This window comes from Myxocyprinus asiaticus, chromosome 2 (genome assembly GCF_019703515.2).
Source record: "Myxocyprinus asiaticus isolate MX2 ecotype Aquarium Trade chromosome 2, UBuf_Myxa_2, whole genome shotgun sequence".
Taxonomy (NCBI): Eukaryota; Metazoa; Chordata; class Actinopteri; order Cypriniformes; family Catostomidae; genus Myxocyprinus; species Myxocyprinus asiaticus.
This window is the reverse complement of record NC_059345.1, coordinates 26429635-26501723: the sequence shown is the minus strand read 5'-3', so window position 1 is coordinate 26501723 and position 72089 is coordinate 26429635. Positions and strand designations below refer to the sequence as shown.

Sequence of the window (72089 nt, the reverse complement as noted above, 5' to 3'; positions counted from 1 at the left end):
GCAATGCCCTGGTTCCTAGTGGAAAATAAAAAAAATTTTTGAAGGGACTTGGGAAATAATGGTGTGAGACATCCAGCCAGGGCAAGGTGGAGCAGATCAGTGGTGAAGTCGGGGCCATACGCACGTATACGCTGTATGCTTACTTTTTTCCCAGGGCTGTTTGCGTATAACGACTTCTAAGGATCAATATTTGCTTATACCCTTGGTATACACATTTGTTTTGCTGCTTCAGAACTCCATAATCTGCTGTCATTAGTTTCCCTTTACCTGTACTGGATGCTGTTTTGTGAAACTTGAGATTCTTTGTTGTAATTGGTGCATTATCACTTGAATTCTGCCATTCCCCACCCCGACAACCATTGTCGCCGCCATCATCGACTGAGGGAATTTATGACAGTGAGTGGAGAGAGTCACCCTCATGCTGAAGCAGTATCAGGTAAAATTAATTAACAAAATATGCCAAACGTCCTGTAAAATAAGGAAATGTCCTGCATTAAAGGAAAAAATTGCATTCCATATGAAATCCATACGCAATGCCGTTTGTCTCGTATTTTAGTGTCACACACCCAAACTGTTGAGAATGTTTCATAAATCGAGAGAAACTGACCTGAAACACACACACCTTTCGTGTGAGTTGTGTGAGATATCGGCTGTTGCTTTACACCAGTGGTTCTCAATTTTTTTGGGACACGCCCCCCTTTGAAACAAGAAAAACTTTCGCACTTTTAAAAGATTAAACTACATTTTCTTTCATCTTTATTTGACAAAAAAGGTTTTATTTAAAATACAATGAAAACTGAATGGAAAGTTAGACTTCACTCCAGGGGGCGCTTGGCCGCTCAGAAAACCAAATCCTCCATTCATCAGCATTTAATTACCAGAAAGTTTTATCTCATTGGAGACAATTTTACTCTAGAATAGTTATTTTTTAATAAAAATGTATAATTGCAAGGATTCATATCTATGAAAGGAAATAAGCTTCAACAGTCTCTATAAAAGTTTCTTTTAAATCCACATCCAGTAATAACAAATGACTGTGATTGTCGCATCCTAGCCAGCGCTGAAAATAGTACCAAGTATCACATGACAGCGCCGTCTACGTGCTGTTTCGGTAGCGGTCAGGACCTTTGTACAATAATTAACACCTGATTAATGATACTGATAAACTTTAATAAAAACGGGCCTTTCTACCATCATTTACTCACCCTCGTCGCTCAAAATCAGTATTCCTTTTTTCATCCGTGAAACACAAGATTGAGGGATGAGAGGATCGTGTTTGTGGCTGTCCACAGTAGCGGTTTTAACCACCACGCAAACCACGCAATTGCGTGGGGCCCCGGATATCGGGTGGGGGGCGCCCCGCCCCACCCCGCCAGGGTAGGAAAGCTCTGCAAAAACCTCTTCAGCTGTGACATGTTTTTCTGAGTACATGCACGGATACGCTGTTGTCTGCAGTCTCAGAACAGTTCACAAAGCCACCGGGTTCGGGTCAGTAGGACTTTGGGTTCGGGTTTGTAATTTATGAAAAAATATACAGGCCTTCCGAACTTGTTTCACCCATGTGCTTTCATTCACGCAGATATGCGCGAACGGATGAGTTAGTGGCCGTTCACACCGAAAGTGTTATTGTGTGCGTCTGCTCAGTTTTCTATTGTTTTCCTACGTAAATGCGTTGGACAAACGTCCTTCACCACGTCTCGCTGTTTCGTCAGTGTCTCACAGAGGACCGGCAAATTTTTAGACACTGTGTCAAGTTAAAAAGAACTTCAGGTTTCAAAAATGCACGTCAAGACACCTGCGTTCTGTTTCATTCATTGCGCTGTGTCTAGATTGTTTTTAGCGCAGGTGTCACAAATATTTAACGTGCTAAACAAGTTCAGGTTGCAAAGAGGTGACTGTTACAATGTTTAACATTATTTCAGTGCTTGATAAACGGCAATGTTTTTTTCCTTCTGCTATAGTGTACTGAGAGGCTGCCGTGCTTTGTATGTTTACTGTTACAGTTACAAATGTGCCTACATTGCTTATATAAAATATAGACTTTTGCAACATGGTGAACAATAGCATTAGAATATAAGCTCCAGATGAAAGTAAAGTAAATAAGACAGAAATATATTACTACTGTATACAAGAAGTCATCAAAGTAATAATAATAATACTGTATCATATTATAATGACAAGCTAAATAATTGTTGGGTTATAATATTAATATATACCGTAACAACAGAATTCCAAAATGTTATTGGGTGAAGTAGTTTTGCACACCCTTTTTAAAAAAAAAAAAAAAAAAAGAGAGAGAGAGAGAGAAAAAAGGGTTTTGTAAAAATATATGTACGTTGGTAAATATTATTTTTTTTAATCACTGTATTGTGGAAAAACTGGAAAACATGCATTAATTATCTTTAACTAGATTTTTATTTCATTAAACATTTTGAATGTACTTGGCTACAACGGCTGATAGGATGAATTAAAAATTATAATTTAAAATAAATTTTATGTAATTTTTTAAGCAAAATTTTTTGAAATGGGGCCCCAGGTTGGTCGGTTGCTTGGAGCCTAAGAAATCGTAAACCCGCCCCTGGCTGTCCAAGCTCCGAAAGCACATATCAAAGCACCTTAAAATCATCCATAATACTCGTGCCTTAGATCTCAATTCTTCTGAAGTCATATAGTGTGTTGTGTGAGGAAAAAACAGAAATTTAAGAGTTAATTCACCTCGTCACTCATCTGAAACTGGCACGCACGCAAGAATAACCTTGTTTACATGAGCGCACCTGACATCAACGCTTTGGGCTGTCAAGAGCTGCGTGCGCAGGATGCGCTGTTGTGCCAGGCTAAAGTTTAAAGGCAGAGGAAAATAAATTGCACTCATCGGCTGAATGTGTGAAAGTGAACGAGATTTGAGGACGAGTCAGTCTTCCATGCCCCCCTTGCAATACATCCACGGCCCCCCCACGGGGCGCGCCTCACACGGCGAACCACTTTGAGAACCACAGCTTTACGCGGATGATCAGTGACGATCAGTGACAATCAGCACGTGTTTTCTGTCAGAAGCCAGATAATTTTGTCAAAATCATATAGCATTCATGTGCATGTTAATTGTTTCCCACAATTGGGATTTTAAAACACCAGTAAACGCACCTATTCATGACATGCCATTACATTTTATTGCGTATGTCAGAGTTCATTCTGGTAGAGAAAGAGAGAGAGACAGAGAGGTAAGAAAAACATCTTGGTTACTGTCGTAACCTCTGTTCCGTTGTGTCGATGTAGTGACACTAGGGGTCGCTCTCCCAAGGGGAAAGACACCATGGAGACCACACCCTGCCGGAAGAGGAGGTAAAGTGTGGAGAACACGTCACATGGACTTACCGACCGGCAGTATCGCATGTGGAAGAAGTCCCCGCGGTAGGTCCTACCCAGAAGGGAGGAGCTCTACAAACACGGTGACCAGAGGCAGAGGGAGCTCTGCCCAAGGAAGACGCAGATTTACCAACAGGGAAACCGTACTGTGGAAAATACATTACACGGGGTTACCCACGGGCAACCAGCACATGTGGAGCACCTACCCCTGTACAGGGCATACTAGCGCACGTACTGGGCTGTAACCTGAATTCACTTGCCACAGGGCTGAGGAGGAAAGACATCCAGGGTTCACAGCTCATGAACTCACATGGGGGAAAAAAGCGCACGTCTCCCCCTCCGGGTGGGGAAAGGCACTGTACGCATGTGGTACACCCCACCAGCTGCCCCACATACTTACCTGTTCGTCCCTGACAACACACGGGATGAAACCGGCTCAACCCAGAGATTATAAAATCTCACAAAGGTATTGGGTGTTGCCCAGCCCGCTGCTCTACAGATGTCTGCTAGAGAGGCGCCGTTGGTCAAGGCCCAGGAGGCTGCCACACTCTTAGTGGAATGTGCTCGTAGTCCCAAAGGGGGCGGCACGTCCTGGGCCTGGTATGCCAAAGCGATGGCATCCACGACCCAGTGGGCGATCCTCTGTTTGGAGACAGCCCTCCCTTTCCGCTGTCCTCTAAAGCAGACAAAGAGCTGCTCAGAGCATCTAAAACTCTGTGTGCGGTCCAAGTAGATGCTGGACACAGCAACGACAAGGCTGGGTCTGCCTCCTCCTGGGGCAGCACTTGCAGGCTCACCACCTGATCCCTAAAAGGGGTCATGGGAACCTTGGGCACATAGCCCGGTCGGGGTCTCAAGATCACGTGAGAGTATGCTGGACCGAACTCCAGGCAGGTGTCACTGACAGAGAATGCCTGCAGGTCCCCAACCCTCTTGATGGACATGAGCGCAGTCAGGAGGGCAGTCATCAATGAGTGAGCCTTTAGTTCAACTTACTCTAGGGGCTCAAATGGGGCTCTCCGCAGGCCCAGCAGACCATGGAGAGATCCCATGAGGGAACAAGGCGTGGCCTAGGAGGATTCAATCTCCTCGCACCTCTAAGGAACCTGATGATCAGGTCGTGCTTCCCGAGGGAACTTACCATCCACCGCGTCATGGTGCGCCGCTATAGCGGCCACGTACACCTTCAAGGTGGAGGGGGACAACCACCCCTCCAACCTCTCCAGCAGGAAGGAAAGCACCGACCCAAATGTATATCTCTAGGGGTCTTCACCTCGGGAAGAACACCAATTTGTGAACAAATGCCACTTCAAGGCATACAGGCGCCTCGTAGAGGGAGCCCTGGCCTGAGTGATCATGTCTAACACTGCCGGTGGTAGGCCACTTAGGTCTTCTGCGTCCCATCCAGGGGCCAGAAATTGAGATTCCAGAGGTCTGGTCACGAGTGCCAGATGGTGCCCCGTCCCTGAGAGAGGAGGTCCTCCCTCAGGGGAACTTGCCAGGGAGGGGCTGTCGCGAGGAGCGTGAGCTCCGAGAACCAAGTCTGGGTGGGCCAGTAGGGCGCCACCAGGACAACCTGTTCCTCGTCCTCCCTGACCCTGCACAAAGTCTGTGCAAGCAGGCTCACTGGGGGAAATGCATACTCGCGCAGCCCCGGGGCCAGCTGTGTGCCAGCGTATCTGTGCTGAGGGGAGCCTCGGACAGGGAGTACCAGAGAGGGCAGTGGGAGGATTCCCGGGAAGCAAACAGGTCTACCTGTGCTTTGCCGAATTGACTCCAAATCAGCTGGACCACATGGGGGTGGAGTCTCCACTCTCCCCTGAGTGTGACCTGCTGCGACAGAGCGTCCGCTGCATGGTTGAGGTTGCCCGTGATGTGAGTGGCCCACAATGACTTCAGTTGCTACATGGAAGTACGCGTCCTTCAGGTCTACCGCCACGAAATAATCTTGATGCTGGACACACGACAGAATGCACTTCTGTGTCAGCATCTTGAATGGGAGTCTGTGCAAGGCCCGATTCAGAACTCGCAGGTCCATGATTGGCCACAACCCACCGCCTTTCTTTGGCACGATGAAGTAGGGGCTGTAGAACCCCTTCTTCATCTCGGTTGGAGGGACAGGCTCTATCGCGTCCTTCTGTAGAAGGATCGTGATCTCCGCATGCAGGGCAGCGGCGTTCTTGACCCTCACGAGGTGAAGCAGATGCCGCTGAACCCGGGCAGGTGCCTGGCGAACTGAATTGTATAGACAAGCCCTCCACCGGGGGATGGAGCGGTCTGTCCACCACCTCCAAACTTACAGCAGGTCTCAACATCCCTGGGTCACCCATCTCAGGGGTGCTTCGAAGCCTTCCTAGGGTTCTTGGCGCCGGATCGTGGGATGGGGGCGTCAGCTTGCTGTGGGGGGCTCTACGTTGTCGCCGCAGGGGGACGCCCTTGGCAACGAGCAGATAGGGGTGCGGTATCTTGTGCCACGCCGGGGCAGGATGTGTTGGATAGCCTCCATCTGCTTCTTGACCGCCTAGAACTGCTGGTCAGAGTCCTCGACGGTGTCGCCAAATAGGCCAGCCTGGGAGATGGGGGCATCAAGGAAGCATATCTTGTCAGCATCCTTCCTCTCATCCAGGTTAAGCCACAGGTGGCGCTCCTGGACCACCAAGGTGGACATCGCCTGCCCGAGAGCCAGCGCCATGACCTTCATTGCACAGCTCCTGCAACACTCCCGGGTCAGGACTACCCTTGTGCAGCTCTTTCAGTGCTTTAGCCTGGTGCACTTGCAGGAGGGCCATGGCGTGCAGGGCAGAGGTGGCCTGTCCAGCGGCACTGTAAGCCTTGGTCGCCAAGGATGATGTGGACTTGCAGGCCTTGGACGGGGGTCTCGGGCGATTCCGCCAGGTGGCAGCATTTTGCGGGCACAGGTGCACACCGTGTACCCCCTGGCTGTCCCACCGTTGAGGGTAGTAAGAGCAGAGAAGCTCAGAGGTCAGGTCCGGGCAGTAAAAGGTGCCTTCCATGATTTTGTGAGCTCCTTGAGCACCTCTGGGAAGAATGGGGGTGGGGTGGGTAAGAATGGACCTGTAAGTGGCGCTCTGAGCCCAGGAACCAATCATCAAGCTGCGAGGGCTCAGGGCAGGGTGGAGGGTTCCACTCAAGCCCGACACTCGTGGCAGCCTCAGACTGGGCAACCACACCCGAAGGTGGGAACCCAGTCAAGTCCTCCGCGTCTGACTGGATCAGCCCGCTCTCCGATGCTGCGAATGAGAGCTCATCCTGCTCTCGAGCCCCGAATGAGACTTCAAACTCACCCTGGGGCAAGCCACCTGTCTCATCTCAGAACTCGACCGGGGCACATGAGCGTACTGGGGAATGGGAGGTCCGTGGGGGATTACCCGGTGGAACCACTCCCATTGGGATCACCAAATCGCCCCCAGTGCAAACCGGCGCGGCCTCAAACCCGTAGGTAGAAGGACCGGGGCGGGGAGCAGCTGGAGTGGCTTTCCCTCTGAAGAAGGAAAGCCGTGACCGCAACGTTGCCATGGTCATGCTCTCGCAATGAGAGCACGAGCCATCCACGAACGCTGTCTCAGCGTGGCTGCAGCCGATACAGGTGAGACAGCGATCGTGGCCGTCAGAGGCGGAGAGGTAGCGACCGCAACCAGGAACTATACACAGACGGAAAGGCATCTTTAAAAAGACACTCTCCGTCAGTGGCACTCTTTTAGAGGAAAATACTCCTTTAGAATATACTCTCTCTTTTTAGCTGTCGAAGCGCCCAGGGGCGTTCTCTGCACTTTATCCGTGCATGAGGGGAAAAACCACTGAAATGCGCCGTAAATCCAACAGCATACACTCTTGAGGTGAATGGAACGGCAGTGGAAATCAGTGAATCAACACCACTCGGCTCCAAAGAAAAAATCTGAATGAGTGGTTGCGAGCCAGCTCCTTTTATACCCGTATGTCCGGGGGAATGGCATGCAAATTCCACTCGCCAATTCCCATTGGCCTTTTCCCAAAGATCAGAGGTGTTTGGGAATCCCAAGAGCAACCCCTAGAGTCACTACATCAACACAACGTCGAGTGAGTGACAGATAGGGAACTGCATTACTGCATTAATTCAAAATAAAAGTACAGTAGAACAGGTGTAGTTAAAACACTTAATGTGATTTTCTTACATTTCCTCTCCCTTTCTCTCTTCTTCCTGGTCATTGTACATTTTAAATAATTGCACGTAGTAGACTGTGACTATCCGCTTTCCTACAGCAATCGTGAAGCTGCAGTCATGATTTGAATCAGGGCGGCAACGCCAGCATCAAATGCCATTTTGAACTCACCATGCGCCTTACATAGGCTGAAAAATACTTGATTTCTATCACAAGTCACATCTGGGCTTGTTTTGTACATCATTTTATCACTGACAGGTAAGCGCTGTCAGATATTATTTTATTTAATTAGATAACAACCTCCGCGGTTCTATAATAGGAGAGAGCGTAACGGTCAACTAGCACTGTGTCATTTTCTTATGTCCCAAAAACTGCACGTCAAACATCTTTGACAAAAATAAGTGCTAAATCATTGGATTTATATTTTTCCCCCCACATAGAGTTCAGAGTTTAGTGTTACATTCTCTCACTAGCATGTATTCATTTGTTGTAAATGTGTAATTTTATGTCATGATACTATGACCTTTCATTGCTGATATACTGTATGTTAGGAAATTACTTCACACACACTGGAGCTGTACATCACCCATTCTGCAAAATTACTTTGAGTTATTTGAAGTTTATAACTCTGTTGTTTTATTTATGTTTTCATTTATTTTGTGGTGTTATTCAAATGTGGTCAAGCATAACATGTCCACCCTGTTATGGGAAGATATATGGGAAATTAATCTAATTTTACATTTAAATATACAGTATTTATGTTAACAGACATAAAATCATAAATATTAGTTTACAAATGTTTCCTAGATATCAATCACAGACCATGTTGTGACTAATTTATCCACTGAATGTCCACCCTGTTATTGTACACCCTGATGCTGCCCAATTAACTGGATGGATATCTACATTTTTTTGTAATTTAGCTTGACCAGTATGACTAATACAATCTTCAATATGTCCCTGTAATGATGAAACATGAAGAATGTTTTATTTTTCAAAAGTTTCAAAGCCGGAAAGTCACTGAATTGTAGGAATGACCCATTTACGGTATGTACAGAGTTGCAATTCCGCTGCTCTCAATAAGCAGATTGCACAGTCTACAGTAACTGTAAAGTACAATCCATAGTTGTTTGTTGACATGTTTTCAAGAATAAACTCTCACGTTGCTATATGCGTGAGTTTGTGAATTAATTTTGAGATAATATCTTTTAGGTGATCCATTTGATCCGTTGCTGGTAACGTGTGGATTTAAATATTTTCTGTTCAGAAAAAAAAAAGTATGCATACACATGCACAAGAACTTCACAGATCTTTTCAGTACGCCTGATATCAACATGCAGTGACATAGATGAGAACCCTGATAGCACACGTACATCAACCAGACGTCTATTTGATGTGTGTTTACATCTGGAAGACGTATTTTTTCCGTTGTTTGCTCATCTGCAACACATCTATAAGACATATGTCAATAAGTGTGTCTCGGATGTCAATAAGACATTAAGCATATGTCTTTGAGACGTTTATGATTTAGAATGTTTGTAAATCTGATCTTTTTAAAATGTTAAGCAGTTGTTAATTAGATTGTGATGCTTTCCAGATTAAACATCTTAAACAGAGCTATCTGGAAAGCACATCTGGCAGTTAATACAAATAAAAAAATAACACATGTTTGTGCTTAGATTAAATGTAAGTGTAATTTTAAGTGTAAAGTTTCTTCTTTTACTTTTTGCACATTATTATCATTCAGCATACAGTGATGTAATAATTGATGTATGCCGTCATGAAATCAGAGGCTCTCCCTTCGAAATCTGAACACAAGTGGTCAAAAGAGACGACCAAGTCTACTTTTGATCAGATCACCCAAAACGCATCTTAATACCCTGTGTAAACCGGGCTTCAGTCAGGGACGAATGTTCGTGTAATTGATACAAGGTTGACACAAATTGATAGTGTGTGCACCACCATGACCAAAAACAAAATGCTTTGTTAAGTGTGTGCAGGGCGCCATCTGCAAATCATGTAGTATGCGCTTGGCTTAAGCAGATGTGTGCAGGCACGCATACATATGTAGTGAGTGTCAGAGGGATTGAAAGGCTGAAAATCTGTGCAGTGGGAGCATCACTGTGAACAAGTCACAGAGAAAACATTGTTTGCACCCCCTTGGGCCCATGCTGGTCGAGAAATCCCTGGTACTTTTCCATTGATGGACTACTCTAGCGGGAAACCCATCCATCTCTGAAAGCTTATTTGGTTTTGGCATACAAGTATTGGCAGCACTTTGTAAGCCTCTGACAAAAACTGTTCATTCATGGTTCATTTGCCAATTGCTATACAATATTTGATTTCTAAATTTCCATGTGACTGTCTCTCTTAGTCTTTCATTTGTCCTTCCATTTGCAATGGGACAGTTTGCTTAAACTGAACAGATGTCTGATATTTCCACTGGGCTGAATCAATGTCTTACCCTAGTTCTAACCTAACCAATGTCCTGTCTATATGTGGGTAACCCTTATTAACCCCAAATTAATTTAGCTCTGAAAATAAGAGAATGCAATATCAAGGGACCAATTAGTAAATTCCATCAGGTTAGTAGACTCTTTTGAGACTGGATAACTGTCCCTTAATGAGGTCCAGATGATTGTTTTAAATTCTTTAGACCATTTGAAGATGCATGAAAATATACATAAAAACTGTACAATCTCTCACTGGGCATTTGCACCAATTATTGGTGTTTGTAAAAATAGAACATACTGTATGTTGTGCATGGAATCCACAAATAATCTTTGTAATATAATTGGAAAAGAAGTCCTTCTCCGCTGTAATATCACAGTGCTTGCCATACAGTTGTGCTCAAAAGTTTGCATTCCCTTGGAGAATTGGTAATATCTGTACCATTTTTAAAGAAAACATGGGTGAGCAGGCAAAACACATTTATTTTATTTCTTATGGGATTCATATTCAACTGTAGGTTATAACAGAATGGCACAATCATAAAACAAAACATGGCAACAAAGAAAAAATGAAATTACCCCTGTTTAAATGTCTGCATACCCTTAGTTCTTAATACTGTGTATTGCCCCCTTCAGCATCAATGACAGCGTGCAGTCTTTTGTAATAGTTGTCTGAGGCCCCAAATTCTTGCAGGTGGTATAGCTGCCCATTCGTCTTGGCAAAATGCCTCCAGGTCATGCAAAGTCTTTGGTCGTCTTGCATGAACTGCACGTTTGAGATCTCCCCAGAGTGGCTCGATGATATTAAGGTCAGGAGACTGTGATGGCCACTCCAGAACCTTCACCTTTTTCTGCTGTAACCACTGGAGGGTCAACTTGGCCTTGTGCTTAGGGTCATTGTCGTGCTGGAATGTCCAAGAGCGTCCCATGCGCAGCTTTCGTGCAGAAGAATGCAATTTGTCTGCCAGTATTTTCCGATAACATGCTGCATTCATCTTGCCATCAATTTTCACAAGATTCCCCAGGCCTTTAGAGCTCACACAGCCCCAAAACATCAGTGAGCCACCACCATGCTTCACAGTGGGGATAGTATTCTTTTCACTATAGGCCTTGTTGACCCCTCTCCAAACACAGCACTTATGGTTATGATCATAAAGCTCTATTTTGGTCTCGTCACTCCAAATTACAGTGTGCCAGAAGCTGTGAGGCGTGTCAAGGTGTTGTCGGGCATATTGTAACCGGGCTTTTTTGTGGCACTGGCACAGTAAAGGCTTCTTTCTGGCAACTCGACCATGCAGCTCATTTTTGTTCAAGTATCGTCGTATTGTGCTCCTTGAAACAACCACACCGTCTTTTTCCAGAGCAGCCTGTATTTCTCCTGAGGTTACCTATGGGTTTTTCTTTGTATCCCGAACAATTCTTCTGGCAGTTGTGGCTGAAATCTTTCTTGGTCTACCTGACCTTGACTTGGTATCAAGAGATTCCCAAATTTTCCACTTCTTAATAAGTGACTGAACAGTACTGACTGGCATTTTCAAGGCTTTGGATATCTTTTTATATCCTTTTCCATCTTTATAAAGTTCCATTACCTTGTTACGCAGGTCTTTTGACAGTTATTTTCTGCTCCCCATTGCTCAGTATCTAGCCTGCTCAGTGCATCCACGTGAGAGCTAACAAACTTATTGACTATTTGTACACAGACACTAATTGCAATTTAAAAAGCCACAGGTGTGGGAAATTAACCTTTAATTGCCATTTAAACCTGTGTGTGTCACCTTGTGTGCCTGTAACAAGGCCAAACATTCAAGGGTATGTAAACTTTTGATCAGGGCCATTTGGGTGATTTCTGTTATCATTATGATTATATGTGATAATAAATGGCTTAATTTGATCACTATCCTTAAATAAAATGCATGATCAGTCATATTTTCAAAATCAATGCCAAAATGTCACAATTTCTGCCAGGGTATGCAAACTTTTGAGCACAACTGTATCTCCATGGGATATACTTTAAAGTGGCCTTAGGCAGAGTTATTACAGTTACATCACAATGAACCAACAACATCAGGATTGTTGATGGCACTTTTATTTTTCATTGAAGAAGAGGATGCTTGTGAAAAAGTAGAACATCAGGAAGCAAAAGTTAGTGGATTCAGTGGTTCAGTGGATAGTGGTGTTCCAGTAGATAATAATACTTCTTGGGAGAAGATTATCAGAACATTGGTGGGATCTTCCTGTTGTATCGCTCACTCTATCAGGTTACAAGTCCCATAACACAGCCCAGGGTACAACGGACAAGTTGTTAAAGATCTGGGCTGGTAATGCAAAAAGGTTTTAAGTTCAAACACTATGAGGAGTGATCTGTGAGCACAAAGGCACTGTAGCAAGGCACTTGACCCTTGTTGATAATACTTGTAATAATTGTATTGTCAATTGCTTTATTGTAAACTTGTACAATAAAATAAATTTCAAGTGTCTGCTAAATGACTTTTTATTATTTATGTTATTACAACTAAGAACTGATTATTACCCAGATAACCCCTATGCCTAGTTTCTATTCAAGCTGAGATGCAATTAAGTGTTTTATACAGTTAATACTATTTCCTTATCAAATTACACTTACAGTATTACACTTACATTTCATAATTTCCTGTCTCCCTTTACTGTATAAAGGTTCAAAATACCAAAAAACTTCACAAAAATACTATACACTGTATAGTTAATACTATACTAAAATGTTTTTCCTGATCCCTATATTGTCACCTGAATCATTATCATGCTTATGATTACTGCTATGGCCAAATGGACTCTCATGAGGGTAATCCACACTGTACGTTTGTGGGTATGAAAGAATACTTAACATGCTATATTTTACTACCTGCCTTTGCCAAGACCCATTAAAAGAAATTATCTAGTAGCCTTCACCTTGCCTCCTAGACTGTTTTGCATCTCAACAGCATCAATATTAAAATAAAAAAAGTCTATCACAGTATAAAAATTACCTAAACAAGTGTCTGTTAGTAACAATTTCATTTTACAAATATCCTAACTGTGATTTTTTAATAATGGGATGGAAAGTGAAAGGGTGAGTAGGAGAAATAGAAGAGATGTTTATAGCATTTTTCAAATATATATCATCATCATGAAAAAAAGGAAGTTGGCATATTACGAATGCCAAAATGATATTAAGCTATTTTTATGTAACAGAACAAAGGAAAAACCACAACACAATGGAAAAGCCACAGCACAACGAAAATAAGATACAACACAACAAAATTATAAGTAAAGAAAAAAATGCTGTCCTTAATTGCTCTGGCAAATACCTGGTTGGTTTTCTGCCCAGGGGCGCCATAACGGGGGTTTGGGAATGAAGGTTAGGGTGATTCTATGGGGCCTGGACAGACAGGTGGCCCAGCAAAACCCCCAAGTCTTTTCCTACATGATTTTGTGATGAATGGCCACTTCGCACTGGTTAGAAGACTGGAAGACTGCTCTTACTTGATAATAAAAGATGATCTAGTGTGTGCGATCCCCCTTAATACAATCAGTGGTTTATCTAGGGCCCTACAAAAACACAGACGGAATTGTAGAATCCAGTCATAAAAATGTAAGTAACTATTAAATGTGAAATGTCATAGAATATTTGGGATTAAAATGAACGTATTAATGCTTACTTAATCCAATTAAAATCATGATATGTCCTAGTATGATAAATAAACCACAAAAGGCTGAAATAAAATAAAATATATATAAATTAATATACAGTCTGAATGTGCTGCATGCTTTAAAGGAAATGTGTGAAGCCAGCCGCTCACACACTGATAACCTTATCATAATCATCACGTGCGTTCTGTGTTTGTAATAGATCACTGACTGCCAAGAGGCATTAAGAATATATATGCACATTCAGACTATATAGTTGTATAATTAAAATTGCAGCCTTTTGCACTTTAATAAGCACATTTTATCCATATAATGAACTGCTTATCTGGAGGTGTGAAGCTGTCATCATAAACATGCAAACTCAAATTGCTTCATTCGGCTTTCCGCCTAAATAAAAGGCTTGATTTAACTAGATGCTGGAAATTGAAGAAATTGCAACCAAAATACAGTATACAACTACTGTATAGTAAACTGTAATATTCAATGTAGTAATAAATAATAATAATAATTATTTTTATTAAATAATAATTAAATAATATTTAAGTAATATCTCACAAGCAAGAATGCTGTAGTACTAAATAAAAGTTAATACACTGAAAACCGTAATAAATTCACTTTACTTAATTAAGTAAACTCATTCCCTCAACTGAATTGAGTAATTGCGTCTCCAAAACTTGTGTAATTAACTTAACTTGTTGATCATATAGAATGACCTTAACTATTTAAGTGAATGTAGCTAGATGCAAGCAGAATTGCTATTTAAATGTTGTTTCACTTAATAATTTTAATTAAATGGACACAAATGTAGGTCATTCATTAACACAGCTTAAATAAAGAAGATTATAACTGATTCTAGGTCAATCATTAAATAAATGTATTTCTCCACAGACAACTATTTAAATGACCCCTTATGTTCCCTTTGACCAAGGAAACTTAAAGGAATAGTTCACCCAAAAAAAATTTTTTTAATGGAAAACACAGAATTTGAAAAAAATATGACATTTGCAAATAAATAAAACTGATTTCATAGGGCCCTATTTATCCCAAAAGCGATTTCTAAGTGCTAAATGCAGTTCCCATTTGTACAGCGCTGTGCAACTTTCGCACATCCTCGTTCTGGACGCGTCATAATCCAGGCTTGACTGGATTGTGCGGAGCACTAAACAGCATGGTGCAGACCACAAAACCTGAATTAAACCAATAAATGTATATTTTGAAGGACTATGGAGAATGTCAAACATCTCGTAAGACCAGACACACCTGTTATTCTAAAAAGTGTTGATGAGGAAAAGACGAATAAACATAGTGTGTGCCATTACTGTAGTAACAGGTTTGATTTGACAGAAAAGTTATAGATTCAAACAGGGACGTCCCAAGCAAAGGGCGGGGCCCATGGCAGTGTCGAATGCGCAGGGACTATTTGCCCTCCGATGGGGGGGGGGGGGGGGGTGCGGGGGTTATGCGTAGCTGTCCCTCTCAGTCGTAATTGCGTTCTGGGATCCCCTTCAATAGTGATCGCCTTACGGAGTTGGGGGAGGTTTGATTGTTAGCGAATAGAGATCGCCGTGGGGCCCCCCCGAAGCACGGGGCCTGGTGCGACTGCACTGGTTGCACTTCTCTAAGGACGGCCCTCGATTCATAATAAAACTATAAAAGTGGAAGAAATCTACTTTGTTTTATTAAAACACAGGCAGTTTTAATAACATATTTTAAATGTTTAGGCAACTGCTTTTATCCAAAATGTTAGTTTGTTTGATAGAAACTATAGTTACATTGACCTTCTCAATGATTAGCCAAAACTGTGGTAATTCTAACAAATGAAAAAAGTTAAATCAAAAGCTTTAAAGCCTGGACCTCTTCTAATTATAAGCCAAGCTATCAGTTTTTCACCTGCATAAAATCTGTTTAATTCTAATGCTCTTGTAGGGGAAAATCTGGTTTTGTTTGCCTTTAGATATTACAAGAGATGACTTAAATCAACATTTAAAACATAAAAAATCCAATATTTCCATTAGAAACATTGTCCCAACTCACTAAAATGACGTTAATTTTGCTGTGCTTTTGCTTAATTTCGTTGTGTTGTGGCTTATTTCTGTTGTGCTATGGCTTTTCCGTTGTGTTGTGGCTTTATTTTGTTGTGTTGTGGCTTATTTCCGTTGTTTTTTCAGCTTTAATTTGCTTTGCTAATTTGGCTGTGTTGTGCACTTCTTGGCCACCATACTACAAGGTTCCAGTGGCACATTAACATAACTTGAACGGGTCAAGTCCCATTCAATGAAAACAGTTTTTTCATTCTAATTCTTTTCCTATAGTCCTTTGCTGTTTGAACCTCATTAACTCATTTGAGCTTCAAACTTAAATGGAAATCAAGTGTAAATAAAAAATAGGATATTATCGAGAAGAATACTAGACTTGATAAACAAGCTTTAAGTAATAGATCCCAAATGCTATGGATATGTAATTCCAATTAATGTCTCACCCTATCTCTTCTGTCCTTTTATTTCTCTCTCCTTCTGTGTCCTCGCCTCATTCTGTCTCTCTGCCACAATCTATCTTTATCTAGAGGACAAGCCATTGTATTGCAGTAGGCTCCCCTGCTCTATTTATTTATATAAATTCATTACAGCAGATTATGGGAGCTCAGAGGGAAACCTTCAAGCAAAATAATGTCTCTTTCACCATCCCTTTCAACTCAATGCCTTTATGCTTAAAATCTACTTTTTCCATGTAGTCCCGTTTTGTTGTCTCATGTCAGCATAAAATCATAAAGGTCCATTGGTTTATACCATTAATATATCAGTATGCTATACACAAGTTCTGACCTGTCATATGTGATAATGCAGTGGTGTCTGTTTAATACCTGCAGCAATCTCTATTTGTAATTTTATCAGTTGGGGGGGGGGGGGGGGTCATGACAGCATGAGAAACCAGACAAGAGAACCTAAATTAATCAATTGTTTTAATTAATATCACTGTGATGAATCAAGAACAACTTGCATGTTGATAATAAGACAGGTACAAATGTGTTTATTTCAATTAAGATTAACAGGACTGGACTGCATACACCTCTGCTGGATTTACTGGCATAATGAAAATTGACTTAATTTGTGTTCATTGTTGGAGCAACATCAAAAACCAAATGCAGCATCATAAAATGGGCCAATGGGCCATACACCACTGCAGCAGTTTGCCTGGACCACACGTCCATGAATAACAGGGCATGCCATATGCTTCTCTACATCTTGCAGTTAATCATGTAGCTAGCTGAGGTATGGTATGTCACCATGGGCATTCATGCACCAATGGAAAATAGTGATGACATAAGCCTCACTTCTTTACCCCAAATCCCGGCATGAACATATGAACACACACAGAAGGATATAAGCACGTTGTAGTCTTTCATTTAATAAATAATAATAAAAAAAAATGTAGGCCTATATATTCCAAATCAAAATCTACAGCTGCCATTTGTATTTTAGCTATATAGCGTCTTTACCGTTCTTGGATCATATTGTCAGGAATTAAGTTTTATTTTCTATAAATATTAGATACAATATAGGCCTAAAAATAACGAAATAATGATGTGTCAATGTAGATTCAGCAAGGCAATGCTGTAACGTGTTCTCAGCATCATTGCAACACGACCCCTCATTCGCCCCGCCCCCACTCGAAAAGTCCAAATGCAAAACTAGCACTGCGCTCTACCATCATTCCCTAATGAAGACTGTTGAAATGATCTAACACGAAACCTATTCTTTAAGTAGCATGTGCATTCATATGATTTTCTAGTTTAGTTTAATATATATATATATATATATATATATATATATATATATATATATATATATATATATATATTATTATTATTATTATTATTATTATACAATGCTTTGACACGTCAAGCTGGACAACAATAGAACGCATTTCAAATTCTCTATTTAGACACCTGTACAATAAGTTATTTATTTTTATTTTTTTATTTGTAGTTAATTTTCCTTTTTCACAAACGTTGCAGTGCCGGCATCCTGGATAAATTGGAAAACGTCGCACGTACAGAGAGACAAAACGTCAATAGGCAACTCGACTTGAATGCCAACATATAGGCTAACAAAAAATATAATACAGAGTCTCGGGCGAATTGCTTAAATTTAGCAATTCGTTGCCTATTCGTCTCTTGAGGGTATTCCTTAATTTGAGCCGTACAAAATGGCCGGGAGATGCAAAAGGGACAATACAAGGCAAATGCGTGTTGTTGCGTGATAATTTGAGAACATGAAAATCAACGATGGTTTAAACGTTTCGAACCCTCACCATACATAGTCTGCACGAGCAAAACCCTTTCTTAATAAAAGCTGCACAGATTGGAATTTTACCTACCTCTACTTCGTTTGTCGGACCCGTGAAGAATGCAGAGGTCAGATTGGCAGATGCTGAATTGATGTAAGATTTTGTTGTATTGTGGTTAGACTAAAAGGAGAATATTTAGTAAATGCCGGTTAAGACGTCCAATATATGTAGTATGAGGTCACTGTTAAACTCCTCCCAGAATTCCCATCCCCATCCCCATCCCCCAGTAGTGAGCAGTGAGGTATGCCAGCCCCTCAACCATCACCCAATCATGATCAATCTCTCTCTCTCTCTCTCTCTCTCTCTCTCTCTCTCTCTCTCTCTCTCTCTCTCTTAGCTCTTAGTGCGTCTTACACAGAACAGTGCTGTTCTGTTGACTCAGTGAATGCTTTGCTTCCCTTGACTTATGCAACATAAATAGCTACTGTACATACACTGCTGAATTTGAGTGCTTCTCAAATTCAAAAAAACAAAAGCACATTTTGACCATAGCGCACAGGTGCACATACAGGTGCCGGATTCCGGTGACATTTGTGACCAGAAGTCACTGATGACTGATGTTGGCTTCTTCAATAAAGTCCACTTTGTTTATACTGTAAATTAAATATAATTAAATCTGACTTACTTAGTCATAATAATAGAAACAACACCGGTCATTGACACAAATGAAGCAAAATACTGTATATAATATGAAGTATCAAAAAGTCATAAGAGATATTTTTTATCTTTTTGACACCAATTCATGTAAGTGTGCAATTCTACAGCACTCTAAATTTTGCTGGGTTGTTTTTTGAATCCATTCTGGGTTGAGTCTGCTTGGTCATTTTGTTGGGTAGTTTTTAATCAAACTTTGCTGGGTTAATGGCTCGTCACTGACAGTAAAATTCACCATAGCCAACCCAAGCTGCTGGGTCAAAATAACCCACTGCTGGTTTATCTATGCCAGGGGCGGATTATGACTAGCAAGGGCCCCGGGGCCAATTTTCTTTTAGGGCCCCCTGGTCCAGTTATCTTTTGAGATCTACGCAATCTATTTTCACTGATTTAAGTCTCTTTTAATACCTGTTCTGTTATTTATCATCAAATTAATTCAAACACACAGCCAGGGTTGGGAGGGTTACTTTTGAAATGTATTCCACTACAGATTACAGAATACATGCTGTAAAATGTAATTTGTAACGTATTTCGTTAGATTACTCAAGGTCAGTAACGTATTCTAAATACTTTGGATTACTTCTTCAGCACTGGTAGATTTTTTCACTTGTTTTGACTATAAAAACTCTGTCAGTACAGTAAGATAAAATACACGTTAAAAATACATTCTCTGAAAAACCTAAATATTTTATGCAGTGTGTTGTTTCTAAAACAAGATAAAGCAAACTGATCTTGTTTTAAGGATTTTTAGATATTTTTACAAGAAAATAATACAAAAATTATTATCAAGAATATGATTTTTGCCCTAATATCAAAGGTCTTACTAGAAAAAAGAAATTATGATCTAACGTGAATTTTCTTGATAAAAAAATATGATCATGCCTGGTAACGTGCATGTAAAATGGCTAGAAATAAAATTTTAGCTTAGCGTAAAGCTGACAATTTACACAAGGTTTATTTCTATTACTTCTCTGTCTGCGCGTATGAATGTAACACTTCATAAGAAAGTGTTTCACCGCTGTTCAAATGCACTTTGGATCACATCATTTATATGTATAAATGTTTTCCATCTGAAAGGACTAAATATTAAATGAAACAAATGACAATAAAATGCAAAGTAATCTCTTTAGTAATCAAAATACTTTTTGAATGTAACTGTATTCTAATTACCAATTATTTAAATTGTAACTGTAGTGGAATACAGTTACTTATATTTTGTATTTTAAATACGTAATCCCGTATTCTGTTACTCCCCAACCCTGCACACAGCATGGATGTGGTAAAGAAACCGCTCAACCTAAACACATTCAACGAACAGCCACTGTTCTTAAAGAAACAGTACCATTTTAACCTTTGTGATACATCATGTAAACTCCATGTAAATACTACAAATTATGCATACAAAATGCATATATTTAAGAGGGCACAATAAATTATTAAATATTTAACTTCAAACACTTTAAATATTGGTGAATTTAACAAATAGGCTCCTACAGTATCAAGGTGTTATGTAAAATTCGGCAAAGAGTTCAGGCAGTTCTGGCTCGCACTGCAATATCTTTTCGAACTCATCTGAATGATGGGGTGCATTCCATTCAGAAGTGGTCATCCCTATATCCTTCAAATACTTTACCCTCCATTGTGAGTGCTTTGAAGTGCTGAAAATTGTGGGGCTCATATTGCCTCAGTTGTAGGGCAATAGTGGTCATTTGGTAATTTTTTGGGAAATTCTGTTTGGTCCGATCCTACAGCTTGGCTACCAATATCATTCTTCCATCAAAAGGCCCTGCTAAAGCATCACTTAAGCCTTTTCAAAGTGTCCAAAAATCCTCAAGACTACATTACATTGACAGAATATTGAAATGAGCAACGAGTCTGTTTTTGAATGTTCGTATTTTCAGACTTCAGCTGTCAAAACTTACACACAAGCCCTATAATCTGCTTTAAGATGCTCTCTTCTTTATTTATTTATTACTGTAAAACCTATAAAAATTAACTTCAAGCATTTAAAACTATTTTAAAATTTCAGACAAGGTTTTGTCAGACCAACATTTTAGTTTGTCTCAATAAACTTTACGTATCTAGTTTAATCAGTACTTTTGAACCACACAAAGTAAAATATCAGCATTTTCTTTTTCCCAACCACCTAAGCCAAGTTTTTTTTTTTTTTTTTTTTTTGTAATGTAGGGAAAACTTTCACCAAGAGACAGTAGACATCTCATAGATATCGTAATGATTAAGAGGCTTTAGAAAGTCATGTATCAAATGTGATACATGCGTCGTTATATGATTAATGAGTTGCTCAAAAAAATGTATTCGAAACAGGAAGGCATAAGTGTCCTCGTAGTCACAGGGCCCTGTTGAGGGGGCCTTGTATAAGCTCTGGGCCCACATATTTAAGCACATATAAACATTTGTTTTCAAGGTTGATGGGACGTGAGACCTTGCAGCCATGAGGTTGCCCCTTTTGCTTCTGCCACCTCCTAAAATGTAATATAACTGTTTATCCTTAAAGGAATAGTTCACCCAAAAATTAAAATTCTCTCATAATTTATCTTTATGCCATCCCAGATGTATATGACTTTCTTTCTTCTGCAGAGCACAAATGAAGATTTTAGAAGAAAATCTCAGGTCTGTTGGTCCATACAATGCAAGTAAATGGGTGCAAAATGTTGAAGCTCCAAAAAGCAGAAAAAGGCAGCATAAAAGTAATCTGTAAGACTCCAGTGGTTTAATTCATGTCTTCTGAAGTGATCCAGTTGGTTTTGGGTGAGAACAAACCAAAATGTAACTCCTTTTTCAATGTACATTTTGCCATTGCAGTCTTTAGGCACGAGCACGATTTCAAGCTCAATTACATTTCCTAGCACCATCTAGTGGCTCTGTGCATGCGTCAAGCACTAGGAAGTGTAATCGAGATTGAAATCATGATAGTGCAAAATGTCAGAATTTTAGCACCCAATCACTTGCATTGTATGGACCTACAAAGATTAAATATTCTTCTAAAAATCTTCATTTGTACACTGGAATTGTGATATAGTCAATTAAAAGTGAAACAATTTGTCTGTAAACAATTGTTGGAAAAATGACTCATGTCATGCACAAAGTAGATGTCCTAAATGACTTGCCAAAACTATAGTTGCTAATATGAAATCTGTGGAGTGGTTAAAAAATTATTTTTAATGACTTCAACCTAAGTGTATGTAAACTTCTGACTTTAACTCTATATATACATATATATATATATATATATATATATATATATATATATATATATATATATACAGTACTGTGCAAAAGTTTTAGAAACTTGCATATTGAGGATTTCTTCAAAAATAATGAAATAAATAGTATTCATTTATCACTTGATGTCATAAAAAGACCCGTAAACATAAAAAAAGCTAAATCAATATTCGTGTGACCACCTTTGCGTTTAAAACAGCACCAATTCTCCTAGGTACACCTGGACACAGTTTTTCTTGGTTGTTGGCATATAGGATGTTCCAAGCTTCTTGGAGAATTCGTTCTTAGATAGTTCTTCTGTCTATTTAGGCTGTCTCATTTGCTTCTGTCTCTTTATTTAATCTCAGACTGACACAATGTTCAGTGGGGGGCTTTGTGGGGGACATGACATCTGTTGCAGGGCTCCCTGTTCTTCCATTCTAATCTTTTCTATTTGCAAAATTAATGTTTGGGAGTATATTTTTCGATTGACACTAAAGCTGAAGATATAAATAACCATCTTAAGACAAATACTTTTGTGAAACATCTTATGTGCCTAAGACTTTTGCACAGTACTGTATATATAAACTAGATAGGTAAAGATTGTCAAGATGATTTTGATGTTGACCTGACAAAGCTTGAAGTTTAAACTAGTTTTAAAATATTTGATGGTAATAGATGCATGACAGTAAGACAAACAACCAATTAGCTAGATAGTCAGACAGATTGTTAGATAGCTAGATTTACATTTATACACTTGGCAGGCGCTTTTATCCAAAGCAAGTTACAGTGCATTCAGTGTATACAGTTTATCAGTTTGTGTGTTCCCAGGGATTTGTTTGAACACATGATCTTGGAATTGCTTGCGCCATGCTCTTCCAGTTGAGCTACAGGAACACTGATAGATAGATGTATGGATGGATAGATGGACAGATAGATAGATGGATAGATAGATAGATTTATGGATGTCCCCGACACATTTTACTGAAGCCACAGTGAGAAACAGCACAGTCTTTAATGAGAGTATGCTCACTGAATCCAATGGCTCGAACGGCAGGCCTGTGAGTGCTCTTAACACAAGTGCCAAGTCCCAAACTGTCACAGTGGTGGGGTAACATGGTCTCAACCACCTAGCGCCACGTAAAACTGTCACAATCAAAGGGTGTATACCTATTTATAGATGCACAGTGGGATATTTCCGGTTGCTATGGCAGCAACATACACTTTGAGCGTAGATGGGGTGAGACCCGCATCTAAACGTTCTTGTAGAAAATTAAGTATAGGCTGTATGGTGCACTGTAAAGAGTCCTCGTGCCTTAGAGGTACACCAATCAGCGAACACTCACCATTTAAACGTGTATAAATGTCTTGTTGAAGGGGCTCTGGCTTGTAATATGGTGTCGAGCACTGGTTGCAAGAGCCCGTGCGCATTAGTTGGGCACCGTTCAGTGGCTACACAAGAAGTTTCCACAATTCTGGGTGTGGATGCCAAATCATGCCCCCCGCCTGCGTGAGCAGGTCTCTGCTCAGTGGAATCCTCCACGGGAGGCATTCAAGAGCTCTATTAATCCTGTGAACCATGGCCAGTTCGGCCATTCTGGTGAAACCAACAGTACCGCTTCCCTGTCCACCTGAATTTTGCACAATACTTGGTGAAGTAAGTGGATGGGAGGGAATGCATACTTGCGTCCCGCTGTCCAAGCCCAGCTGTGAATAAGTCAGAGTGTACCACAGGCGACAGTGTGTTGTCGACGGTGATGCAAATAGATCTATTTCGGCTTCCCATATCATCAGAACTGTCTGAGGATGAAGTCTCCATTCTCCTTTTACAATGCCCTGTCGCAAAAGCAAATCTGCGCTGGAATTCAGGTGACCTGGAACGTGCGTCACATGTATCGAAAGGAGATGTTTCTCGCACCAGAGGAGAAGCTGGTGCGGGTTCGTCAATGGTCATGATCAAACCCCCTCTTGGTGATTTATGTAAGCCACAACTGTCGTGTTGTCGGTTCTGATCAGAACATGAAACCCCTGGACAGCTGGTCGGAAAGTCATTAATGCTATAGATACAGCGAGTAGTTCCAGACTATTTATGTGCCAGGTTGCTTAAGCACCTGTCCAGGTGCCAAAAGCTGGGAGCCCATCGCACAGGGCTCCCCAGCCTGTGTTCGACGCATCCGTCTTGACCACTTTGCATCTGGACACTTGACCGAGTGTCACACCCATTTGATAGAATGTAGGCATTTTCAAAATGGTTAGCACGGTCATCTAAAAGACATAAGTGGCCATGTCGCCATGAATGATGGGGTACCTTCAATCTGAGCCAGCACTGAAGTGGTCTCATCTGCAGTAGTCCCAGTGGGGTAACCGCTGTTGCAGAGGCCATGAGGCCCAGGGCTTGTTGAAAAAGTTTCAACAGAAATGTTTTTCCCAGCTTGAAAATGTTCAAACACCAGTGAATGGAATGAACGAATTCTTCTGACAGGTGTGCCGTCATAGATACTGAGTTGAGATTCATGCCCAGGAATGAAATCTGATGGCTGGGCGTTAACATGCTCTTCGACCAGTTGACTTCAGTCCCAAATGCTCCAAATGTGCAAGTAAAAGGTCTCTGTGTTTGCAAACTTGTTCCTTTGACAGTGCTAAGAGCAAACAGTCATCAAGGTAATTCATAACGCGAATGCCGCTCAGCCTCAGAAGAGTGAGCTCCGCATCAACACATTTCGTGAAATTGCGAGGAAGACCAATCTCAAGAAAGGCTTGTGATGAGGGGCAATGTGGATGTGAAAATAAGCGTCTTTCAGGTCGATCGATACAACAAGTCCACAGGACGAACGTGAGACAGAATTTGTTTCCTCGCGAGTGCAAATTAGGGCGTAATCCTCCATCCTTTTTGGCTACTAGAAAATAGTGGCTGTAGAATCCGCTGTGGGCATCGTCAGCTGATACTTTCTCTATCGCATTTTTTGCGAAGAGATTTAATATCTCTAAGCGGAGAACCAGCGTGTCCCGCACCATTACGGTGGAGGAAATAACACAGTTGAAGCAAGGCGGCCGCCTCGCGAACTGTAACACATACCCGTGTTCTATTGTCCTCAGCATCCAACTGGAAATACCCGGAAGTTGGCGCCACACATCCGCGTAATGAGCCAGCTGACACCGGAGCCTCTCTGTGTCTGGCTGTGCGCCGCTTACCCTTGGGGAGCGGTCGCGATGTGTGTATTGTGCTGATGCATGTATTGGAAAGGAGTTCTTTATTGTTTGTGCCCCAGGCAATCGCATCAGGGCTTGTATTCTTTATTGGTTCGTGACACACTCTTGGCACAAAGCCAACAACATTGGAAACATGAACATAATTTTCTTGCCATCCTGGGAACTGTCTGAAGAACGATTGAAGCTCTGCGGGGACTCGGTAGGACTATCCGGGTCCTCTTGGCAGCCGGAACGAATACGTCAGTGTGCTCTGGTCCCCGTTTCATGCCTCCCGCTGATACGAGGGCACCTCTGGACCGCGTCCTTGCACTTGGGCTAGGGGCGTTGGGACATCACCGGGGGTTCCATCTCAGTATTTGCAGGGGAGTTGACCCGAGGAGGAGCGCGAATGAGTCGGAGGCACTACACAGCCCCCCTGCCTCAGCAGGTGGTGCTTATAGGCCTGCGACTGCTTCTGTGCTACCTGAAACCTTTCGGTGAAAGTGCTAATGGCATCACCGAATAGGCCCTGTTGAGACACCGGGGCATCTAACAGCACGGCTTTGTCCCTGTCACGCATCTCTGACAAAGTAAACCAGAGATGGCGCTCAGCAGGCACCAGGCTACCCATGGATCCGTGATCTTGGTAGCTCAGAGCGCCATGTCAGTGGCACGGTGCAGCTCTGTGAAGGACTCAGGATCTGATCCGCTCGTGTCCATTTCTCTCAGCAGGTCAGCCTGGTAGGCTTGCAGAACCACCATGGTGTGCAAAGCGAAGCCAGCCTGACCTGCCAACCTGTAGGCCTTGTCCAGTTGAGTGGATGTCATCCTACAGGGCCTGGACAGGTGAGTGAGCCTGGATTTCCACGCCGGGGTCGAGGAGGGGCACAGGTGGGCCGCTACTGCCTCTTCAACCGGGGAAATCAACATATATCCCTGTTCCTCATCACTGTCCAGCGTCGTGAAGGCTATAGTTCCTGAGACGAGTGTTCATGCCGACTATGGCAAATGCCACGTCTTCGTGAGCTCTTCATGCAGCTCGGAGAAGAACAGTGGGACACGGAGTTGTGCCGATTTGGATAGAACCAATCATCTAGTCTCAATGCTCAGGCACACCAGGAGTGGGCCAATCCAATTTGAGGTTCTTGACCGCCCGAGTGAGCACCTGAAACTGTTCGGTTTCAGAAACTCTAGAGTGGTCTTCCTCTCCTCGGAGAGAAGTCCCAGCTAGCTCATCCAACGACTGTGTCCAGGGTTCACCTTCCGACACCATATCATCCTTATCCTCGGAGTGAGTGCTGAACGTAATGGAGTCATCACGGGCATACTCCACAGGCAAAAACGCTTGCAGATGAGGCAAGGAGACACGTGAGGCTTGTGCCAGCGAAATCTCCTCCTCAAACTCATCCAGCTCATCCCGCACGCGCACGTCTCACTCGTGTGGACCCTCAGGAGCCACAGAAGGAGCATAGTGGGAGGGGAAGGGACCGGACTCATCCCTCAGAAAGAGGGAAAGCTGAGAATGCAGCATTTTGAGCCTCATGCGCTCCCAGTGAGTGCAATCTGACCCACCGAGCGCCACCTCTGCGTGAGCTTGACCCAGGCAGAGGACGCAGTGCTCATGCCTGTTGGATAAGGGGATATACCGTTCACACATTTACGAAACGCCATCTTTAAAAAGACATTGTTAAGAAAACTGCTCTTTTAGATTGTGCACAGTATACACATACACAACAAACACAATCAGGCTGTAGCGTTTATGTTACACGCTACAGAAAACGATACAATACAATCCAATAAATGAATAATCCAAAATATACTTTTCATTGAGGCCCACGGGCCGTAGAATAACCCCAGCACTGTGATGCGGTAGAAGAGGTGACGATGTCTCCTCCACCCGCAGTCCACAGGCGGAAAAATTCCAACACTGCTGTTCAACAGTGACAGTTTAGTATCCACTATTGCTGGAGCACTGCAGGGGGTAGTAGAAGCTCTGATCCACCTGCTGTGAGAGGTGCAAATCTTGACAATGGTTCTTTGTAGAATAAAAATCTAATTTTCTGTGCAGAGTACGAGAGATTATTGATACCCTGAAGGAGAAAATTCTGAAGAGATAGCACTGTGCAACGATGTTATATAAGCCCGCTACGTGCACAAAGTGCTATTTGCCTATCAAAATTGGCAAGATTTGAAAGAGTTTCAGAGATTGGCTACGCCTGCGGGGATAACCCCATAGCGTCAGCAATGACGCAGTATTCAGACTGAATTGATAGAGAACCCAGAACTCCTTGTATAAGGTGAAAACTTCACCATGAATCCAATTAGTAAATCTGACTTATCTATATGTATATATCCACTGACAAACAAAATCCCAGTCCTGACAGTTATCAAATGAATTATGTGAAATATTTATTGGAATGCTTAAATTGGTCATCAGATAATCAATTTAAGATTATCTGACATTATCAGCACATAAGCTAATTTATATTTATTTTGTTTGTTTCACCACTCTGTTTACACAGGGTCCAATATTAACTTAAAAATATGATTAAACTAATCATAATTTTTATAATAAAAATATTTATTAAATTAATTCTTACAATCCATGAATTTTTAATTATTTTTGTTCAAATGTATTTTTGTCCCAATGACACTGGAATTATTTAGCTGTTTAATCCATGCATACCAAACAACACATGTTTTTCATTATGTCAGGGTAACTACACCTCTTAAAAATATATAAAATAAAATACATTGTCATGATTTTGTTCCTCACATATTCTTTTGGTGGCTTAATATAAGGAATGTTTCGCATTTATCTCATGGAGTTCTGGAGAAAAAAAAAATGTAGGAGGATTATTGGGGAACTCAATTTTAAATGGGAAGACCCATTTTATGAGTCTTATTATGTTTTATTTCTACCAACAGAGGTGGTTAGGAACGTGCTACATTTTCTCCATTGTATTTACTTGAGAAACTATTTTGAAATAAATAAATAAATAAATAAATAAATAAATAAACTTTTATGAGTGTGTTTAATTGTGGGTACTTTTTACTCTTACTCAAGTAAATTTCAAATGAAAAAAAAATGTGTATATTTACCTTATTACAACGGGTAACGTTCCTGTCGTTACATTACTGGTTTTAATTCAATGAATGTTTTTAAATGAGTAATTTATTGAGACTTTTTTGAATGGGACATTTAGGACAGCGGAAATTTACAGCAGTGCTCTGTTACTCGAGTGGCACTCATCACTTCTACAGCAAGCGCTAAAAAAACCAAAAAAACACTTTCTTTCGTCACGCAGTGCCTTCATTTTACACCAAGACAAGCGCATATTTCAAGTTTACAGCTCCAATTTAAGAAAGCACGTTACGCTAAGTTTTGGCGATTGTGATAACATGAGCTTGTCTGTGTCATGGTGATGGTCATTTTCAGGGTGATTCTGTAACTACAGGCTCTTATGACCTCAGTTTATAAGTATACATTGTTATATAAGTGCTGCAATACATCAGTGGCTACGTTTACATGTACACCAATACTCTGATTATTGCAATAATCAGAGTATAAGGAATAATTAGATTAAGATGTTTACATGATTTGGGCAAACCTCTTCAATTCAGTTTACATGCTACTTGCCAATACTCTGAATATTCGCTGAGAAATGTGAAGTTTTAATGCTTTATAATAAAAGTGTGTATATATATATATATATATATATATATATATATATATATATATATATATATATATATATATATATATATACATAAAACATCTTGTTGCACATATGTTTCTTTAAATACAGCTTGTTATAAGGACAATTAGTTGTCAGTTGGTTTGTGAGTCTTTTTGAACGATTTATTAAAAGAATAATAAGAGTCATTTTCGACTACATTGGATGTGCTGTCTGTTTTGATACTCTAAAAAGAATATGTTCATAAGAGTAATTTGTTTGTCGGACTGCACTGGATGGGCTGTCTCTTTTGATTCACTACAAATCGGTTCATAAGAGTCATTTGTTTGCAGGATTACACTGGTTGCTATGTCTGTTTTGTTTCATTAAAAAGAATCGGTTCATAAAAGTCATTTGTTTGAATATGAATACACATGCTGATTGTTGTTGTTTCCGCCCGCGAGGATGGAACCAACGTTCAATTTAGACTGCAAACGGACATTTACAACTTGGGAAAATATGTTTTCTTTTGCCGTGGGGTTGTCGATTCTGCAGTTGGGGAGCACCACTGCTGGAAAACAGTGCAAGAAACTGCTGTTTCGCATGAAGCTGAGAAGTTTTGCGATGTTTTTGAACCTGTACTTGAGCGTCACATCAGCCTTCTGCATCACTAGCGCAGGCGCACTTTGGTCAGATTGGAAGAATGCGATTACATACCAGTATAAAGCGATTAAAATAGGAGTACTCCATATATCTTACTGCGATTATCATTACTATTTTTTAGCATAATCGCAGTATCACAATCGCAATATTCTGTTTACATAAGCAACAGTTTAATCGCAGTATTTTCTTAATCGCATTATGAGGGTGCATGTAAACTAGCCAGTAGTGTCCACTGTATAAGTCCATGTAAACATCTACGTTAAGTGTAAATGTCTTTTGCTCTGCTGATCGCGTGCAGACAGCATTTCTACTTTGATAGACGCAGCACGTTTTTCTAATGAACAACAGAGAACAATCTTTGAATTTAAATAATCTTAACAGGCTTCCAAACACAGAGATAAGATGCAGTTTACACTTAGTGTACAGAACTAATGATCTAAATTATTTTGACACTGGAAATACTGTAACTACACTGAACTAAGAATCCATGCAAGACTTTAAAAAGCTGTGAAGTAGCGACAGTTGGCATTCAATTCAAATAGATTACCACACAAAGTAAATTTGACTCATCTGTCCTTTTCTTTAAAAAAAAAAAAAAAAAAAAGTACAAATCCAGGTTACAGTGAGGCACTTACATTGGAAGTGAATGTGGCCAATATTTGGAGGATTTAAAGGCAGAAATTTGAAGCGTATAATTAAAAAAAAAACACTAACATTAATTCTTCTGTTAAAACTTATTTATTATTTGAGCTGTAAAGTTGTTTAAATTGTCATTGTTATTGTCATTTTATGGTTTATTGATATTACATCGTTTTGGCAACAAAGTTGTAAAATTGGCTATAACTTTAAACAAAAAAGGTTAGTAAGTGATTTTATCATGCTAACACGTATATTGTTTATGTCTTGTGGCTATAATTTTGAAAAGTATTTTAACATTCAAAAATTGGCCCTCTTTCACTTCCATTGTAAGTAAAGAAAAGAAGGGGGAAGTTAAAATTTATTTTTGTGGCAATTAATGCTATGCCACAAATGCTGATGATTGAGCTTAACTTGAATTGAACCCGGAATATTCCTTTAATAAAGCATGATCTTGCTCCGTTTTATTCAGCATTATATATACTCGGGCCCGTGGAACATTGTTCACGTTTTTTCACCGTAATTATTACTAGAAAGATTTCAAAACTTTTCTTCTAATTGATAGATTCAAGCGTCAGATAGTTCAGCCATAAATAAATATACTGTCATCATTTCCCCACCCTCATGTTGTTCCAAACCCGGATGACTTTCTGTATTTTGTGGAATCCAAAAGATTTTAGACAGAATGTTAGGGACTGACAGTTTCAGTCACCATTCCCTTGAGAACAAAATCATGCAGTGAAAGTAAATTGTGAAGGCTAACATTCTGTCTAACATCTCATTAATTGTGGTGCATGGAAGAAACACACATTTTGTTATGTTACAGCAAAGATTTCAAACAAACTTCTTTCACGTTGTCATTATGGGGTATTGTTTGTAGAATTTTGAGGAAAACAATGAATTTAATACAATTTGGAATAAGGCTGTAACATAACAAAATGTGGAAAAAGTGAAGCGCTGTGAATACTTTCCGGATGCACTGTAATATTATTATTATTATGTAATATATGTTAAATGTGTATTATGTAATGGAATATTGGGGAGTAAACTATTATGTTATATGTGGAAGTAACTAGTTACTCACTACTTGAGTATTCTTTCAATTAAATACTTTCTTACTCTTAAGTAATTATTAACATGAGTACTTTTACTTCTGCTTGTGTATTATGTTTTTTAAGTAATTGTACTTTTACTTGAATACTCCTCTGCCTACCAATAGCATGTAATTATGAGTCCTGGTCCACGCCAATTTTTAAAACAAAGTGACGCCCAAGGCCTTGACATAAAGTTGGAGGAAGCAAAGCTTTCTCAAGACTACATATACCTTAATAAATAAAATAAAAAAAATGTTACTAAATTCTTTATAAAAATCAGTAGTTAATCCTTCAGTTTCTTGAGATGTATTAATTTTGAGACCGTTTATGGCATTAATAATTTATTTTAATCTAAGAGGGGGCATACATATATTACAATCCTCAATGTTAAACTGCTTCATGCTGGGCAAAGAATCAAAGAACTAAGAGGTAGACAGCTAACAAAAGTTAGAAGTGTATAAAAAAACTATAAAATTTAGCACAAAAATGTGCGATATTCCTGGGGTCATCAACAATTCTTATGGGGAGGTGAATGCTAATTACTGATAGCTTTCTCCAGGTATTTTAGAGCTCCTTGGCTGGGACAGTATAATAGCGGGCTCTAGAGGTAAAATGAAAACAATCACATGGGGAGTTGATGCATCTGAATATTTCATTGAAAATATTCATCCATATTTGTATTCTTTCTTCAATGCATATTTTGTTATTTTCAATAGATAATCAAGTGATCTATATTGAAGCGAGAGCAAGTGACTATATAGAAACATGCCTACAGCACATACATTGTTCTGATTCAGCACAACCAGAATCAGAATTAGCTTTATTGCCAAGTATGCTTACACACATAAGGAATTTGTCATGGTATCAGATGATTCCAGTGCTAGAGAATGCAACGTACATACATACATACAAACATATACATTTAAACATATATACATATAGTGACATTAAAAAATAATCAAAAAATATTAAATATACAATAGCGCAATAATGTTAGAATATTTTATATACAGTTATGTGCAGGTGATGTAATGTATTGAAGAAGAGGTAGGATATGTTAAAGAATATAAATGAAATATGGATATACTGTAAGTAGGAATGGATAGATATTGCACATGGTTGTATTGACCAAAGTAAAGTATTTGGGGGCAGTTTTAACTGTTCATGAGGTGGATGGCCTAAGGGAAAAAAACTGTTCCTGTGCCTGGCTGTTCTGGTGCTCAGTAGCACCGGCCAGAGGGCGACAATTCGAAGAGGAAGTGTGCTGGGTGAATGGGATCAAGAGTGATTTTACCAGCCCATTTCATCACTTTGGATGTGTACAATGCTAGCAGGGTGGGTAGGTGAGCGCCGATAATCCTCTCTGCAGTCCGAATTATCTTTTGAAGTCTTCTTATGTCTGACTTGGTAGCTGAACCAAACCAGACAGTTATAGAAGTGCAGAGGACAGACTCAATGACTGCTGAGTAGAACTGTATCAGCAGCGCCTGTGGCAGGTTGAACTTCTTCAACTGGAAGTACAACCCCTGCTGGGCCTTTTTCAAAATGTGAGTCAATGTGGGTCTCCCATTTCAGGTCCTGTGAGATGGTAGTGCCCAGGAGCCTGATTGACTCCACTGCCACAGTGCTGTTCAGAATGGTGAGAAGGGTAAATGTTGGGGTGTTCCTCAAAGTCCACAATCATCACCATTGTTTTAAGCATGTTCAGCTCCAGGTTGTTTTGACTGCACTAGATGGCCAGCTGTTCAACCTCCCTTCTGTATGCAGACTCATTGTCATCTTGGATGAGGCCGATGACTGTAGTGTCATCTGCAAACTTCAAGAGCTTATCAGAGGGGTCCTTGGCAGTGCACTCATTAGTGTAGAGGGAGAAGAGTAGTGGGGAGAGCACACATCCCTGGGGGGCACCAGTGCTGATTGTACATGTGCTGGAGGTGAATTTCCCCATTCTCACTAGCTGCTGCCTGTCTGTCAGAAAGCTGGTGATCCACTGACAGATAGAGCCGGGAACAGAGAGCTGGGTTAATTTAGTCCATAGGAGAGCAGGGTTGATGGTGTTAAAAGCAGAACTTAAGTCAACAAATAGTATCCTTGCATATGTCCCTGGTCTGTCTAGATGTTGAAGTATGTAATGCAGTCCCATATTGACTGCATCATCCACAGACCTGTTTGGTCTTTAAGCAAATTGAAGGGGATCCAGAAAGGGTTCAGTGATGTCCTTCAGGTGGGCCAACACCAGTCTCTCAAATGACTTCTTTACTACAGACGTCAAATTGATGGGTCTGTAGTCATTAAGTCCTTTGATCTTGGGTTTCTTTGGGACAGGATGATTGTGGAACAGGGAACTTCACACTGCTTCAGTAATCTGTTGAAGATTTGTGTGAAGATGGGGGCCAGCTGGTCAGCACAGGATTTTAGACAAGTGGGTGAAACACCATCTGGGTCCTGTGCTTTTCTTGTCTTCTGTTTCCGTAAGCCCTGGCACACATCATCTTCATAGATATTAAGTGCATGTTGAGTAGCAGGAGAGGGGAGGAGGGTGGTGGCAGGAGATGTAAATGTCTGTGTGCTGTGAAGGTCAGAGCAGGTGTGGGGTGTGAGACTGGGCTTTTCAAATCTACAGTAAAACACATTCAGGTCATTAGCCAGTTGTTGATTCCCTACAGTGTTGGGGGATGGTGTCTTGTAGTTGGTAAATGCCTTTCAAACCTCTCCACACTGATGCAGGGTCGTTAACTGAAAATATTTTTTTCAGCTTTTCAGAATAGTTCCTTTTAGCCACTCTAATCTCCTTTGTCAGTCTGTATTTGGCCTGATTGTAAAAGAGTTTATCCCCACTTCTGTAAGCATCCTCTTTGGCCTGACGAAGATGCCTGAGTTTTGCTGTAAACCATGGTTTGTCATTGTTGTATGTTAAATAAGTCCTATTAGGAATGCACATGTCTTCACAGAAACTGATATATGATGTCACAGTATCTGTGAACTTGTCCAAGTCTGTGGCTGCAGCTTCAAAAACACTACAATCAGTGCAGTCAAAGCAGACTTGTAGTTCCATCACTGTTTCATTGGACCATCTTTTTACAGTCTTTACTACAGGTTTAGCTGATTTTAGATCCTGCCTGTAGGTTGGAAGAAGATGAACCAGACAGTGATCAGAGAGTCCTAAAACTGCACGTGGGACAGAGCGATGTGCATCCTTTATTGTTGTGTAGCAATGATCCAGTGTATTTCTGTCTCTGGTGGGGCATGTAATGTGCTGTCTGTATTTGGGCAGTTCACGTGTGAGATTTGCCTTGTTAAAATCTCCAAGAATAATAATAAGTGAGTCCGGGTGTTGTTGCTCTGTGTCTGTGATCTGATCAGCCAGCTGTTACAGCGCTGCATTCACACATGCGTGTGGAGGAATATAAACACTCACAAGAATATACAAGGAAAACTCCCGTGGCAAGTAGAAAGACTTACAGTTCATGAAGAGCACCTCAAGGCTCCAGTCTCTTCGGGGACGCGTGTTTGAATCCCACCGCTGCCAGTAATTTTGAACACACAAACCTGTTAAGCAAGCATTTAGCTTTTCGTACGTTCTTTAAAGTCCTCATAACAAAGTGATTTGCATTAAGAATCCAGGATCATATAGATACATTTTCATAGTATATAGATATATATTATAATTATAATTTACTTGTGCAGTTGAACATAACTTAAGACAGGTGTAATAGACAATCACATAAAATGTTCTGGTAAAATGTATACTTGAAATTCATTTAATGTTAGCCAAGATTTTTTGAACATTTATTCAGTTTGTAATGTCTCAATAATTTTCTGATTTAAAAAAAATATATATCCTTGACTGTATTGAAGTCACTGTCTGCATATTGAAGTATCGTGCTGAGGTACAGTGAGAGGAAAAATTACATGGATATGAAAAAATACATGTTCCAGCCAATTTTACATAAATTTAGTAATGGAAGAATTACATCTTACATATGAATTTAATCATTCTTATTATGTGTGATTATGTTTTTAACTTATTTCATTGATTAATTAAACAATGGATCAGAGCAAGACATGGATTGTAGATGTATTTTTGACGTACAGTAGGGTTTCAGAAATTATGTCAGAATATAAAGGTTAGGAGAACATTAGGGGAACGTTAGGAGGTTGTTAATGGAACTTTCACCAAACCTACAGGGAACGTTCTATTTCCGTAAAATAAAACTTTCCTGGCTAACCAAGATAGAATGTTAGAATGTTCTTTCTGGGGACCAAAACTTGTTAGCTGGACACAAGTGACAAGTAAATTAAAACTGAAATAAATATGTTTAAAGAATGAATAGACAAATGTAAATGTTTGGAGAGGCTTTTAATTGTGTGTATCGCAAAAAGAATAGGAAATGCTGCGGAAACCGAGTATCACAGTGCACATCTGCTTCATGTATTAAACTAAGGAGAGTGCTTCCACTAGGTAAAACTCATTGGCTGTGTCTGAAATTGCCCCCTATCCACTATACAGTGCACTATTTTGGGTGTCAGACATTTTGTAGTAGTGTTCGAATTCGTTATCTACATTTGTTCACCCCTTACCCACAATGCATCCGGATTTCGAGTGTACAACCGATGTACACTCTCCGGCACCATCTTGCCCATAATCCAACGCGGGAGGACTGATGTGCAGGGAGAGAGCGCAAGTGGGAGAGACACCAGTTAGCCTCTTAATTTCATTCCTGCAATGTTTTTGCTGGCTGTAGTGTTTTTTCTTTTAAACATATCAATACTTTATTGAAAATAACACAATAAAATATAGCGATCCAAAATCATACAGATAAATTTGTATTTTGCCATTATGCATGGTGATTTATTTCTTCACTAATTCACTGTGGAAATTAATCAAATATTCAGTTATCACATATTCCTCTAATATTCAATGATTGTTATTTATAACTTTAGTACTGTATTACAGTCGCATGAGGGCGCTATGCGCACATGCCATCTCTTCTCGGCGCTTAGAAATGCTGCCGAGTTTGAGAGTGTCAAGATGGTACAAAAAAAATAAAAAATAAATAAAAAAAAAAAGGAAAGAAAAAAAAACCTTTGTATTTATTGTTTTTATTCTTGTTGGTATTTTTTATTAATATTTTTATCATTATGAAAATATATATTAATGGTTTAAACGTGACAAACAGAATGAAGGTTTATTGTATATATCATTTTATAAGAATAAAAAGTATTATATGTGTTATTATGATTATTATGATTGTTATTATTATCCTGTGATGAAGTTGTTTCTGTGCCATCTCCAGCGCTCTCTCCGAACGCTCAGTGTGTGTCAGTGTCCGAATTCACTCACTCATTTCATTCACTCAGACATCCACTATATCGGAAATAGTGAATGAGTGAACAACTGTGTGAATTCGGACACAGCCATTGTAATTTGTATTTACTATAACATTTTAATAGTGTAGCGAATGATATGGAATGACGTCTGGCAAAAGGTCAAACGCATTTTAGCGTCGTTTTTTTAACGTTTTGTGACTCGTAGTGAGATACGGGTACTTCGAAGGTCCAACCCTGGCCTGGCCAAGTGTTACAAAGCTAGTAAGTTTGTGTAGTATTGAACTTTTATTTGTCTTTATTCCTTATTTTGTCACTGCCTTGCACTTATGGTCTTGACAGATTTGTATTAATAAAGCTGTAGTTTAGAAGTGAAGCCATACACATGGTCCCCTGGTCTCTCCTGCTTATTTTGTAAGTATCTGTTTGGTATGTAAATTGTGTGGCATTCTAGTCACAGTGAGTCCAAAGATTAAGTCCTAAGATGTTTTTATGGGGTCATTTGCGTATGTTACTGCTACGTCTGTAACCAGTTTTAACGTTCAATGAATCACATTTCTAAAATAACAACACCTCTTAAATAATTAATAGTTTATCAGGTACAACATATAGCTGTGTGTCACACTCCTGGGATACGTCTCATCTCTAAAACTGCATGTTTCATCGAAGCAAGATGTATTTGCAAAACAGAATGTCCTTGATTCTGTGAAAAAGAGCCTGTGAAATCAAAATGAAAGTGTTGCTGCTTTTCATCTATATCTATTACCTTTATGGTAATCTATTTGCTAGTGTACTTCTAAACGTCGACAAAATTCGTTTTCACAAGATACAAGCATATAAAATCTGCAGTCTCTCTCTTCCACCAATAAGGATCAAGCATTTTTATGACTCATTCTACACTTCAGACTTTCATCAAACTTTCTGCCTAATCAAATGCTCTTTTTAAATGAAAACGCACCCTACCCTTACAATGTCACGCTGTGTTCTAACAGGTGCAGATCAAGCCTTCTTAGGGCACTTTGAAGGGAGCAAAATCCATGAAATAGGGTCGTTCCGAACAGATTTTCCGATAAGAATCGCTTAAAAAGTGAGTTCTGACTGTTGGTTATCAACTTTCACCTCTTTGAAGCTCTCACAGTCAAGGGTAATTGTTTTCAAAGGAAATAATTCATAGGGGTGTCTGGGTGATCGTATCTGAACAGGATGCGCCAACACTGGAGCTAGATGCGAGGACAAGTGGCTGGAGTTATTATAATTTTTTTGTGCAGCCGGAGGCTTCCTGTGATGTACAGTTCTAGTACGTTTTCTCTAATTATTATACTTGGTGTATTGTGATTCGTAACATGGATATATTATCTTTCTTTGTTTTCATTAATCTGTATTGCACATTGGCTTCCGCCTCATTGTAAACGAAGACTGCGATTTACTCTGTGTGTTTGTGGGCAGGTTATGTAGTAATGTTGACACGGTTAGATCATCGTTCAGTTTTCAAATATTTGGAAAAGCTGTCCGATGTTGAGATTACCCCTCAAGTTTCCCCTGTAAGAGTGCTCTAGCTTGATCAGCATGATGGAAAGGGGTGTGTGTCAGTGTGTGGCTACAAACCAAAACCTGTTGGCTAGTTTTAAAAATGGGGCGAGTCGTTTACATGTCCCGCCCCCACTTCCTGTTTCAGTAGGAAATACGTTAAAACTGTAACTCCAACCTCACTTGTCAAGGCATTTCAGTGCGACTTTAAGCGTCATTTTTAGAGTGCCGTCTTTGCACAGTTGCATTACATCGGAGCCCTTGCAGTTATGTTTTTGAAACTCAATTGATTAATATATTCATAATAAATACAAAAAAACTGTTGTGGCAGATGTGAAGGGGGAGAGAATTCACCTGACAGGTGTGTATGAACATCAGGGTTGTAAACTAAACTCTGCAGTATGTGGTGCTCCTGAATTGAAGTGCCATGAAGTACTGCGCTCCACGGCCTGAATTAATCGTTAAATGAGGAAGACATCCAAAATGTTGGGAATACTCAAGATCAGATCAGAGAACACTGTTCTTTCATAATAAGGTATCAATATTCCAGGATAATAATGATGCCATACACCCTGCTAAAGCAATTGAAATGGCTAAACCAATTCAGTTTAAAAGTTATTCTCATAGTAAAGTGTGGTCTTAGTATTTTTAGGTCCTTGATGTCACTATAATTCTGTGGTTTTATGTATGTGTGTTTCTTCAACTTTGAGCATAATCATAAGCAATAACTCATTTGGGAATGTTTTACTAGGCCTTCTTCAATTAGCCTATTTTTGGTACTTTTCAATTACCCATTTCATCCATTTCAATATTTGTGTGAAAATTTTATATATATATATATTTTTTTTTTTTTTTTTTTTTTTTTTTTTTTTTAAGACAAGACCATTTTATTTAAAAAAATTAATTTATATTAATAATCATAATGTCACACAACACAGAATTTGAGATGTTGTGGAAATGGTTCTGCGGTGGGACTTTGACAAAAAAATTATAAATCTTCTGTGATGCATGTAAATGCACTGTTGGACATTGTTGGTAGACAAATTTAAAAAAAATAGACAGTGCTTACAGTGCCTAAGTCAAAGAAACACCTGTATATAAAGCAATACATACTTTGTTCATGAATATAAAATGACATCGATCAGCCATAACATTAAAACCACCTGCCTAATATTGTGTAGGTCCCCCTCGTGCTGCCAAAACAGCGCCAACCCGCATCCCAGAATAGCATTCTGAGATGATATTCTCCTCACCTCAATTGTACAGAGTGGTTATCAGAGTTACCATAGACTTTGTCAGTTCGAACCAATCTGGCCATTCTCTGTTGACCTCTCTCATAAAAAAGGTGTTTCTATCCGCAGAACTGCCGTTCACTGGATGTTTATTGTACCAATTGGAGTAAATTCTAGAGACTGTTGTGTGTGAAAATCCCAGAAGATCAGCAGTTACAGAAATACTCAAACCAGCCTATCTGGCACCAACAAACATGCCACGGTCCAAATCACTGAGATCACATTTTTTCCCCCATTCTGATGGTTGATGTGAACATTAACTGAAGCTACTGACATGTATCTGTGTGATTTTATGCACTGCACTGCTGCCACACGATTGGCTGATTAGATAATCGCATGGGTGATTGTTGATGATTTAATGTTGTGGTTGATTGGTGTATACTTTGCTGCATGGATAACAGAAGGGTAGTTTTAATGTTAAGTGTAAACATTTTATTTTTGCTACACAGGTATTTTTAAGGTACATGAGGTATGACATTTAACTATTCAGCAACTATGAAGCCTCCATCTCATTGCCGTATTGAACCATCACGCTTTAGACTAAAGACTACAGAACCAAAACAGACAGTGAGCGTCAGATCTTTCTGCAAAGGATGGAATCGCAAAGATCAACAGAACTTTTTGCAAGATTTGAAGCAGCAGCAGAATTTTGAATCTGAATTAGATCTGACTGAGCTCCAAAAAGAAGTGCCCCAACATTTTCTCCAAGAGGTAGGATCCTTGGCACCACTCAAAATACCACAAGTCAGTGCAGATGTCCATTGTAATGTAACTATTTGTACTGCCTGGTTTCAGACTGAGCACTTGATAAAAACACTGAAGTCCCGTGTGGTGCAGAGGGTGTTTCTACAGGTCCAGAGTCAGAGGAGAGAGGAGGGCAGGGCTAAAGTTCCAACTGAAACATGGGCAGAGCTGGTACAGAATATCTCTGGATCCCATGAGCAGACTATTTCATCTGCCTTTTCCCAGTGTTGGGCCTCATGTGTTCAGATAGAAGACAAAGGCAGGCCTAACAGTCATAAAAACATAACTCAAGCCCCCACCTTCTAAGTCGTAAATTTTACTGATAAAAATCGCGCCAAAATCAAACAAAGGGAGTCCAAAACAGACTACAGATCCATGAAGCCTTGCCCTCTAAAGGATCAAGCTCTCAACTCCTATTGGATGAGGCACACCACAGAACGTCCCTCAAACATGACATCATCAGGACTTCAAATAATTCTGAAAGGCTTCCAAAGTTGCTTCCAGCGACTTATTCACCGAATACGGACGTAGCTTTTTGCTGCTCTCCGGTGCAACCTCGTGGCTTAAGGAAGTAATGTCCGACTTGAAACTGTAGCCATACAATCTCCATCTCGCTGGACGAGTTGAGATTACTCTGTGTTCAACCGAACACTCTAATGGATCCGAAGGAGACCGCTGAGCAATTCGCATCTTCATCCGTTGGCCTACAGAAGTGAAGAGATTAAAGATGTCTCTTCCATCTTCAATCAAGTCGACATTTCTGAGTTTTCCGCCAGCCCGCCGAGAATCAACAGCCGTACCGCCCGCCGACAGCGCGAGGAAACGGCCCCCGTCATCACCCGAGCCTCAAGGAACCGGGTTAAAGTTAAAGGATGGAGGAAAACACATTCTACCTGTGTCCTCATGCGATTCAAGTAAGAGGTTTACGTCTGGGCAGAGATAGAATATTATAGCGTGTTATTCTTGTGTTTCAAGGTTTTTGCTTGTACAGTTTACGGACCGCCATGTCCGCTTATTATTAATACTCAGGGTATTAATTATCACGAATTTGTTTTGCTGTATTGTGGTCCAACCAAATTGGACTGTTGTGCATTTTCACCATCGCGGGTGAGACAGCAACCGAGTTCATCCATTAAAGAGTCAAATAACAAGGGACTTTTACGAGCCCCGCTCGTAAAACCGCGTCTCTGAGTGATGAACACGGCTGCTTTATCTCCAGCTATCGCGAAATCAGCTTTCGGGCTGTCACTTAATCATCTCTCTCTCTCTCTCTCACTAACCACACTGACACACACACACTGTCACACACACACCTTATGTGTTATAGAATTATTTTTATTTCCATATCTAATCATATCACTGTTTAGTTTGTAGTTGTAAGTCGGAAGTTTATTGACTGCATTGTATTAATTATTAATTGATATTACTGCATAAATAAACTTTGTTTATATTACAAAGAGAAGTGTTTTGGTTTGTTTTGCATACGCCTGTGTCATGCTGACGGGATGTCAGTGCTCGGATTCAAACCTTCATTCATTGTTTTTTTCCCGAAAATCGATATTCTTCGGATGTCGATTTTCCTAAGAAAACAATCTAATATTGAGACTGTTTTAATATTCGGTTATTAGTCCCTGATTTCAGGGTGGTGCCCCGTCAATGTTAATCCTTATTAATATTCTATTGATTTTTGATAATTGATAATTATCTTTGATTGAATTAGAATGATCAATAAGCTAGTGTTAATTTTAATGTTTCATCGATGTTAACAATTGATAAGTGTTGATTTTTAAGGATTAAAAAAAAGCTAACATTGATTCTCATCAATGTTCTATTGATTTTAATAATTAATAATTATCTTTGATAATTATTCATTATTGCTAAAAACCAAACTTGCTCCTAAACGTAGCACACTGCATTTACTGGAGTCCCATATGAGATTTTAATGAGTTAGATCCAATTAATTAATTTAAATATTGATTAATAACTACAGAAATAATTATTAATTATTTCTGATAGTAACACTGATCTAAACAACCAGTAAAGCCCTACACCAGGTATGTACAGTTGTGCTCAAAAGTTTGCATACCCTTGGAGAATTGGTAATATATGTACCATTTCTAAAGAAAACATGAGTGAGCAGGCAAAACACATTTCTTTTATTTCTTATGGGATTCATATTCAACTGTAGGTTATAACAGAATGGCACAATCATAAAACAAAACATGGCAACAAAGAAAAAAAATGAAATGACCCCTGTTCAAATGTCTGCATACCCTTAGTTCTTAATACTTTGTATTGCCCCCTTTAGCATCAATGACAGCGTGCAGTCTTTTATAATAGTTGTCTGAGGCCCCAAATTCTTGCAGGTGGTATAGCTGCCCATTCGTCTTGGCAAAATGCCTCCAGGTCATGCAAAGTCTTTGGTTGTCTTGCATGAACCGCACGTTTGAGATCTCCCCAGAGTGGCTCGATGATATTAAGGTCAGGAGACTGTGATGGCCACTCCAGAACCTTCACCTTTTTCTGCTGTAACCACTGGAGTGTCAACTTGGCCTTGTGCTTAGGGTCATTGTCATGCTGGATAGTCCAAGAGCGTCCCATTCGCAGCTTTCATGCAGAAGAATGCAAATTGTCTGCTAGTATTTTCTGATAACATGCTGCATTCATCTTGCCATCAATTTTCACAAGATTTCCCGTGCCTTTAGAGCCCACACACCCCCAATACATCAGTGAGCCACCACCATGCTTCACAGTGGGGATGGTATTCTTTTCACTATAGGCCTTGTTGACCCCTCTCCAAACATAGCGCTTATGGTTGTGACCATAAAGCTCTATTTTGGTCAGAAGCTGTGAGGCATGTCAAGGGCTTTTTTGTGGCATTGGCGCAGTAAAGGCTTATTTCTGGAAACTCAACCATGCAGCTCATTTTTGTTCAAGTATCATTGTATTGTGCTCCTTGAAACAACCACACCATCTTTTTCCAGAGCAGCCTGTATTTCTCCTGAGGTTACCTGTGGGTTTTTCTTTGTATCCCGAACAATTCTTCTGGCAGTTGTGGCTGAAATATTTCTTGGTCTACCTGACCTTGGCTTGGTATCAAGAGATCCCCGAATTTTCTACTTTTAATAAGTGATTGAACAGTACTGACTGGCATTTTCAAGGCTTTGGATATCTTTTTATATCCTTTTCCATCTTTATAAAGTTCCATTACCTTGTTACGCAGGTCTTTTGACAGTTCCTTTCTGCTCCCCATGGCTCAGTATCTAGCCTGCTCAGTGCATCCACGTGAGAGCTAACAAACTCATTGACTATTTATACACAGACACTAATTGCAATTTAAAAAGCCACAGGTGTGGGAAATTAACCTTTAATTGCCATTTAAACCTGTGTGTGTCACCTTGTGTGTCTGTAACAAGGCCAAACATTCAAGGGTATGTAAACTTTTGATCAGGGCCATTTGGGTGATTTCTGTTATCATTATGATTTAAAAACTATGTGATAATTAATGGCTTCATATGATCACTGTCCTTAAATAAAAGACAGGTTTTTTGCATGATCAGTCATATTTTCAAAATCAATGCCAAAATTTCAACATTTCTGCCAGGGTATGCATACTTTTGAGCACAACTGTATGAGATATTTCAATGAGAAATCAGTCACTCCACAAAGAATCAAATGTTTGTCTAGGAGAAAAACAGATGGACCAGCAGTGATTACGAACTCAAAACAAAGAAGATAAAAACAATTTATTGTTTTCCAATAGAATACTTTGGGTTTCTAGAGAAATGGTTCAGTTTTAGGCAAACTTTGACCCAAGAATGAGGTTGTGTAATGAGGTTTGGTTTTTAAATTAATCTTCTTTTGTTTTTCATGTTGTGATAATCATACTTGCACCACAGTACAGTGCATCCGGAAAGTATTCACAGCGCTTCACTTTTTCCACATTTTGTTATGTTACAGCCTTATTCCAAAATTGATTAAATTCATTATTTTCCTCCAAATTCTACAAACAATACCCCATAATGACAATGTGAATGAAGTTTGTTTGAAATCTTTGCAAATGTATTAAAAATAAAAAATGAAAAAAATCACATGTACATAAGTATTCACGGCCTTTGCCATGACACTCAAAATTGAGCTCAGGTGCATCCTGTTTCCACTGATCATCCTTGAGATGTTTCTACAACTTGATTGGAGTCCACCTGTGGTAAATTCAGTTGGTTGGACATGATTTGGAAAGGCACACACCTGTCTATATAAGGTCCCACAGTTAACAGTGCATGTCAGAGCACAAACCAAGCCATGAAGTACAAGGAATTGTCTGTAGACCTCTGAGACAGGATTGTATCGAGGCACAGATCTGGGAAAGGGTACAGAAACATTTCTGCAGCATTGAAGGTCCCAATGAGCATAGTGGCCTCCATCATCCGTAAATGGAAGAAGTTTGGAACCACCAGGACTCTTCCTAGAGCTGGCCGCCTGGCCAAACTGAGCGATTGGGGAAGAAGGGCCTTAGTCAGGGAGGTGACCAAGAACCCGATGGTCACTCTGACAGAGCTCCAGCATTTCTCTGTGAAGAGAGGAGAACCTTCCAGAAGAACAACCATCTCTGCAGCACTCCACCAATCAGGCCTGTATGGTAGAGTGGCCAGACAGAAGCCACTCCTCAGTAAAAGGCACATGACAGCCTGTCTGGAGTTTGCCAAAAGGCACCTGAAGGACTCTCAGACCATGAGAAACAAAGATTGAACTCTTTGGCCTGAATGGCAAGTGTCATGTCTGGAGGAAACCAGGCACCGCTCATCACCTGGCCAATACCATCCCTACAGTGAAGCATGGTGGTGGAAGCATCATGCTGTGGGGATGTTTTTCAGCAGCAGGAACTGGGAGACTAGTCAGGATTGAGGGAAAGAAGAATGCAGCAATGTACAGAGACATCCTTGGTGAAAACCTGCTCCAGAGCGCTCTGGACCTCAGACTGGGGCGAAGGTTCATCTTCCAACAGGACAACGACCCAAAGCACACAGCCAAGATAACAAAGGAGTGGCTCCGGGACAACTCTGTGAATGTCCTTGAGTGGCCCAGCCAGAGCCCAGCCTTGAACCCGATTGAACATCTCTGGAGAGATCTGAAAATGGCTGTGCACCGACGCTCCCCATCCAACCTGATGGAGCTTGAGAGGTCCTGCAAAGAAGAATAGGAGAAACTGCCCAAAAATAGGTGTGACAAGCTTGTAGCATCATACTCAAAAAGACTTGAGGCTGTAATTGGTGCCAAAGGTGCTTCAACAAAGCATTGAGCAAAGGCTGTGAATACTTATGTACTTGATTTTTTTTAAATTATTTTTTTAATATAAATTTGCAAAGATTTCAAACAAACTTCTTTCACGTTGTCATTATGGGGTATTGTTTGTAGAATTTTGTGGAAAATAATGAATTTAATCCATTTTGGAATAAGGCTGTAACATAACAAAATGTGGAAAAAGTGAAGCGCTGTGAATACTTTCCGGATGCACTGTAGATAAGATCAGGAATAGTTTGTCATTCTCAAGACTTCTTTTTATAACACATGGTCAAATATAGCACACCTAATGAACAAACTACTTCAAACTTTGTGTACAATATTTTACTTTACTGCCTTGATTATCTTTATGACTCTCATAGCAAATGAAAATCAGATGTTTATTGTAATTGTCATACTGCTATGTTGCTTGGAACCGCACTGAAGACTTTCACCCACTGTTGCACTTGTGTATATGGTATCTGAGTGACAATAAAGGGATTTGATTTGAAATATTATAGCTTATGTAAAACTCTATCAGGTCATCATTACTGTTGATTTATTACTCTGTCATCAGATGCTTGTGATTACTGCTACAGAGCCCTGCATCCTTATGCACTCGGACCCTCCGCACTCCATCACCATCCAAACACCGGCTTACTCCAGCCTTCACCCTGTTCCCATCAGGCCAAATCCTGATGCACAGCTTTGGTCTTCCCTCATGTCTACCACTCCTGAAGTCACAGTCTTGCCTAGTCAGACCCCTAAAATCCCCTTTCAGCCTTCTGTCTCAGGCATAAGCCCAAATCTCAGTTCTTCTAATACCTTAGTAGACTCTTCTGACTCCTGTTCCAATGCTGTTGATCATACTGTCGAATTCCAGCTTGATAATACTTCAAGCAGTTTACTTTTAGAGCCTAACACATCTAAAACACCTACATGAAAATCCTCACAGGTGACAAGAAGCCCAAGTCAGCTGGAATCGGAGCAGAAGCTAACAGAATCCAGTCTGGTTTCCACTGGTCCAGTATCATCATCAGCTTCCTTACCAACGAAAAAGCACAGTCCAGCTCAGTCGGAACTGTCAGACCAAGAGTGCTGAAGTGTATTGTAAATTTTGATGAGATTTAAACATTTATAAGTAACATTGACACTAATACTTACAAGTCAGTCCTTACTTCAATGGGTATGTATTATGATATATTTTGCATGTATTATGACTTTAAGTATTTAAATATATCGTAGTCTCCAAAGGCATTTTTCACAATGTGCCAGGAATGTGGAAGATAGGTGAGCCTAACATTTGAGCTATTTATTATAAGTTTTTTTCTCTCATTTTGGACACAACATTCCATCTGATGTTTTTGCCTGAGGAGCTCCCCTTGTTACACTGCAAGGAACTTCAACATCACCTGCTTCAGGTACACGCACCACTCTCCAAACCTGTGATAATGCCAGCCTCTTCTTCCAGCACTGACAGGACCTGCTTCTCACATGCTAAAATAGTTGATTCTACTGAATTACTAAAGCAACATAGGACATCTACCGGATCCTGAAGATTGGGCTACTGCTGGCATTTGTCCTCTCAGTCCTTTGTTGGTTCCAGTCAACTTGCTGAAAAGACAGTCTCTGGATTCTAAGAAATGATATGCACATGGGCAACTGTTCTTATTTTCTGTTCTCAATGTGTGTGCAAAGAACATGCAGGTTTCATTGCACTTGAAGTGACATAAAAAAAAACAATTCCATTTAATATGAGTTTATTGTTATTACAAATTACAATATAAATAGCTAAGACATAAAAAATAAAGTTACATTAAATAACCCACATTAAATATTTAATCAAAAATAGAACATTAAATGTTTAAAGTGCAAGTGATAACAAATATGTACATTTTGCAACAGTATACATTTTCAAATGGAGGTATAAATAAACATACTTATTTTGTCATTTGTATATTTTCTTTAATAAGATCTGATAAATTTGAGGGTATGATAGTTATTTGTTCATCACAAAGGAAAGCTTGTTCTTCATTGTTCTATCATATGTCCATTCATAATTTTATTGTGTCTAGTACAAATATCATTGTGGTGCGTAACTAGATCTCTGTATAATCTCTGAGCTGGGGCTGTCTAGTCTTTATCTGTGGGGGGAAAAAAGCATAACACTGTTGAATATTCTCATTTAGAGATCAATTTAATGTAAATAGATAACCATTACTGTCAGTTTAGAAAAAGGTTAAGTTTATATGATCTTTTACAGAACAATTAGAAACTGAAATATGTATATTTTTTATTTTATTTTGTACATTGTCTCCTCTCACACTTACATTAAAGTGCCTGTCTGTGTATGGGCTGTTGAGTTGTGGTTCACCAAGCAATGTTTCTGTCCCCCTTCCATTCATCTCGTCATGTGATCTGTTGTCATAATAGATAGTGTCTGGCCTTGTTTGGACTTGTCTTGTCTGAGGACCATAATAAGGTGATGGCAGGTCTGAATTGGAAGTGCTAGCAGCTGTGCCACCATTTAAATCCAAACCAAACAGGCCGCCACCATCAGAGGTATTATCATCCCCTGTTGACGAGAGTAATACAATGTCATGGATAAATGATGCATTTCCACACAAATGCACAAAACGTGTGCGCATTCAGGACATAATGCAGCAAAAATTAAAATTATTAAATATCTGCACACACAAATAAATGTTCAAAGATTTTATTGAACAACAGCAGCTACTTTTATTTTTTTACATGATAACCTAGAAGTTGACATTGAAATTTTCTTGAAAATAATGTCATTCATGTTTGAAATTGTACAGATTTCGGAAGACAAGACCATTGCCGATATCTTGCTGCATCTTGTTATTATTGTCATAAGCTTTCTTCTCTTAATGTACTTAATGCACATGCTCTGTGCTTCTTGTATGTTTGGTTTGAGTCCACCTTAGTCAAGTCTGTGTCCAAAAGGGGCAGAGTCAGACTCAAGACTGAGTCCATAACAGGCCGAGTCCGACTGAGTCTGTTCAAGAATCTGAATTAAAAATGTAACCGTAAACTCAACATCAATATTTTAAGCTTATTTTAACCTTCACAACTAAGAAAAACACTGGTCAGACTGGTTCGAACTGACAAAATGTGTCAATATAAATGCAACAAAAACACCTCTGTTGCATTTCATATTCACATTTTATGATTAGTATACTGCTGAACAAATTTCAAAGTGGTTTCAGAATTAAAGCATATGCTTTAGGTGTATGAAGACAAAACTGTCCTTCAACACACTTCTTATTGCGTTCTGTTGACATTTCAATTAGGGATGGGTATTGGCACAGATGCCCCGATTCGATTCAATTTCGATTAACAAGATCTCGATTCGATTAAAATCGATTCATTAGACATTGAAAATTCAGTACTAGTAATTGGAGAGATGTTTCTAAAGCTGTACATGGAACACCAATTTAAAAATAAATAAGAGTTCAGTGTTTCCTACAGGATTCTGAGCAGCAGGAGGAGACCTGTAGACCACCCCCTCAAATTTATATATATATATATATATACATATATAGTGCATCCGGAAAGTATTCACAGCGCTTCACTTTTTCCACATTTTGTTATGTTACAGCCTTATTCCAAAATGGATTAAATTCATTATTTTCCTCAAAATTCTACAAACAATACACCATAATGACAACGTGAAAGAAGTTTGATTGAAATTTTATTAAAAATAAAAAACGAAAAAACAATTACATGTACATAAGTATTCACAGCCTTTGCTCAATACTTTGTTGAAGCACCTTTGGCACCAATTACAGCCTCAAGTCTTTTTGAGTATGATGCTACAAGCTTGGCACACCTATTTTTGGGCAGTTTCTCACATTCTTCTTTGCAGGACCTCTCAAGCTCCATCAGGTTGGATGGGGAGCGTCGGTGCACAGCCATTTTCAGATCTCTCCAGAGATGTTCAATCGGGTTCATGTCTGGGCTCTGGCTGGGCCACTCAAGGACATTCACAGAGTTGTCCCGGAGCCACTCCTTTGTTATCTTGGCTGTGTGCTTAGGATCGTTGTCCTGTTGGAAGATGAACCTTCACCCCAGTCTGAGGTCCAGAGCACTCTGGAGCAGGTTTTCATCAAGGATGTCTCTGTACACTGCTGCATTCATCTTTCCCTCGATCCTGACTAGTCTCCCAGTTCCTGCCGCTGAAAAACATCCCCACAGCATGATGCTGCCACCACCATGCTTCACTGTAGGGATGGTATTGGCCAGGTGATGAGCAGTGCCTGGTTTCCTCCAGACATAACGCTTGCCAATCAGGCCAAAGAGTTCAATCTTTGTTTCTCATTGTCTGAGAGTCCTTCAGGTGCCTTTTGGCAAACTCCAGGAGGGCTGTCATGTGCCTTTTACTGAGGAGTGGCTTCCGTCTGGCCACTCTACCATACAGGCCTGATTGGTGGAGTGCTGCAGAGATGGTTGTTCTTCTGGAAGGTTCTCCTCTCTCCACAGAGAAATTCTGGAGCTCTGTCAGAGTGACCATCGGGTTCTTGGTCACCTCCCTGACTAAGGCCCTTCTTCCCCGATCGCTCAGTTTGGCCAGGCGGCCAGCTCTAGGAAGAGTCCTGGTGGTTACAAACTTCTTCCATTTACGGATGATGGAGGCCACTGTGCTCATTGGGACCTTCAATGCTGCAGAAATTTTTCTGTACCCTTCTCCAGATCTGTGCCTTGATACAATCCTGTCTCGGAGGTCTACAGACAATTCCTTGGACTTCATGGCTTGGTTTGTGCTCTGACATGCACTGTTAACTGTGGGACCTTATATAGACAGGTGTGGTTCTTTCCAAATCATGTCCAATCAACTGAATTTACCACAGGTGGACTCCAATCAAGTTGTAGAAACATCTCAAGGATGATCAGTGGAAACAGGATGCACCTGAGCTCAATTTTGAGTGTCATGGCAAAGGCTGTGAATACTTATGTACATGTGATTTTGTTCGTTTTTTTTATTTTTTAATAAATTTGCAAAGATTTCAAACAAACTTCTTTCACGTTGTCATTATGGGGTATTGTTTGTAGAATTTGGAGGAAAATAATGAATTTAATCCATTTTGGAGTAAGGCTGTAACATAACAAAATATGGAAAAAGTGAAGCGCTGTGAATACTTTCCGGATGCACTGTATATATATCGTCTCGTTCCCTCCATCAGGGAATGGAGGTTACGCAAGTAACCAGGACGTTCCCTATCTGTCACTCACTCGACGTTGTGTCAATGTAGTGACACTAGGGGTCCCTATACAAAACGCCGCAACTGGCTGAACTGTGTTACGTGAACTTGCGGTGTGTGATGGGCAGACAACTGTGTGCCTTGTAGCCAGCGCACCAGGCCGACACGTAACCTCCCCCAACATAGTTATGAGTGTCGAACGGCCCTTTGGGGACAAGTCAACTACCCAAAAGACAGAGACAGGCTAACCCAGTCGTGGCCTCTTTTCCCCTTCTTTTTTTCCACTCCCTAAAAAACAAGGGGGATTATCCGACTGGGCCGCCAGATCTAGCCGGGGGGTGTCCCTCCCAAGGGGAGGACACCCCCCGGAGACCACACCTCGCCTAAAGAGAGGGGGGATATTTAAGTGGAAAATACGTCACATGGTCTTGCCGACCATGTGGAGAAGTCTCATGGTAGATCCTACCCAACGGGGGAGGAGTTAATACAAACCTGGAGACTGTGGCAGAGGGGGCTCTGCCCAAGGAAGACGCAGTTTGCCAACAGGGAAATTAATTAGCGGAAGATATACATTGCATGGTGTTACCTTACAGGGAACCGCCACATGTGGAGCACCTACCCCAGAACAGGGCTTTTAGTTAGCGTGTGTACTGGGCCGGCAGCGAGTCTCTCTCGACTCGACTGCCACAGGGCTCGGAGGAAGTCAACCAGGGAACATAGTTTGTGAACACTACTGGGAATTAATGGCGCACATCTTCAGCTCAAAGAAGGTGAAAGGCACTATGTGCAAGCGATACACCCCGTTGGCTATCCTGGGCTTATCCACTTGTATTGCGTGCCACTGCCTGGGACGAAACCGGTTCCACCCGGAGGTTGTAGAACCTTGCAAAGGTGTTGGATATTGCCCAGCCCGCTGCTCTGCAAATGTCTGTTAGAGAGGCACCCCTGGCCAGGGCCCAGGAGGCCGCTACACCCCTGGTAGAATGGGCTTGTAGCCCTACCGGGGGTGGCACGTCCTGGGCGTGATATGCCATAGCTATGGCGTCAATGAGCCAGTGGGCGATCCTCTGCTTGGAGACAGCGCTTCCTTTCCGCTGTGCACCAAAGCAGACAAAGAGCTGCTCAGAGATCCTATAGGTCTGCGTGCGATCCAAATAGATGCGTAAAGCGCACACCAGACACAGCAATGACAGGGCTGGGTCTGCCTCCTCCTGGGGCAGCGCTCGCAGATTCACCACCTGGTCCCTAAAAGGGGTTGTGGGAACCTTGGGCACATAGCTACACTCATCAAGGTGTCCTTCACCAAGGTGAAGTGGATACCGCTGAACCTGGGTAGACACCCGGCAAACTGAATCACATAGCCGAGTCGGACGGTCCAGACCAGCCATCGAGACGGATTGGAAAATGCAAGCCACGCATCCAAGTTTCGTGCGAGGGGGACCAAAGGGACAACATCGTTGGATGTACCGGAAGGTGGGGCCTCGCGGCGAAGCATTTACCTGGCTCCTTGTGACCACCGGAACAGCCTGGGATGGGGGAGGAAGAGGCCTGTCCTCGCAACCCGTGGAGACTGTCACATCGGGGGCGGATGTGTGCCACAGCTGGGCGCGCATGGGCGGGGAGACCGCTGCTGGAGCGGCAATCCTGCAAGGGAAAAAAGGTGGACGGTGGTCGTGACGACGACCGTGTACACCGGGTATGTGACCCAGGGAAGGAGGAAACCGCTCTTTTGCTGAACTGTTGGGTACCGCAGCCACTTGGGCATGCGGCGAAATCAAATGAAAAGGCAACAAAAGATTCTCCACCCGGCCCTCCACCAGGGGATGGAGTGGTCTTACTACCAGCTCCAATGCAGTGGGTTTCGTCAACCCTGGGTCGCCCGTCTCAGGGGCGCTTTGACGACCTTCGTGGGTTCTTGGTGGCCAGCCATGAGACGTGTGGCGTCTACTTCCTGCCGTGGGCTCCACGCCGGGGCCGGGCCGAAGGGGCGGGCTGCGGCGGAGCCAGTGCAGTCACCGCAGGGGGACGCCCTTGGCGATCTTGAGCCGCACCGGGGCAGGATATGCCGTATAGCCTCCGTCTGCTGCTTCACCATCGAGAACTGCTGGGCAAAGTCCTCGACGGTGTCGCCGAATAGGCCAGCCTGGGAGATGGGGGCAGCAAGGAACCGTGACTTGTCGGCCTCACCCATCTCGACCAGGTTGAGCCAAAGGTGGCACTCCTGGACCACTAATGTGGACATCGTCCGCCCGAGAGACTTCGCCGTGACCTTCGTCGCTCGGAGAGCGAGGTCGGTTGCCGAGCGCAGTTCCTGCATCAGATCTGGGATGGAACTACCCTTGTGCAGTTCTTTTAGTGCCTTGGTTTGGTGGACCTGCAGGAGAGCCATGGCGTGCAGGGCAGAGGCGGCTTGTCCAGCAGCGCTGTAGGCTTTGGCCGTCAGGGACAACGTGTACCTACAGGGCTTGGACGGGAGCTTTGGGGGTCCTCGCCAGGTGGCGGCGCTCTGCGGGCATAGGTGTACTGTGAGCGCCTTATCCACCAGGGGAATGGCCGTATAGCCCCTGGCCACCCCGCCATCGAGGGTAGTGAGGGCGGGGGAACTGAGAAATCGGGACCGGACAGTAAAAGGTGCCTCCCACGATTTTGTCAGCTCCTCGTGCACTTCCGGGAAAAAGGCATGAAACACGTGGCTGCTTTGAGCGGCGCCGCAAGCCCAGGAACCAATCATCGAGCCACAAGGGTTCAGGGGAGAGCGGAGTGTTCCACTCTAGCCCGACGCTCGCGGCGGCCCGGGAAAGCATGTCCGTCATCTCTGCATCAGCCTGTGACTGGGCAATCGTCCCCGAAGGGGGGAGCCCAGCTTTTCTTATGAGAGCAAGCCGCGACCGCAACGTTGCCGTGGTCATGTTCTCACAGTGAGAACATGAACCATCCACGAACGCTGCCTCCGTGTGGGTCACGCCCAGACACAAAAGACAGCGATCGTGTCCGTCTGAAGTTGAGAGGTAACGACTGCAACTAGAAATAACACACAATCGGAAAGTCATCTTTAAAAAGACGTTCCGTGTGTGCCGCTCTTTTAGAGAAATATACTCTTTCAGGAAAATATACTATCTTTTTTCTGCCGAAGTGCCCAGGGGCGTTCTCTGCAGTGCACCAGTGCAGAGGAGGGAGAAGCCGCTGAAATGCGCCATCAGATCCAGCAGAGGTGAATGAACAGTCGTGAGAATTCAGCTCAGTGAGCATGACCGTTCAGCTCCGAAGAGAATATCTGAATGAGTGGTTGCATACCAGCTCCTTTTATACCCGTATGTCTGGGGGAGTGACATGCAAATACCACTCGCCAATTTTCATTGGCCTTTTATCAAAGACCAGAGGTGTCTCGGGCTCCCAAGAGTGACCCCTAGTGTCACTACATCGACACAACGTCGAGTGAGTGACAGATAGGGAACTGAAAACATAGATACCGTTAAAAAAAAATATTAATATACTACACTTTTCAGTCCTCCTACTGTGTCCACGAGTAGCCTACTTCCCTAAAGTCAAGACTGACACCTTGGGCTGACGTTACTTTTCACATTATATTTAGTATGGATAATAGGTGAATGGAGACTTCTCCCCTCACTTGTGTTCTTCATTGTATTTTCTGACTTTTTTGCCATTGAAATGCAAGTGCCAGCTTTACAGGTGACACATAGAGGTTGCACTACAAATATGTGACAGACTAAGTTGTACAATTTCCATTATGGTCAATTTCATTCATCGTATTAGTTTAAATGTCCCTGATACGTAGTAAATTTGATTTGGTCTCCATATAGTCAACATTTTCAGTTAGAAATGACTTTGCGTAGAAAGCGTGAGCCTGACAAAACATGTATTCTATTTAATAATTTGCAGAGTAGGGGAATGTATGTTTTAAAGTGTACTTATGTTATTGATATTTCTGGATGAGAGTGGCAGAGCACGTGTGGCGATCTCTTTCCTGCACACACATACAGTACGGGCGCAGGGCTGAAAGAGTAAAAAAAGTACTTTGAAAGAGTGCGCGCTGCTGCTCTCAGCCAGAATAATCACACGTAAGGACATATGTGCATGAAAACTGATGCGCTGTATCAAATACACAGAATGTATGATAGTACTAACTGTAGAGAGCACATCAATATTAAGACAAAGACAAATCTCGGACATTTAGAGGCAATTTTGAAATCCCGGCAGGATGCTTTTTTCAGGTCTGAAAAAGAGGACATGTCTGGGGAAAAGAGGACATATGGTCACCCTATGTTATGTTATTTTTTTAAAATATTATTATTTTTTTGTTTATCATTGCATCACAAATGCCATGGACTCAGCAGGACTCAGAAAACAGTCCCTAGTCCAAAAGGCTCGAGTCCATTAAAATTGGACTCGTGACTCGGACTCAAGTCCAAACTGGAGTACCCCAACTCTAGCTTCTCGATTTCAAAGAAGACAGAGAAAGAGCGGGCTGCCTCTTTAACAGTGGCCACGTGAACTCTGTAGGAAAATGTGTCCTATTGCCAACATTTGCCTTCAGGACAGCAGGCCTAATTTCTGCATGTTCCTGTGAGTACTCCACCGAGTTTTGTTTCCTTCCCTGTTTTGTAATTCACCTCTCACAGGAGCTCTACACATCTGTGTTCCACAGTGTGCAAAGGACAGCAGCAAAACACATAAGCAGTCATACTGCATGTCATTATCGCATATGGTTATATTTATTATATCTTTTAAATTTACCTGTTAAATGCACAGAGGAAGCATACCACCCCTCTCGTGAGGGCCACTCTAATTCTTCATCCAACCACTGATTTACTTGCTCAACTTTACAATCTTTCATTCTAGAGAAAAAATAAAGAGAAAGGAACAATTGCATTTTATTGGTGTCACAGAGCCATATTTTAAGATATCAGTATTTTAAAGTATTTGCAAGCCCAATATTATATTCAAATGCATGCTACAGACAGCGAAAGTCTTGAAATGTTGTTGTAATGCAATTGTTGTTCCTACCTTCGTGCCTTCTGGCTTTGCCAGATTGCATATAGACCAAATGACACAATTAAGCACACCACACATACAACCACAGTTCCCACACCAACATAAACATCCCTCTTCCTGATTTTTCCACTGCATTCTGACCCACTATACCAGTATGCATCATCACATCTGCAACATTCAACAAAAATACAAGCAAGTGATGACATTCATACTACAGCAAACATGAAGCATTTTAATGCTTTTAAGCATAAATTTATTTCAGATTAATAATAGTTTTCTTTTGTCAGTGTGTAAGTTTCTTACATGCAGAATGGACCACTTAATCCTATTTCGCATGTTCCATTGTTACAGTTCTTTGGCCTTGGATGGTTGGCATCACAAGCTGAAATGCACAATATCTCTCCTCCTTCTTGCACAGTTGGTGTGTAGTGAATACCGAAGTCCTTGATTTCTCCAGTACATACCGCTGTTATGAAAAATGAAACATTTAAAAAGAAGAGAGAGAAGAAAAAAAAGAGAGAAGGTTAAGATAAATCTGGACAATTCAACAATTTAATGTAATATACCTACATTATGGCCTTTTTTATCCATAGGTTAGAATATATCTACTCACAGCTTAGATCAATTTCTGGTTCGAAATACTCTGGGTCGCCTATAATTGAAAGCTGAGGACAGCCATCAGCTCCTATGAATTAAGGAACAGACTAAATGTTAAATGCTGCACTCCTTAACCTTAGGCTGAGTGGTACTTTAAAAACTCATTTTTTTCTTTGCTAAATGTCAAACAAAACATTTTATGTAAATTACATATCTATTAATAATATATAATAATATAATAATAATATTTGTTTACTTCACCTGTTGTACAGTTCTTGAGTTTATCAAGAGCTTCTTTGATTTGCTTGAAGCTCTCAATAACCATCGTTGTGAGATTTTTGTCATTCTGAACTGTCACAAAAACTTGATGCTCCACTACCACACTGCCTGGCCTGTGATGAACAAGTGTATATTATATTCATGGAATTGATATTTCAAATGCTTTATACAATTTTGTTATAACCAAGAAATGTTGTGAATGATCCTGAACTAGTATTGTTTGGAATGTTATTGAAACAGGCAATGAATAAGAAAAAAAAAAGAAGAAACAGAGAATCACTTGAGAAGATTAAATAAATCCATATGGCTATAATAAATTAGTGTTGCTTACAATCACACATGTCTCTGCACTTTTAAAATATTACAGTAAACATTTTAACAGTGCTCCAGGAATTGACGGAATCCCAATTAAGATGCTTCAACAAACGGATGCAACAGTGGAAGCACTTACACTACCAGTCAAAAGTTTTGAAACACTTACTCATTCTTTATTTTATATATATATATATATATATATATATATATATATATATATATATATATATATATATATATATATATATATATATATATATATATATATATATATATATATATATACATACACTATATTGCCAAAAGTATTCGCTCATCTGCCTTTAGACGCATATGAACTTAAGTGACATCCCATTCTTAATCCATAGGGTTTAATATGATGTCGGCCCACCCTTTGCAGCTATAACAGCTTCAACTCTTCTGGGAAGGCTTTCCACAAGGTTTAGGAGTGTGTTTATGGGAATTTTTGACCATTCTTCCAGAAGCGCGTTTGTGAGGTCAGATACTGATGTTGGACGAGAAGGCCTGGCTCGCAGTCTTCGCTCTAATTCATCCCAAAGGTGCTCTGTCGGGTTGAGGTCAGGACTCTGTGCAGGCCAGTCAAGTTCTTCCACACCAAACTCGCTCATCCATGTCTTTATGGACCTTGCTTTGTGCACTGGTGCGCAGTCATGTTGGAACAGGAAGGGGCCATCCCCAAACTGTTCCCACAAAGTTGGGAGCATGGAATTGTCCAAAATCTCTTGGTATGCTGAAGCATTCAGAGTTCCTTTCACTGGAACTAAGGGGCCAAGCCCAGCTCCTGAAAAACAACCCCACACCATAATCCCCCCTCCACCAAACTTCACAGTTGGCACAATGCAGTCAGACAAGTACCGTTCTCCTGGCAACCGCCAAACCCAGACTCGTCCATCAGATTGCCAGATGGAGAAGCGTGATTAGTCACTCCAGAGAACGCGTCTCCACCGCTCTAGAGTCCAGTGGCAGCGTGCTTTACACCACTGCATCCGACGCTTTGCATTGCACTTGGTGATGTATGGCTTGGATGCAGCTGCTCGGCCATGGAAACCCATTCCATGAAGCTCTCTACGCACTGTTCTTGAGCTAATCTGAAGGCCACATGACCTTTGGAGGTCTGTAGCGATTGACTCTGCAAAAAGTTGGCGACCTCTGCACACTATGCGCCTCAGCATCCGCTGACCCTGCTCTGTCATTTTACATGGCCTACCACTTCGTGGCTGAGTTGCTGTCATTCCCAATCGCTTCCACTTTGTTATAATACCACTGACAGTTGACTGTAGAATATTTAGTAGCGAGGAAATTTCATGAGTGGACTTGTTGCACAGGTGGCATCCTATCACAGTACCACGCTGGAATTCACTGAGCTCCTGAGAGCGGCCCATTCTTTCACAAATGTTTGTAGAAGCAGTCTGCATGCCTAGGTGCTTCATTTTATACACCTGTGGCCATGGAAGTGATTGGAACACCTGAATTCAATTATTTGGATGGGTGAGCGAATACTTTTGGCAATATAGTGTATATATATATATATATATATATTATTATTATTATTATTTTTTTTCACATTTTAGAATAATAGTAAAGTCATCAAAACTATGGAATAACATAAATGGAACTATGGGAATTATGTTGTGACTAAACAAAATCCAAAACAAATCAAAACGATTGGAAAAGATCCATATTTGTGCCCATCCCTAAGAAAGGTGATCTAACGGAATGCGGAAATTATCGAACAATGTAATTAATATCGCATGCTAGCAAAAGTTTGCTGATGATAATTCAACAGCAGTTGCAGCCTTACATCGACAGGGAACTTCCAGAAGTTCAAGCCGGTTTCAGAAGAGGACGTGGAACGAGGGATATCATTGCCGATGCCAGATGGATCCTGGCCGAAAGCAAAGAATTCCAGAAGGATGTATACCTGTGTTTTATCGATTACGCAAAGGCTTTTGACTGTGTGGATCATAACAAATTATGGATAACGTTACAAAGAATGGGAATTCCAGAAAACGTAATTGTGCTAATGCCAAACCGGTACACAGATCAAGAGGTAGGCGTTCGAACAGAACAAGGGGATGCTGCATGGTTTAAAATTGGAAATGGTTTGCGGCAGGGCTGAATTCTTTCACCTTACTTATTCAGTCTGTATGCTAAACAAATAATCAGAGAAGCTGGACTATATTAAGAATAACATGGCATCAGGATCGGAGGAAGACTCATTAACAACCTGCAATATGTAGACGACAACCTTGCTTGCCGAAAATGACGATTGGACGCATTTAGTTATTAGAATCAAAGACTAAATCCTACAGTATGGACTATACCTAAATGTGAAGATGACGAAAATCCTCACAACTGGACCAATAAACAACATCACAATAAAAGGAGAAAAAATAGAAGTCGTCAATGATTTCATACTACTTGGTTCAACAATCAACGCTCACGGAAGCAGCAGTCAAGAAATCAAATGGCGTATTGCATTAGGTAAATCTGCCGCAAAAGACCTATCTCAAGTTTTCAAAAGCAAAGACATCACTTTGAAGACGAACATTGCTGGCTGCCTATTAAGCGACATTTGTGGCTGCATAGGGCCCCCGCGGCCACCAGTGGCCCACCTACCATGGGTTCAGTATAGTGTAAATAGCACTGGGCACAAAGCCCAGCTATTTGCACGCCAAAAGTTAGATGGAACCTATCAAAACTATTACAAATATTGCATATACTTTGAAAAAAAGACATGCAATGATAAGTATGTGAATTTCACCTCCTTTGTAGATTCTCATTAATCAGGAATATTTTTGCAGTGTATAGTGAATAACAGGTGTTAAGGAAAATACTGTTGATACTTAGTGTTTTAGGAGAAAATCAAATCAAATGTGCCTTTTAGCCCCATAATACCCTATTCTCAGAGCCAAGCTCTCATTCATGCAATTCACCACATATTGCAACTTTGCATTTTGCCTGCATTTTCAAGGGAGATAGAATGCTTACCTCAGCCGCAAAACAGTGATGTTTTTAAAATTTTTCACTGTGGCTCTGTACACTCTCTCCATCTATAAACCATATTTGGATATAAAATTGTTTTTTTTGTGTTTGTACAAAATATGAGACTGACATGACCAAAACAATAATATGGAATATTAGACATAAGTATAACATAATTTACATAATTATAAGGGGTCTTACTTCTGTTGTGAAGTTTTTAATAAATTCTTTATACTTGTAAGAACTTGAGTTTTTGAATTCTTCTATGAAGTCTGCATCAGTTTTGACAACAATATCTGTTGTCACATCAACAAAATCTATATGCCATGAAAGAAAGAAATAGAAAAGTAAAGGTGTCATCCTAAATTAATACAAACAGTAAAGTGACAAAATTATAAGGCAGAATCTTCAAAATAATCTTATTATTTAATCATTATTCTCAATAACTCTCAAAGATAGATTTGTTATAGTAGTATTTTAATTTATTGTTTAATGAATGTTTGAAACATATATTATGAAACAACACAATATTTGATTAGTGAAGATTCTAATAATAAAAAAAAAATTATCACTTACCCACAGATATAGCTGTGTTCGGAATTTCACATGTCTTGCCAATCCAGTTTTTTGGACAGGTACAGCCAAATGTGCGATTTCCTGTTCCACCATTTTTACAATAAACATCTGGGGTACTTGTAGGAATTAGTATATTGGATGTTGCAGGTAAGCCAGATGTGCTTTGGGAAAGACCAGATGTGCTGCTCTGCATTGTTGGTGAGAAAACATTAGGGTCAGTTGTTAATGTAAATGAAAGTGTAGTTATGGTTTATTGAGTATTTGAGGAAATTGTACTTACTAATCCAGAAGAAGAAACAAGTGTAGCGATGGAAGTTTGTTTTTCTGTTGTTGATGAAAAAGTTTCAGATGTAGGTATAAGGTCAAGTGTAACTGTAACTTGTGTTGCAGTTCTTTTTTCAGGAGTGGTGCTTATAAATGTCTCTGCTGTGTTTGCTGAGGAGTCCGTGCTTATTTGTAAAATCGAAGTTGTGATATCCTTTCCCGAAGTGGATGTATCACTTGGTCCAATAGTTGTTTCCATAGATGATTTAGAGGTAGAACCAGTGTCAGGAGTGATTGTGATTTGGCTTTCAGTTGTCTCCTGAGCGGTTGGGCTAGGTGATTTGTTAGTTGAAGTTGCAAAAGAGTTGGGGCTTGTATGTGAAATGGGAGTTGTCACAATTTCTCCAGAGGTTGGTTTTTCAGTCGACTGCATAGTTGTTTGTATTGATGCATCAGTTGAGACAGGTGAAATTGCTGTACTAAAATATGATGATTCCGTAAATGAGGATGTGGTTAATGACAAAGTAACAACTGGAAGGCCTGTGATAGGTAAGCGTGTTGGCTCTGATTCTGAAGTAACATCTGTTGTGCCCACAGAATTGGTTAAAGATACAATAGTAGTAGTTTCAGTTGTTGTTGTTGGGGCTTCAGTTGTTGCAGTGGAAGAAACAGTTTCAGTAATGGTTGTCCCCAGTAAAGAACTTGTCTCTGATGTTGTACTTGTTTGCTGGGCAGATGTGCTCACTAGCCTGTCAGTTATACTGGTTACTCTTGTTGTTTGGGCTTGAGTTGTTGCTGTGGAAGTAACAGTTTCAGTAATGGCTGTCCCCTGTAAAGAACTTGTCTCAGATGTTGCACTTGTTTTCTGAGCAGATGTGCTCACTGGTCCTTTAGTTGTACCGGCAACTGTGTTCATGCTTGAAATGGTAGATGTCATTGTCTCTCCTGCTGAGGAGGAAGTATCAGATGGTCCACCAGTAGTAAGGGTTGATCCTTCAATGGTCCAAGTTGATTTTTCTGAGGTCAGCTCCTCTGTATATTCTGAGATGGGGATACTGTAAGTGGTTTGAGTGGCAGCTCCCGAACTTGTCTGTGATGATGTTGACTCTCCTGGGGTGGATGTTTCAGTCTGCCCACCTGTTGTAAAGGTTGATCCTATGGTGGTCCAAGCTGTTGTGCCTGAGATCAACCCCTCTGTAAATCCTGAAACAAAGGGAGTGTAAGTGGTTTGGGTTGTTGTTGCCAAGCTTGTCTCAGGTGTCTCACTTGTCTGGTCTGCGATGGTTATTTCTGTTGTCTCAGCTGTGCTAGCTGTTGTGTCAGGGCTCACGTTTGAAGTGAGAGGTATCGTTGTCTCTGCTGCCAAGGTGGATGTATAAGTTGGCCCACCAGTTGTAAATATCTTAGCTTCTGTGGAAGAAGATCCAATGGTTGCACTAGCTGTTAGGGCTTCTGACATTGCAGTGAAAGGAACAGTTTCAGTAATGGTTGTCCACTGTGAAGAACTTGTTTCTGATGTTGCACTTGTTTCCTGGAAAGATGTGCTCACTGCTCTATCAGTTGTACTGGTCATTGTGTCTGGCTTTGTGCTTGAAATGGTGGCTGTTGTTGTCTCTCCTGCTGTAGTGGATATTTCCAATGTCTCGCCAGTTGTAAGGGTTGATCCTTCTTCAGTGATCCAGGCTGTTGTTTGTAAGGTCAGGCCTTCCGTAGATGCAGAGATGGGGGTACTGTAAGGTGTTTTATTGGCCGCTGCTGAACTTGTCTCTGGTGTTGTTAAATTTTCTAGGGTGGATGTTTCAGTTGGCCTAACAGTTGTAAAGATTGATCCTATGGTGGTCCGATCTGTTGTGCCTAACATCGAATCCTCTGTAGATCCAGAAGCATATGCAGTTAAAGTGGTTTGGGTTGTTATTGCCAAGCTTGTCCCAAATGTCTCACTTGTCTGCTCTGTCATGGTTATTTCCGTTGTTTCAGCTGTGCTAACTGTTTTGTCAGGGCTCGTGTTTGAAATGAGAGGTGTCATTGTCTCTGCTGACAAGGTGGATGTATAAGTTGGGCCACCAGTTTTAAATGTTGAAGCTTGAGTGGAAGAAGATCCAATGGTTGCACTTGCTGTTAGGGCTTCTGACACTGCAGTGAAAGGAACAGTTTCAGTAATGGTTGTCCACTGTGAAGAACTTGTCTCTGATGTTGCACTTGTTTCCTGGAAAGATGTGCTCACTGCTTTATCAGTTGTACTGGTCATTGTGTCTGGCTTTGTGCTTGAAATGGTGGCTGTTGTTGTCTCTCCTGCCGTAGAGGATATTTCCAATGTCTCACCAGTTGTAAGGGTTGATCCTTCTTCGGTGATCCAGGCTGTTGTTTGTAAGGTCAGGCCTTCCGTAGATGCAGAGATGGGGGTACTGTAAGGTGTTTTATTGGCTGCTGCTGAACTTGTCTCTGGTGTTGTTAACTTTTCTAGGGTGGATGTTTCAGTTGGCCTACCAGTTGTAAAGACTGATCCTATGGTGGTCCGATCTGTTGTGCCTAACATCGAATCCTCTGTAGATCCTGAAGCATACGCAGTTAAAGTGGTTTGGGTTGTTATTGCCAAACTTGTCGCAAATGTCTCAATTGTCTGCTCTGTCATGGTTATTTCCGTTGTTTCAGCTGTGCTAACTGTTTTGTCAGGACTCGTGTTTGAAGTGAGAGGTGTCATTGTCTCTGCTGACAAGGTGGATGTACAAGTTGGGCCACTAGTTTTAAATGTCGAAGCTTGAGTGGAAGAAGATCCAATGGTTGCACTTGCTGTTAGGGCTTCTGACACTGCAGTGAAAGGAACAGTTTCAGTAATGGTTGTCCACTGTGAAGAACTTGTTTCTGATGTTGCACTTGTTTCCTGGAAAGATGTGCTCACTGCTCTATCAGTTGTACTGGTCATTGTGTCTGGCTTTGTGCTTGAAATGGTGGCTGTTGTTGTCTCTCCTGCTGTAGTGGATATTTCCAATGTCTCGCCAGTTGTAAGGGTTGATCCTTCTTCAGTGATCCAGGCTGTTGTTTGTAAGGTCAGGCCTTCCGTAGATGCAGAGATGGGGGTACTGTAAGGTGTTTTATTGGCCGCTGCTGAACTTGTCTCTGGTGTTGTTAAATTTTCTAGGGTGGATGTTTCAGTTGGCCTAACAGTTGTAAAGATTGATCCTATGGTGGTCCGATCTGTTGTGCCTAACATCGAATCCTCTGTAGATCCAGAAGCATATGCAGTTAAAGTGGTTTGGGTTGTTATTGCCAAGCTTGTCCCAAATGTCTCACTTGTCTGCTCTGTCATGGTTATTTCCGTTGTTTCAGCTGTGCTAACTGTTTTGTCAGGTCTCGTGTTTGAAGTGAGAGGTGTCATTGTCTCTGCTGACAAGGTGGATGTACAAGTTGGGCCACTAGTTTTAAATGTCGAAGCTTGAGTGGAAGAAGATCCAATGGTTGCACTTGCTGTTAGGGCTTCTGACACTGCAGTGAAAGGAACAGTTTCAGTAATGGTTGTCCACTGTGAAGAACTTGTCTCTGATTTTGCACTTGTTTCCTGGAAAGATGTGCTCACTGCTTTATCAGTTGTACTGGTCATTGTGTCTGGCTTTGTGCTTGAAATGGTGGCTGTTGTTGTCTCTCCTGCCGTAGTGGATATTTCCAATGTCTCGCCAGTTGTAAGGGTTGATCCTTCTTCAGTGATCCAGGCTGTTGTTTGTAAGGTCAGGCCTTCCGTAGATGCAGAGATGGGGGTACTGTAAGGTGTTTTATTGGCTGCTGCTGAACTTGTCTCTGGTGTTGTTAACTTTTCTAGGGTGGATGTTTCAGTTGGCCTACCAGTTGTAAAGACTGATCCTATGGTGGTCCGATCTGTTGTGCCTAACATCGAATCCTCTGTAGATCCTGAAGCATATGCAGTTAAAGTGGTTTGGGTTGTTATTGCCAAACTTGTCGCAAATGTCTCAATTGTCTGCTCTGTCATGGTTATTTCCGTTGTTTCAGCTGTGCTAACTGTTTTGTCAGGACTCGTGTTTGAAGTGAGAGGTGTCATTGTCTCTGCTGACAAGGTGGATGTATAAGTTGGGCCACCAGTTTTAAATGTCGAAGCTTGAGTGGAAGAAGATCCAATGGTTGCACTTGCTGTTAGGGCTTCTGACACTGCAGTGAAAGGAACAGTTTCAGTAATGGTTGTCCACTGTGAAGAACTTGTCTCTGATGTTGCACTTGTATCCTGGAAAGATGTGCTCACTGGTCTATCAGTTGTACTTGTCATTGTGTCTGGCCTTGTGCTCGAAATGGTGGCTGTTGTTGTCTCTCCTGCCGTAGTGGATATTTCCATTGTCTCACCGGTTGTAAGAGTTGATCCTTCTTCAGTGATCCAGGCTGTTGTTTGCAAGGTCAGGACTTCCGTAGATGCAGAGATGGGGGTACTGTAAGGTGTTTTATTGGCTGCTGCTGAACTTGTCTCTGGTGTTGTTAACTTTTCTAGGGTGGATGTTTCAGTTGGCCTACCAGTTGTAAAGACTGATCCTATGGTGGTCCGATCTGTTGTGCCTAACATCGAATCCTCCGTAGATCCTGAAGCATATGCAGTTAAAGTGGTTTGGGTTGTTATTGCCAAGCTTGTCCCAAATGTCTCACTTGTCTGCTCTGTCATGGTTATTTCCGTTGTTTCAGCTGTGCTAACTGTTTTGTCAGGTCTCGTGTTTGAAGTGAGAGGTGTCATTGTCTCTGCTGACAAGGTGGATGTACAAGTTGGGCCACTAGTTTTAAATGTCGAAGCTTGAGTGGAAGAAGATCCAATGGTTGCACTTGCTGTTAGGGCTTCTGACACTGCAGTGAAAGGAACAGTTTCAGTAATGGTTGTCCACTGTGAAGAACTTGTCTCTGATGTTGCACTTGTTTCCTGGAAAGATGTGCTCACTGCTTTATCAGTTGTACTGGTCATTGTGTCTGGCTTTGTGCTTGAAATGGTGGCTGTTGTTGTCTCTCCTGCCGTAGTGGATATTTCCAATGTCTCACCAGTTGTAAGGGTTGATCCTTCTTCAGTGATCCAGGCTGTTGTTTGTAAGGTCAGGCCTTCCGTAGATGCAGAGATGGGGGTACTGTAAGGTGTTTTATTGGCTGCTGCTGAACTTGTCTCTGGTGTTGTTAACTTTTCTAGGGTGGATGTTTCAGTTGGCCTACCAGTTGTAAAGATTGATCCTATGGTCGTCCGATCTGTTGTGCCTAACGTCGAATCCTCTGTAGATCCTGAAGCATATGCAGTTAAAGTGGTTTGGGTTGTTATTGCCAAGCTTGTCCCAAATGTCTCAATTGTCTGCTCTGTCATGGTTATTTCCGTTGTTTCAGCTGTGCTAACTGTTTTGTCAGGGCTCGTGTTTGAAGTGAGAGGTGTCATTGTTTCTGCTGACAAGGTGGATGTATAAGCTGGGCCACCAGTTTTAAATGTCGAAGCTTGAGTGGAAGAAGATCCAATGGTTGCACTTGCTGTTAGGGCTTCTGACACTGCAGTGAAAGGAACAGTTTCAGTAATGGTTGTCCACTGTGAAGAACTTGTTTCTGATGTTGCACTTGTTTCCTGGAAAGATGTGCTCACTGCTTTATCAGTTGTACTGGTCATTGTGTCTGGCTTTGTGCTTGAAATGGTGGCTGTTGTTGTCTCTCCTGCCGTAGTGGATATTTCCAATGTCTCGCCAGTTGTAAGGGTTGATCCTTCTTCGGTGATCCAGGCTGTTGTTTGTAAGGTCAGGCCTTCCGTAGATGCAGAGATGGGGGTACTGTAAGGTGTTTTATTGGCTGCTGCTGAACTTGTCTCTGGTGTTGTTAACTTTTCTAGGGTGGATGTTTCAGTTGGCCTACCAGTTGTAAAGACTGATCCTATGGTGGTCCGATCTGTTGTGCCTAAGGTCGAATCCTCTGTAGATCCTGAAGCATACGCAGTTAAAGTGGTTTGGGTTGTTATTGCCAAGCTTGTCCCAAATGTCTCTATTGTCTGCTCTGTCATGGTTATTTCCGTTGTTTCAGCTGTGCTAACTGTTTTGTCAGGGCTCGTGTTTGAAGTGAGAGGTGTCATTGTTTCTGCTGACAAGGTGGATGTATAAGTTGGGCCAACAGTTTTAAATGTCGAAGCTTGAGTGGAAGAAGATCCAATGGTTGCACTTGCTGTTAGGGCTTCTGACACTGCAGTGAAAGGAACAGTTTCAGTAATGGTTGTCCACTGTGAAGAACTTGTCTCTGATGTTGCACTTGTTTCCTGGAAAGATGTGCTCACTGATCTATCAGTTGTACTTGTCATTGTGTCTGGCCTTGTGCTCGAAATGGTGGCTGTTGTTGTCTCTCCTGCTGTAGTGGATATTTCCATTGTCTCACCGGTTGTAAGAGTTGATCCTTCTTCAGTGATCCAGGCTGTTGTTTGCAAGGTCAGGCCTTCCGTAGATGCAGAGATGGGGGTACTGTAAGGTGTTTTATTGGCTGCTGCTGAACTTGTCTCTGGTGTTGTTGACTTTTCTGGGGTGGATGTTTCAGTTGGCCTACCAGTTGTAAAGACTGATCCTATGGTGGTCTGATCTGTTGTGCCTAACGTCGAATCCTCTGTAGATCCTGAAGCATATGCAGTTAAAGTGGTTTGGGTTGTTATTGCCAAGCTTGTCCCAAATGTCTCACTTGTCTGCTCTGTCATGGTTATTTCTGTTGTTTCAGCTGTGCTAACTGTTTTGTCAGGGCTCGTGTTTGAAGTGAGAGGTGTCATTGTCTCTGCTGACAAGGTGGATGCATAAGTTGGGCCACCAGTTTTAAATGTCGAAGCTTGAGTGGAAGAAGATCCAATGGTTGCACTTGCTGTTAGGGCTTCTGACACTGCAGTGAAAGGAACAGTTTCAGTAATGGTTGTCCACTGTGAAGAACTTGTCTCTGATGTTGCACTTGTTTCCTGGAAAGATGTGCTCACTGCTCTATCAGTTGTACTGGTCATTGTGTCTGGCTTTGTGCTTGAAATGGTGGCTGTTGTTGTCTCTCCTGCTGTAGTGGATATTTCCAATGTCTCGCCAGTTGTAAGGGTTGATCCTTCTTCAGTGATCCAGGCTGTTGTTTGTAAGGTCAGACCTTCCGTAGATGCAGAGATGGGGGTACTGTAAGGTGTTTTATTGGCTGCTGCTGAACTTGTCTCTGGTGTTGTTAACTTTTCTAGGGTGGATGTTTCAGTTGGCCTAACAGTTGTAAAGACTGATCCTATGGTGGTCCGATCTGTTGTGCCTAAGGTCGAATCCTCTGTAGATCCTGAAGCATACGCAGTTAAAGTGGTTTGGGTTGTTATTGCCAAGCTTGTCCCAAATGTCTCACTTGTCTGCTCTGTCATGGTTATTTCCGTTGTTTCAGCTGTGCTAACTGTTTTTTCAGGGCTCGTGTTTGAAGTGAGAGGTGTCATTGTCTCTGCTGACAAGGTGGATGTATAAGTTGGGCCACCAGTTTTAAATGTCGAAGCTTGAGTGGAAGAAGATCCAATGGTTGCACTTGCTGTTAGGGCTTCTGACACTGCAGTGAAAGGAACAGTTTCAGTAATGGTTGTCCACTGTGAAGAACTTGTCTCTGATGTTGCACTTGTTTCCTGGAAAGATGTGCTCACTGGTCTATCAGTTGTACTGCTCACTGTGTCTGGCCTTGTGTTCGAAATGGTGCCTGTTGTTGTCCCTCCTGCCATAGTGGATGTATCCTTTGGCTCACCAGTTGTAAGGGTTGATCCTTCTTCAGTGGTCCAAGCTGTTGTTTCTAAGGTCAGCCCCTCCGTAGATTTAGATATAGGGGTACTGTAAGTGGTTTGAGTTGTTGCTGCTGAACTTGTCTCTGGTGTTGTTGACTTTTCTGGGGTGGTTATTTCAGTTGGCCCACCAGTTGCAAAGGTTGATCCTATGGTGGTCCGAGCTGTTGTGACTGAGTTTGACCCCTCTGTAGATCCTGAAACATAGGCAGTGTAAGTGGTTTGGGTTGTTGTTGCCAAGCTTGTCTCAGGTGTCTCACTTGTCTGCTGTGCCCTTGTTATTTCTGTTGTCTCAGCTGTGCTAACTGTTTTGTCAGGGCTCATGTTTGAAGTGAGAGGTGTTGTTGTCTCTGTTGCCAAGGTGGATGTATATGTTGGGCCACCAGTTTTAAATGTCAAAGCTTCGGTGGAAGAAGATCCAATGGTTGCACTTGTTGTTAGGGCTTCTGACATTGCAGTTGAAGAAACAGTTTCAGTAATGGTTGTCCACTGTGAAGAACTTGTCCCTGATGTTGCCCTTGTTTCCTTGACAGATGTGCTCACTGGTCTATCAGTTGTACTGGTCATTGTGTCTGGCCTTGTGTTCGAAATGGTGCCTGTTGTTGTCCCTCCTGCCATAGTGGATATATCTTTTGGCTCACCAGTTGTAAGGGTTGATCCTTCTTCAATGGTCCAAGCTGTTGTTTCTAAGGTCAGCCCCTCCGTAGATTTAGATATAGGGGTACTGTAAGTGGTTTGAATTGTTGCTGCTGAACTTGTCTCTGGTGTTGTTGACTTTTCTGGGGTGGTTATTTCAGTTGGCCCACCAGTTGCAAAGGTTGATCCTATGGTGGTCCGAGATGTTGTGACTGAGTTTGACCCCTCTGTAGATCCTGAAACATAGGCAGTGTAAGTGGTTTGGGTTGTTGTTGCCAAGCTTGTCTCAGGTGTCTCACTTGTCTGCTGTGCCCTTGTTATTTCCGTTGTCTCAGCTGTGCTAACTGTTTTGTCAGGGCTCATGTTTGAAGTGAGAGGTGTTGTTGTCTCTGTTGCCAAGGTGGATGTATATGTTGGGCCATCAGTTGTAAATGTTGAAGCTTTAGTGGAAGAAGATTCAATGGTTGCACTTGTTGTTAGTGCTTCTGACATTGCAGTGAAAGAAACATTTTCAGTAATGGTTGTCCACTGTGAAGAGCTTGTCTCTGATGTTGCACTTGTTTCCTGGAAAGATGTGCTCACTGGTCTATCAGTTGTACTGGTCATGGTGTCTGGCCTTGTGCTTGAAATGGTGGCTGTTGTTTTCTCTCCTGCCATAGTGGATGTGTCCTTTGGCTCACCAGTTGTAAGGGTTGATCCTTCTTCAGTGGTCCAAGCTGTTGTTTCTAAGGTCAGCCCCTCCGTAGATTTAGAGATAGGGGTACTGTAAGTGGTTTGAGTTGTTGCTGCTGAACTTGTCTCTTGTGTTGTTGACTTTTCTGGGGTGGATATTTCAGTTGGCCCACCAGTTGCAAAGGTTAATCCTATGGTGGTCTGAGCTGTTTTGACTGAGGTTGACCCCTCTGTAGATCCTGAAACATAGGCAGTGTAAGTGGTTTGGGTTGTTGTTGCCAAGCTTGCCTCAGGTGTCTCACTTGTCTGCTGTGCCCTTGTTATTTCTGTTGTCTCAGCTGTGCTAACTGTTTTGTCAGGGCTCGTGTTTGAAGTGAGAGTTGTCGTTGTCTCTGCTGCCAAGGTGGATATTTCAGTTGGCCCACCAGTTGTAAAGGTTGATCCTATGGTGGTCCGAACTGTTGTGACTGAGGTTGACCCCTCTTTAGATCCTGAAACATATGCAGTGTAAGTGGTTTGGGTTGTTGTTGCCAAGCTTGTCTCAGGTGTCTCACTCGTCTGCTGTGCTGTTTTGTCAGGGCTCATGTTTGAAGTTTGAGGTGTCATTGTCTCTCCTGGGGTGGATATTTCAGTTGGTCCACCAGTATTAAATGTCAGCACTTTGGTGGAAGAAGATCTAATGTTTGCACTTGGTGTCAGGGCTTCTGTCATTGGAGTGAAAGGAACAGTTTCTGTAAGGCTTGAACCCTGTGAAGAATGCGTCTCTGATGTTGTACTTTTTTGCTGAGCAAATGTGCTCAGTGACTCGTCAGTTGTACTGGCTGTTGTGTTAGGGCTCTTTCTCGAAATGGAGGCTGTCGTTGTCTCTCTTTCCAAGGTGGATATATCATTTGTTGCAAGTGTGGATTCTTCAGTGGTCCAATCTGTTGTTGCAGTGGTCAGCCCCTCTGTAGATCCAGAGATTGAGGTACTGTAAGTATTTTTTTTTTGCAGCTGCCAAACCTACCCTTAATGTGTACTCAATGTTTTTGTCATGTGAAGACCTTTTTTTTCGTATCTCACCAATGTGTTGCTGGACGGGCTCTTTCTTTGCCATTGTTCTGGCTAATTTGTTTATTTTTCCTAATGATGAGTCTCGTAGTAGTGATGCCAATGTATTCCCTTTCACAGTAGTTTTTAAGTTTAATGTTATTGTTTTTATTTGATTTAACATAACTTTGTTTTTTGTCCATAGCTTGTTTTCTTCTTTCCCTTTTTTTCTTCTTTTTGTCATTATTTGTTTTTTTCCATCAATAAAAATGTTCATGTCTTTTAGTAACATGTTTGCATATTTTACAGTTGAATTCTGTTGTATACCAATCACTTTCTTTTCAAGGGTATGTTGCATTCTTGTGACACATTCTGTGGCATTATTTGGACATAGACACCCTGTTTTCACTGCATTTACTGTTTCTGTGATTTTTTTTTTTTGGAGACAATGAAGGAAAAACATTTCAGTACACAATTCTGCATTACACATCTATTTTTAAATCAGTATATTCTCACTAACAATGCACCTAGGGTAATCAAGGACAATCAACCAGTACTGGAATATCCAGGGGTGTGTTGGCATATTATCTTTAATGTTTTAGCTCTTTTTTGTCATTTTACTTAGTTTTTTCACATATCATCAGTATATAAAAGTATTATAGCATATAGATAATACTGTACTTTAATTATCCTATTTTGTAGATGCTGTCCATTGTAAGTATTTTTGATCGCACATAGCTTTACAGTCAAATCCTCTTTTATGAATATTCCTTTTATTTCTAAAAACATGACTTCACATGCCTCCAACAACTTTACTTTCATTATTCTTTTATTATCATAATTGATATTTTAAATGATAGCTGCTTTATTGGCTGACAAAGAGTTATCAGAATATTCTTTTTTTTTTTTTTTTTTTTTTTTTTTTCTAGAAATAATGGTGTGATTTTTGCAGTGGGTATTATATAGTACACCCAGTTTTTATTTAATCTTTTTAAATATAATTCTAATAGGTTCTGTATAATATATATTTTAGGAAGATTGTTATGTATTGATTAATTTTAGTTTAATGAGAGACCTTAATCACTGCTTAAAATAAATTTGATTTTTAAATAGTCACTAGGCACATTAGTATTTCCAATGTATATGAATAGTAATTATAAGAACAAAGATAACACTCTCAGAGGAACATAAGGATACAAACCTTTACTTAGAAATAACAAATTTGTCCCTTTCCATTAACTGACTCTTAAACAGTACATGAAAGACCTGATAGTACCATTCTTTACCTTTCAGAGAACAAATGTGTGTGGGGGAAAAAATACCTCTCCAGAGTTCTGTAAAAGGTACAGAATGGTACAGGTACAGACTTTAAACTCAAAGTGCACTTATATGTATGGACTGCATTACAAATTCAACAGAAACCATTAATTATTAT

General features: G+C 41.1%; 3 protein-coding genes and 1 pseudogene across 3 annotated transcripts in view; 1 reads left to right on the top strand and 3 right to left on the bottom strand.

Annotated features, from left to right (window-relative positions):
• The window catches only part of LOC127413694 (histidine N-acetyltransferase-like), a 28847-nt gene extending 10690 nt beyond the window's left edge, over positions 1 to 18157 (bottom strand). Inside the window, exon 1 of the mRNA XM_051651033.1 lies at positions 18014 to 18157. The gene's annotated coding sequence lies outside the window, so the exon portion shown is untranslated. The remainder of the gene's footprint in view (positions 1 to 18013) is intronic.
• A 20129-nt stretch (positions 18158 to 38286) lies between these two features.
• LOC127449607 (snRNA-activating protein complex subunit 2-like) lies at positions 38287 to 46936 on the top strand (annotated as a pseudogene).
• Positions 46937 to 47039: 103 nt separating this feature from the next.
• On the bottom strand, positions 47040 to 63259 carry LOC127413569 (mucin-22-like). The gene is made up of 11 exons (XM_051650812.1): positions 60578 to 63259; positions 60298 to 60484; positions 59923 to 60038; positions 59728 to 59789; positions 56383 to 56513; positions 56138 to 56209; positions 55828 to 55990; positions 55537 to 55692; positions 55267 to 55367; positions 47620 to 47864; positions 47040 to 47433 (listed from the first exon to the last, which is right to left on the bottom strand). Exons 1-11 carry the CDS (start codon positions 63191 to 63193, stop codon positions 47389 to 47391), a joined length of 3894 nt encoding a protein of 1297 aa, XP_051506772.1. The 5' UTR covers positions 63194 to 63259; the 3' UTR covers positions 47040 to 47388.
• A 95-nt stretch (positions 63260 to 63354) lies between these two features.
• On the bottom strand, positions 63355 to 70721 carry LOC127449597 (mucin-22-like). The gene is made up of 3 exons (XM_051713134.1): positions 70688 to 70721; positions 63461 to 70572; positions 63355 to 63369 (listed from the first exon to the last, which is right to left on the bottom strand). The coding sequence occupies exons 1-3, from the start codon at positions 70719 to 70721 to the stop codon at positions 63355 to 63357; spliced, it is 7161 nt and encodes a 2386-aa protein (XP_051569094.1).
• Positions 70722 to 72089: the final 1368 nt, after the last annotated feature.

Excerpts from the sequence above, each read along its gene's own strand:
- LOC127413569 (XM_051650812.1), bottom strand. The coding sequence starts at position 63,193 with ATGACAGAGCAGACAATTGAGACATTTGCGACAAGTTTGGCAATAACA. Across the intron at positions 59,790-59,922 it reads TTAAAAACTTCACAACAGAA|ATGGAGAGAGTGTACAGAGC; the intron begins GTAAGACCCCTT and ends TATGGTTTATAG. Across the intron at positions 56,210-56,382 it reads ACTCAAGAACTGTACAACAG|GAGCTGATGGCTGTCCTCAG; the intron begins GTGAAGTAAACA and ends CTTAATTCATAG.
- LOC127449597 (XM_051713134.1), bottom strand. The coding sequence starts at position 70,721 with ATGGCAAAGAAAGAGCCCGTCCAGCAACACATTG. Across the intron at positions 70,573-70,687 it reads GCCCGTCCAGCAACACATTG|AGGGGCTGACCACTGCAACA; the intron begins GTGAGATACGAA and ends CTGGATCTACAG.